This window comes from Zea mays, chromosome 6, assembly GCF_902167145.1.
Source record: "Zea mays cultivar B73 chromosome 6, Zm-B73-REFERENCE-NAM-5.0, whole genome shotgun sequence".
NCBI lineage: Eukaryota > Viridiplantae > Streptophyta > Magnoliopsida > Poales > Poaceae > Zea > Zea mays.
This window is the reverse complement of record NC_050101.1, coordinates 175,933,620-175,988,587: the sequence shown is the minus strand read 5'-3', so window position 1 is coordinate 175,988,587 and position 54,968 is coordinate 175,933,620. Positions and strand designations below refer to the sequence as shown.

Here is a 54,968-nt window from a genome sequence, read left to right as displayed (position 1 = left end):
CTGTGTTCAACGGACGCCGCTAACACCCCCTCGCTACAGTACACCCCCTTCACCTTCAGCGCATCCCTCTTCCTCCTCCTCTCCCCTCCCGATTTCTTCTCTCTCCCGCTAAATGGATGGGCACGCTACGGCGCTCGCGTCCCCTCCGGCTGCTAGCTTCCTAGACAAGCCCGCGCGCTCGGAATACTCCGAGGAGGGAGCTCCAGGCGAGTCCACGGAGACCGCACCACCGCCGGAGAACTTTGCCGTGGATCCTCCCTCCGCCGTGATTCATTTGCCTTGCTCCGGGCGGCGACCAGCAGACGCCGTCGTCCACGCGGATCCACTGGGCAGCTTCGCGGAGCGGCGACCCGGTCGATCCGTGCGAAGACGCCGCCGTCGGTCGTCTATTTCCGCCAGTTTCTCGTCTGCGGGGTTCACGTCAACGCGATATAATCGAATCGGCGACAGATCGACGCTCAGCAGATCTGCGTCTTTCGAGCTACGACGTCGAAGGTACGCCCTTTTCTCTGCTCCAAGTTTTTCATGTGGGATTCAATCCGTGTCCCAAAAACATCTCCGTTGGTTTAACCGTAGCGTTTACATGTACTTCACTTGATTAAGTAGATGGATTCATTTGTTCATGGCGATTTGCCCAGTTAGGGTTTACGGGTTGTCCACATCGCCTATTGTTAGGCCTTTACGCTTAACTGATCCGTCGTTATCTTGTACACCATGTCCAAGGCTTATAGTTTTCGAGCATACGATAGAACACGAAGACTCGGGTGTGATTTTGATAGTCGTCATCGTGGCGTGCTCATTTTTTGTGTATCCACCTAAGTCGAACAGCTCAAATAATTTGCGCTCATTTCAGTTGTATGTTGATTGGTCAGTCATGCTGGTACACAATTGAATGTTCATATTGGAATGCGAACAACTAAGTACGAATTACCGTTCAATTCCTCATCACAACCCCTTTGTTTGTTGCATATCTCTTTCTTTGCATTGTAATAAGTTACTCTGTTTATGAATTCCACTTAGTTAACATACAATGTCGACTACACTTTACTTACATCACTAAGCATTGCATGCAACTAACGAAACCTTCACTTATTATGCAGTTTGAAATATTTATTTCATTATTTGACGTCCACTTCAACTAACTGAGGTTCTAAATCCTTTTTCGCTTTAGTTATTTGTTTATAATCAACTTCTTAAGTGTATTGTCCATGTCTGATGTCTGTGCTCCCATGTTTGTTCTGCAAGTTCATTTTATTAGAAGCCACGAACAAATTCACCCAGGCATGGATACTGTGATCAAATAATTTACAGTGCATAGACATTGCAACCAACAATTGTTGGTAAATTGCAACAATATTTTGGTTTATAACTTTGCCACATTTGTTTATTGCATTGGTACCAACATTTGTTTCCTAACTGACATTAACACTTCAATTTACCCAAATAGTAACGGAACTGCCCCTAATTTTTTCATCTATGCACCTTGTCTAGCCAAGGAGGAACTGCTTGACGATTGAAATCAAGATGAGCAGCCATGATGCCAAAGTGGTGCAAAACTTGGTCCTCAATCTTGCATCCTCAGTGGAAAGTCGTGCAGTCAATATTAGGACCTTTTTAGAAGAGGCTTTCCGTCATTTGGGTGACGAGCATTACCTTCTGAATGCTCTACTTGCTATTCGAAAGGAGGTAGACCTGATGGAGCAGGATGCAATTGAGAGCAAAGCAAGGTCTGACCCAGAGAAGGATAGGATGGAGGAACAAATTAACCTTGCTCAGGATGCCAAGCCAGTGCCTAGACAAATAACTTTCACCCCCATCCTCACCAGAATTGTATGACGCCAGTGACAATGACTCCTACGACTCCGACAGGTCCACTAGGTATAGCATTTGGAACCTGTAATACTGGTACGTAGAACCTAGTCGTAGTGGTACTAATGCATCCAAATAAAGTAGGAACTTCTATGTTATCAGTTTGATGCATGCGTAACCGATGTACGAATGGTTGAAGCTTATCTTACTTATGTACGAACCTGATGTGGGATGCTTTATCCTTTTGTAGTCAACTTATTTCCAATGCTTCATCCTTTTGTTCATATTGTATGAAGCTGATTTGCAATGCTTTCAAGTGTGACGTTTACAGTTCAAGTTTGTTATGTGTTGTCCAACTTAATGTATTTATGTATTTCATTCCAGAATGGCTGACAACAACTCAAACAATCCTTTTCGACCACCTGCTGCCAGCCCCAATACAGGTAACCAAATTTCCCCCCCACCCATGTGGGATCCTCAGATGTGGCAGCCCCAAGGGTTGGACCCAACACAGGCTTCAACATTTACAACTCCTTCAAATTCCCATATGACCAATCCTACCTGGTCCTAGGGACCTAATGACCCATCTGGATATACCTTTCGTACTCCATGGAACCCATATTTTGGTATGACAACTCCTGGGGGTCCTCCTACACAAACATGTTTCGGTCAACCACAATTGGTACCACCCATTCCATGTCCACCGGTGTCCACCCATGTTCCCAACCAGACTGACCCTATAACCTTTGAATCCGAAGCAGAACACAGCGTCCAGGAAGTTAACAGCCCTAGCAAGCCGTCAGATACACCAGGGACATTTAGGAGGACGAAGGAACAGAACTTCAAACCTGATGAAGACCTGTTGCTTTGCAAAACATGGTTAGAGATTAGTAGTGACCCAGTGATTAGCACAGAGCAGAGGAAGGAGGGTTTGTGGGCTAGAATAGAGAAAAGGTACAATGAACTTAGAGGTGAGTTTCCATTGAGACTTAATAGGGCTCTCAGCAGCAGGTGGGACAAAATAAGAGCTGAAACAGGGAAATTTGCCGGATTCTACGCAAGAGTCCTCAGGGAAAACCAAAGTGGCCTTACAGATAACGACAAGGTACACTTATATTCATTTGTAATACTTAATGTATGGTCATGGTTGATGTGAATGTAATGTTATTTGTGCACTGACAAGTGGTAATACATCTTGTGTAGACTTCGAAAGCTGCAACTTTGTATGCAACATCACAGAAAAAGCCATTCCATTTCATGCACTGCTGGACGCGCCTGAAAAACGAACCCAAATGGGATGCCATGGTTCATGGCAGCCCCTGGAGAGGCAATGCGGGGACCGAGCCAGTACGTAGTCTTACACCTACAGGTTCTGTTAATGAAGTACACTCTAATGAAGGTGGTTCAAAAGGCAAGAGACCATTAGGACGTGAATCAACGAAAGCATCAAGGAAGAAGTCAATGTCCAGTTCATCCCAATCTACTGACTACCTGTCAAGAATCCATGACATTCAGATAGCAAGATTGAAGCAAAGTGAAGAAAAATCAGACCTCAAACAACAGAACATTGAGTTCATGAAGGAAGTTGAACTGAAGAAGTTGGAGGTTCAGTCCAAGGAAATAGAAGTGCAGGAAAAAAAATTGATGATGGAAGATAGGAAGCAAAAGGATGAAGAGCTGAACAAACTTTATGCCATGGATATGGATGCTTTACCAGAAGAGTTGAGAGCTGTATACATGGCGAGGAGAAAAGGTTTAATTGATTTTTTCATCAACAATCCAATCTGAAGACTACTTATTTATTTCATAAGGTGTTGCTCACCTTTGTATCGGCGTACCCTGGTCATGTGTGTTTGCACTTTATACAATTTCGAGTAGTCTGAACATTTCCTTACTATTTTGAGAACATGAGCATGGTTTTTGAACATTGTTTATTGTAATAATATTGATATTCATAATAACGTTGTTGTCATACATGACTAAACGTTTGGCAACATATGCAAATTATTTGTTGCAGATGCATTACAGAGGACAGTTACCATGACTTCTTCACTGACGCCCAACATACATGACTTCCATTGCTACAACTACTTGTACTTAGTTCATAAATGAAACATAACAACATTGTTGAACCACATAATATGGATGAAGACCTTCAACCCATCGACCCTCGACGTGCCCAAAGGTGTTCTATCAGGTTGTGCTGCAAAGACAAGTATGTCGTCTGAGATGTGATGTCCTGGTCGGGGTCGTTGGGTAATTCAGAACGGATATGATTGTTTAGCCACTCGTTGCGGACCTCAGGAATATTGTTACAAACTTCGGGGGGACCTGTGGGGCCAACAAAATCCAGATTTGCTGCACCATCACCTTCGTCCTCGACAATCATGTTGTGCATAATAATACAAGCAGTCATCATCTCTGCGAGGTGATTACGATCCCAACCATAAGCAGGCCCACGTAGAACTGCCCACCTCGCCTGCAAAACCCCAAATGCTCGCTCTATGTCCTTTCGACAACTCTCCTGCTTGGTTGTGAAGTGAACCTTTTTTTCCTCAAAAGCGTGACGAATTGCTTTTACAAAGGTAGGCCAATTGGGATATATACCATCGGCTAAGTAGTATCCAAAATTGTACGTGGTACCATTAATAGTGAAGTGCACTGGTGGCATCGTCCCATTACGTAACGGATCAAACACTGGTGATCGATGAAGGACGTTGAGATCATTGTTAGTACCAGGCATTCCAAAGAAGGCATGCCAAATCCATAGGTCATACCCTGCGACAGCCTCTAGTATCATTGTTGGCCTCGAATTGCGCCCACAAAACTGTCCGCGCCATGCAGTAGGACAGTTGCGCCATTCCCAATGCATACGGTCGATGGAGCCTAGCATACCCGGAAACCCCCTGTCCGCGTTAACACTAAGTATGCGAGCAATGTCGTCGTGGTTTGGGATACGGAGGTATTGTTCGCTAAAGGAAGATATGATTGCGCGACAGAAACGGATAAGGCAGTCCCTAGCCGTAGTCTGTCCAATCTGTATGTACTCATCGACCGCATCGCTTGGTAACCCGTACGCAAGGATACGCAAAGCAGCACAAACTTTTTGCAATGGACCAAGACCTGCTAAACCAGTTGCATCACATCTTAATGTGAAGTAATCGTCTTCTCGTTGAACGGCACGAAGGATACGTAGAAACAAAGGACGTTGCATCCGAAACCTAAAATCGAAAACAACGCAAAAAAATAAGAATATGAAGCTCCAAATCAAAGTAAAAACATTACTTAGGAAACGTACCTTCGACGAAATACATGGGATGGATACACTGGATTTGGTCCGAAGTAGTGGTGCTTGATGAGATTTTCTCCAGCAGCGTGGTCCCTATGGATAACACGGCGAGGCAATGAGGAGCGCCTACGACGCGTCCTCGTGTCTCCGAGTACAAGGTGCTCAACATGTTGCCAAAGCAACAAGTTATCGATCTCATCGTCCGAATCATCGGATGACGAAGATAACACTAGGCTTCGCAATGAGTCCATGACGAGCTCAACTAAGACTACGTACTACGTACTTTGGATGGAATGGCGGATGATACAGAAGAGACGACTGTGCAGTTGAGTGGAGCATGCTCGCAGGGGTAGCTTATTTATACATGGCTTGGGTGTGTGAAGGAAGCAAGAGGGTCGTGGCTTGCTGTAGAAGCCAGTCGTGTGGTGGAAGCCACTCGTGTCGTGTACGAGAAGAATGCGAATTTCTATTTTGTTTTAAACAAAATTCGACCGTATTTATACTAACGTATTAATACTAATTATGAAGTTTGTTAATTAATTGTGGTCCATGTTACGCCCGTAAACTGTGCAAATAAGAAATACAAATAAAATTAATATTGGATGGTAGTTGAGTTAGTTGATGATGAAAGTATATAATATTGTTGTTGTGGGGTATAGAGGATTGATATAGGGGGAACCGCTGTAGAGCGTGGAGATATAGGGGGAGAGAGAACGCTGACGTGGCACGTGAGTATGATATAGGGGGAAAAATTTAGGGGGAACCGCTGAAGACAGTCTAAGGCTATCCGCAATCGTTACCCCTAAATTTTCCCCCCTATATCACTTTTTCCCCCTATTTTCCCCCCTATTTTTTTATCTCCCGCAGCGGTTCCCCCTAAATACTCCCCCTATACCCCACTACCACTATAAAATATCATTTTCTTAATACCAACTATCAATTTTTTATCTACTAACAATTACTCATGGACCTATAGCACAGTGTTTAGGGTGATGAACAGTGACACGCTATATCTGGGGAGAGAGAAGGGGACCGACACGTAGGGGGCGCTGTAGGGGGCACCGCTGCGGCAATAGGGTGCCCCCTACGCGCCGCATGCAAGGGGAGGGGGAAGGGCAGCGTACACCGCTGCAGTTAGTCTAAAGTGGTGTTGGAGTCTTGGAGAGGGGAACTACAGGTGCGAGCGTACGACCAAAGTCCACCTGTTGTCACGGACGCAGACAACTTCTATGCGGCTACGCAAACAGTGCAGAGTCAGCACACTCTGGCCGGGCTACTCGTCCAGATCGACGACTCCACCTGCGAAGAAATTTACAGCTTGCAAGTGCAGCGCAAGCACGCGCTCGCTGCGGACACATCGACGACCTGAATGCCTGCCTCACGGGGGCTGAGAGGTGCACCACTGTCCAACCCGTCATTTGCTTTTTTTTGCATTCATTCTTTTTGCCTCTGCTTTTCTACGTTCTTGCTCCCTTCGTTTCAAAATATAATTCGTTTTAGACTAACTACACGTTCATTAAGTCCCAATATATAATTTGTTTTAGACTAATTACACATTCATTAATTAACTTATGAAGTTAGTTTGCATGTATGTCTATTTTTTCATTTAAATAAATGTGGACATAAAAAATTAGGTTAGAAAGAACTATGTTTTAGGATAAATGTAGTATTAACAAGGCAAAGCCGTGGGTTTGCGAAGAACTCTATTTTAGGACGAATGTAGTATTAACAAGGCAAAGCCGTGGACGAGTGTAGTATTAACAAGGCAAAGCCGTTATAAGGGTGTGTTTGTTTGAAGAGTAGGAGAGAATAGAGTGACTCCATTCTTATTTTTCGGATGTTTGTTTTTCAACAAGTGGCTCCTGGATATTCATATGAAGATTTAATATAAATAGTTGGAACGCTCTAGTGCGCTCCCGAACGTGAGCGTTATCCCCTCTCCTCCCCTCTACACTCATACGGCTCTCTAACTAAATAAAGAATAGAGCTGCTCTGGTTTATTCTATTCTTCAACCAAAAAAATAGAGTCGTTCTATTCTTCTTGACAAACGCAGAATAGAACGGTTCCATTTTTAAATACTGGAATGAAACCACTTCATTCATTTTATTTAACTCTCCAACCAAACACACCCTAAGAGGATAGCTCCAATCCAAAGTGCAAGGCTACTAACTACACTTAACAAATCAAGTGCTGACATGTATATGATAAATGAGCTGGCAGAATGCTCCTAAGCATAATATATGTAACACCATTAATACGTCGCACAACTAACCTCTCAGATCATCTCCTCCACCGTTAATCCGTTGCCAACTTGAAAGTAAGAAAGATACGGTGCAGAGCAAATTTGTTCTCATAATAATGCTTTAAGTCTAGAACTATGCCAAGCAAACAAACCCTCTATAAATGGGTCTGACATGGCATACAGATTATGAACATAGAGGCAAGTTGTGAGCAGCAACTAGTGCTGATAACACGGAGCACTCACGGTTGTCATACAAAGTGCTCTAACAGCTACAACTAGGATACAAATCTGGCCAGATCCTCAATCAAATCCCGTCTTCACGATACCGAACCATCAAACCGACACTGTCCACACTACGCAACACAGCCTGCAAAAACACAAGGCAACAACAATAAGCGATGTGCTTAAGAACAGTCAGCTTAAAATGCTTTGATGCTGTTCATGGTCACTAGCATGAAGACAGAGGTGGTACTAGCATGACTTCACCTCCAGGACAGTTTTCCAATACATCAGATCATCATATCCACTGTTGAAACGTCAATCACCCTAGCAACAACAGGCCTCTGCTCATGAACCTGCAGGATTTTATTATAGTTAAGAGTTACTTCACTCTAGAATGACATCAAGGCTGCTACATGGTGTAGGACACTCACGGTGGCACAGCTGTTGCCCAGCGATTTCGGCACTTGTTGCTTCAAAGACAGGAAGGGGGATGGATAGTTGGTGTTGATGTCACCACAGCCCTTTTCTTTCATTGCTGGAACCTTCTCGGTCAAAGATATGCCAAATATTTTGCAACTGTTTTTGCTAACTTCCCTGTTGTCTGAAGCAGCGGCAACAGCGGGATGAGATTTCTCAACGGTCACATCTCTGTTTCCCGTTCCTCCAGAAACATGATGAGCCTGGAGCATCGTCGTTTGCTCAGTTCCTCCGATGCCTCCAGCATGGACAAACATTGCGCGTCTATCCTCTTTCTTATTCACGTGGAAATGCCCAAATTCAAATGGGGACATCTTTGGATCACCTCGTTGAAACATCAGGACAGATGGTGGGGATGAGGATTGAGATGGAACAGCTGGTGCTTGTTGGCCACGAAAAGCACATCCATGTAGCTGTGCGTGCCACTTGCTGGCCTGAGTAGGCACATGAGAACCATCTTGCTGATGGAAGCCACTATTACTCAAGCTTGCATCGACCAGAGTTCCTCTGTAGGGATGAAATACTTCTTGACCTTGCAAGACCTTTTGGAATCTTGGAGACTCCCCAAAGCCTGAGCAACGGTAGGAAAACCTAGGGCTTCCGAGTGGTGTTCTGACACCAATTCTTGGAACCCCCGGGATAATGTTACTCGCATCGTTGGAGCAACTTCGTTCATCAATGTACTGCATGTTCGTTGCTTCGCATGGCTGAGAAGTTGCAACAGCAGCATTGTCATGAGTTCTATAACCCAGTAATTCTTGACCTTGCAAGACCTTGTGGAATTGGGCAGATTCCGCAAAATCAGGACGACCGCTTCCATCTATCAAAATGAAAATATTATTCATGACGGAAGCTAACAAAATAATCATTAAGCGAACATCTGGGCAGAACAGGGCATACTTGGAACTAGGTAGTCTGGATTAACATGGGGAAGACATGGTTTCAGTCTCTTTGCATTTGGTGCAGACATGTGAGATCCTGAAACTGAACTAGTCAGCTCAATCTCCCAAGGAGAAATCCTGTTTGGTTGACGAAAATCTACATCGTCATCCCATCGAACCTGCAAAAATGAACCATTGGTTTATATACAAAATATGTAAGGTCATCAAGAGGATTAAGATTGCGGCAATTTAGAACTGGCTTACTAAGTCAAGAGGGTATTATGTACCCCTACAATGTGCACTCAGGGGCAGGGCAATAAGAAACCAAAATGAAATGAACTTATTTACTTAGAGCCCTGATCAAGGAAACCAGGCTGGCACAAGGCAGTCTCTTTTAGATAAAGATACAACATGCCTCTAAGATGAGGCTCATCAAAGAATGTGCTCTGGAGAAGGAGAACTACTTACATGCAAAAAAAATGTGTCATTACAATTAAACTTGTACATCAAACAGAGACAGCTCAGGGAGCACGGGATGCATAGTAGGCTCTCAATTGCAATTTTCAACATTTGTTGTGCATTGTATTATTGGATAGATATGCAAGATTGCTTATTGGTTTATTAGCAAGCAAATAGTGCAAATAGATGGCAACGGCAGCTACATGATGCACACGCCTAGTGTTCTGTATAAAGAAACATGTTATATTCAACATGTATCTAACATGGATTATTTTCATATGTAACACAAATTTACCACCTGAAAAGTTATACAGAAAGTGAATCATTAAAGCTTAAAAGGCAACATACCATCAAACATTTCCATTTCGAACCACGCCACATGGGGTCAGCATCACCAATTCCTGCTATGATCCCTGTGCATCTGCATAATACTCTCATGTGTCAACCATCATAAATCTATGTAAAAGATGAGAACTGTAGCACACCAACCTTCTTTCAGAAGCATCATCACTCTCATATTTCACTTTGAACCTCGAACCAGCAGAAAATGGTTGACTGAAGCTCTTGATAAACTTCGAAAATGGTATAATGAATTCAGATTGGCTTAATCTGTAAGATTTTTGGAAAGCAATAATTGCCATCAGGGCCATCATTGTTGGTGGATAAAAAGGTAAGGCTTGCAGCAACACATCAGGGTCCAAGAAGGTAAAAATGCACATGAGATACATAAGGAACCAAAGATCTACTTGCGTACTTGTCATGATATCTAAAAAAAGAGCTGTGGAACTATATTATATTGAAGGGTCCAAATGTAAGTGACAATATCAATTCAAAAAGTAATTATATATCACTTAATGTTGAATTGCAGTAAGAATCATGAATTACATAGTTCGAAACAACTCAGGAAATGATATCACACAAAATGACACAATTTCAAATCGCCGTCAATTGAAAGAGTATAGTTAATAGCACATTTCAGTTCACATCATCTAAAAGAGTGCCAACAACATGAACAATTGAACATGCAAAAGCATTAAAGTGAAACCGCTATATTCATCATCACCTGGGGTTGTAGTAGATGTGGAACACACTTTTGGTGGCCACAGCATGTGCAACATTAGGTAGTGAACCAAGATTTAAGCACTGGTTATAAAGAGCTGGAAAAGCAGATCCATTTTTAAGCTGAGCTGCACGGCGCACTCCAAGTCTTAGCTCCCCATTATCACCCCTGAAAATTATGAGGAATCTTCAGAAAGGGCCAACACCAACATGTGATAATTATCTCCAATGTTAGCTGTGGCCTACCTCAAAAATAGTACGGCGTCCCCTGAGACAAGCTTCTTCTTGTTGACAAAGGCACTCCATCCAGTGGTTAAAAGGTGTCTGCGGGGCTGCCCTGCATCACATTCAGATGCAGATTCATCAGAAACCAAGGACCACACATGACATAGCTTCTCATGTTTGTTCTTTTACATTCCTTAAAACGGGACCAGAACTCCTGAACATATAATCAGATGATTTTTCATGGACAAAATGGTAAATTTTAAGTACGACTACAATAACTAACCAATGACATGAGAAATGCTGAGCATAGCGCACAAGGTTGCAAATGCAGACAGCAGGAAACATTGACATAGTTTGTATATCTCTCTCAACATATAACCATTAGTAGTTCTGATCACATAATGGTGACATATATAGCAAAAGAGTGACTGAACAATGACTTCAAATCCTGGACTTAAGTGAGCAAAGATGAAGCATTCCCAAGTGCTCAATCCAAACAAGTAATGCAAATCCTGTAAAAAAACGCTAACAATCACCAACTGAAGTGCAGCCATTGACATCATTCGCTGACACTGAATGATTCAGGGCGAGCAAGCACATAAGTTTGCTAAAGAAATAGGTAGATGTGCTCGTCTTGTATCTCATTATTTGTTCATGTACCTCGATAAATGTGGCGGAACCTCCACTCGGTTCCGTGCAAATCCTTGGCCACAAGCTCCTGCGACGGTCGCTGCTGGCTGTAGTCCTGCACGCCCCAAGAGCAGATGATTCAGAATCGCACTTGAGAGCAGCACCCGGGCACCCAAAAGATGGAAGCTTTCCAAGCCAACGCAAGCGTACCAGAGGCGGGAAGCAGTCCTCGGCGGCGCGGCGTGGCACGGAGAAGCCGCCGTGCGTGCTGGTGTCGGAGGCCGTGAGCGTCTTGCAGAACATGTGCGGCATCCGCGAGAACCGCTGCTTCACGGTTTCCCCTTCGTCGCCGTCCTCGGCGCTGCCGTCCTCCGACCGTCCGCGCAGCCGCCTCGCGACATCCTGCACGAAGCAAGCGCCACAAGAAACACCAAATCAGCCCAAATCTCGTCTCTGTGGACGCAAGGAGAAAACCAAGCCGAATCCAATGCCGGTGGAGCACTGTGGCTTGCGCGCACCTCGTTCTCGGCGACGAGGGCGAGCTGGGCGTACACCTCGTCCGTGGACGCGTCCGCCTGCAACGAGCGCAAGAGGGACAGAGTCAGTGGAAGCCGCACACCGGCACGGGCAATCCACACACGCACGCATTGAGTAGGAACCGGCGCGCGCACATGGAGAGTGACGTCGACGACGCGGCAGAAGACGTGGGGCGGCAGGGCGACGGGCGGCGGCGCGCCTCCGCCGGCGGCCGCGGCGTCGCCGAGGTGCTCGATGTGTCCCTGCGGGAGGTACACCACGACGCTCCCTTTCCTCGGCAGCGGCGCGACGGGGCCGGCGCAGGCGTGCCACAGCTCGAGGCACACCGCGGCGCTCGGCCTCGGCTGGTTCGGCGGCGGCGGCGGGAACGTGGCCGCGGAGCTGGTCCGGCTCTGCTGGGAGCAGGCGTTGCCGGGCTCCGCCTCCTCCTCGTCCTCCTCCACGGTGTCGTTGAGGTCGATCCCCGCCATGGCTGCTGCGGGGGCGCGAAGCACGAGAAGGGGGAGCGGGAGCCGGGAGGGAGGCAGGGAGCTAGCAAGTGATTAATGAGGAGGGTGGGGGTGGAGGCTGCACGGCAACAAGGCAAAGAACAACCACCAGGGAGAGGGTTATCATGAGGGAGGCAGCATCGGAGAGGGCGGTGTGGTGGGGTGACACATCGTGGTAATGGCCATGAATGGGGGCCGAGGCCTATAGGCAGCTACTACCTAGCTACCCTCCTCCTCCTCCCCAGAGCCCACCTATCCAGCTAGAGCTAGGAGGGGAGAGGGAGACGAGGACAGAGACAGTGTGGGTTGCGTGGCGGTCACTGTAGCCTGTAGCTGTGAGCCAGAGCCAGCCAGCCAGCAGCGGCAGCCGGAAAAGACGCAGGGTGCGTGAGGGTGGACGCCCGTGCCCGTGCCCGTGCCCGTGCCGGTAGAAATCAACGCTTGTTGGAGTCCTGCCCCCCGTTCTCCACTGCGTTCTGGCGCTTGGCGACCGTGCAGTACAGTAGTAGTAGTGAAAAAGAAGAGGGAGAGGATTGGGGCGCCGGAGCGGTGTGGGGGTGGTCGGTCACTGGTCAGCTGCCGCTGCCGGCCTGCCGTTGCAGATGTTAAAAGAGAAGATGGGCCGGGAAAGGGTGAAAAAGAAAGAGAGCGGACGATGCGGGAGACGCGCCCAGTGATGGGTGGCGCAGGCGGGCGGCAGAGGAGAGAGACGTGGATGGATGCGGACAGAGGAGTGTAGCAGCAGCAGAATTCAGTACTGCGGCAGGAGCAGGAACAGGGGTACGGGTACAATAGGTGCCCAACAGTCTATTTTTACTGGCGATGCGACTCGATTCTCTTCTACTACTACTACTACGGTATTGCCGTATTGGACTCGAGAGCGTAGAGTGTAGACGCACCTGTGCTTCAATGTACACGCGGGCAGAAAACGGTAGCTTGCTGCAGTAAGCCAGTAACTTGGGATCTCTGTTGCTGTTGTTGTTCCTTCTTACCAGTCGTGACTGGTAGTCAAGTTTTCGTCGGTCTAACTTTTAAAGGTTAATAAACGAAAATTAACTAATTTTCATAGACATAATACACAAATTAGACAGACTAATTTTTATCGACTGGACCTAGTCACCAGAAATGATTCTTACCAGTTAGAAAATAATTATTTATATTCATCCACAACACATAGATACACACACATTCATATACATCCATTTATAACATCCATATGACCTATCATAAACGTATAATCATCCAAGTCACAGAACCGAGGGATATTCCGTCGACGGTGTCCTCTAGCCATCGCACGAAGGCGTGTCGAGGAGGTTGTAAGAGTGTGAGGGGTCGTGATTCGTCGCCTACATGCATGATGGGTCTAGGGTTTAGGGTTTAGATGGTACGACATCGAAGATTAGCCCTCATTTTGTGTGGTGGCACGTGCGGCTGTATTCGCTTCGTCGCCCGCTGCCGACCCTATCATAGTTTGGGCTCTTTTTAGTTTTTTAACTAGGTTGCCCTTATGCTCTTATCGTTCTAGAGGACCTTGTACGAAGCATCGGGTCATGTGACATTGAACCGCGAAGCACATCAACTATCGTGATTTTTTCACGAAAACATATAAGAGTTGTGTATATACGAGAAGAAAGAAGGGCTAGAGCCCGAACAAAAAACAAGAAAAACACAGAAAACACACACCCTATAACACACCCTTTAACAGGCACCAGACACACTAGCCCCACAAGAGCCCCTCCTTCAACCAAGATAAAAAGAGGGTTCTCAAGTTTTTTGCACCTGCCATGGACCAAAGGTGCATTTCCTCTCTGAACACGTCTACTAGAGTGTTCAGGGAAGGGCGAGCCCCATCAAAGACACATATGTTTCTATGTTTCCATAAACTATCGTGATTTCAACCCATGACAAGTAGATTTGTAGTTTAGGAAAGGGATTGTGGTGCTACTGTCCCGATAGCCTTTCTCAAAGTGAGTTCGAAGAGAGATTTTAGACCAGTTTGGAGAGAATATACGCTTAGTATGGTGTTGAAATCTTTGTTACTGTTTTTCGTGGGTTGCAAAGTGGAGAACTAGGCTATTGTGCTATGGTAGAAAATATGTAAAACTAAGTTCGTCTGCCTTTTTAGTGCGACCATTTCCCTTTGTATAGTTGAGGGAACGCATGACCGTTGTTACATGAAGGTTTGATGGGGTATGCCATTCCCTGTCTTTGCCATAAGCTTCTTCTGATGCTCCTTGGAGGTCCAAGAGCATGCTCATCATATCATTCTTGATCTTGACCGGATCTGGGTTCGGATAAAAACGGTAGAAAACATATCATCTAAACAATTGCCAGTCAGAAATTTAGATGGTTTCATAATTAATCTACTTATCATCGACTACAATGCGATGTTGGTAGATATTTCAAATTCAAATTATAAATACGATAATTTTTTTTAAAAAAATGATATTATTTCTATGTGAAATATATGGTTACGAGGCCTTAATTAAGGGATTTTTAGTTATTGTTTTCTCCCAACAGCTAGGTACACATCTAAGAGATATATATGTGGTTCGCTCGAAGTTCTCTTCTGCTCTTATATTTGTCTACTTTGTTGACTTCCTTACCTCTTAAGTGAGGCCTGCCTAGGAATATGGGACATTGTTCGTAGTTCTTGAGGGTGAAGCAACAAGTGATGGAGTCTCCGGAGTTCCGTATATTGTACCTTTTAGGGAATAGATCCTCGGGTCCCTCGGGCCCGCTGATAAGGGAGAGCACGCGAGGGAAGGACCTTCGGCTGCGAGGGGCCACCCATCAGTGAGGAGGCAAGGGAGTCATCTACCTATAAAGCAGCTACCTCCAGATAAACCCTAAGGCGCACAGAGCCCGAGGTCAGCGTGGCAGAGCATGAGAGGGGGGTTGTGCGAACTGGAAGGGAACCACTCGAGTGGGTTCCTCGTCTGGCTCGAGACTAACCCACAATAAGTGCCCCACGACATTAATTACACCTAACACCAAGTCACAGTAAATAGCCGGTCTGCCCCCACTCTTGGGTTGCGCAGCTCTCTAGTCAGCGGCGCACTCATGACTTACGAGCCCCCCGGCCTACGGAGCACTTATGACGTATCGAGCCTAGCCCTGAGAGCGTGAACCGTCCACTGGCCGCAACATGACGAGCCACGCCGAGACCTAGGCTACGGAGGCCACGTCGTGGCATAGAGATAGTAATGATGGCGCTAAGGCCCACGCCGCCCATGCTAGCCGTCATAATGAGCGCAGACAGAAATGACAAAGCACATGCGAACAAACGACTATGCCACGGTAAAGGCAATCGGTTTTACCACGGAATAGTGCCTCTGTGGAAACAAAAGACGCCAATGACCCGTGACGCGACGATCCTCCTCCAGACGTGCGAGAAGACTGCCTACCTCACCGTCGCCAACCTCGACAATAGTATGAGTAGCGGCCAGACTCTCGAAGATCCGAGTTGGTATGCGTCGAGAGGATGGGAATGCCACCTCGATAGAAAGGCATCCGAAATCCTTCCTCTGGCCCGTCGAGATCACCTAGCTGCGCAAGACGAAGAGGGTGAAAAACGACACGATCCTAAGGACTCCGTAACAAGAAGGGAAAGATATGCACCCCGAATCAATCATCCGCTGCCTAAGAGACCTTAGCACAAGGAGGACGACCCTCCGCTAGACGCTTACCAAGATCCATTGGAAGCCGAGAATAAACCACCCTTCAACAAAGAGGATGGTACAAGATGTGGCAAGTCCGATTGGAGGGACCGTTTTATAAAGGAACACATGGAGGACGGTGCGACTGTTGAACGCCACACAAAGGGCAAGAAGACGGTTTGATACCTAATGCGCACATTGCAGAACTTTGCGCTAAAAACAAAGAAAAAATGGGTTGGATGCGCCAGGAACATGATAGTCAAAAAAGGTGACAAAGTAAACGTCGCCCGACCCGGAACTAAACCCCCAAGGGGAGAAACTCTCCCCTCAGGGGCTACTGTTAGGGAAAAGATCTTCGGGACTTTATGGCCCGCCGGTAAGAGAGAGCGCGCCCTATGGCTCGTCTGTGAGGAGGTAAGGGAGTCGTCTACCAGAAAGCACCCACCCTCGGATAAACTCCGAGACACCGAGCCCGAGGTCGGGGCGTGACGGAGTAGCAGATGGGGACTGGGCGAACCAGAAGGAAACCACTCGAGTGGGTTACTTGCGTGGCCCGAAACTGGCCTGCCATAAGTGGTCGACCGCATTAACTACACCTGACACCAAGTCGCAGTAAAGAGTTGGTCCGCCCTCACTCATGGCGTGCGTGTCCCTTTGGTCAGCGTCGCACTCATGACCTACGAGCCCCTCGGCCTGCGGAGCACTCCTGACCTATCGAGTCTGGGCTTGAGACCATGAATCGTCCACAGGACTCGCAACGCGATGAGCCACGCCGAGACCTAGGCTACAGAGGGCAGGGGGTCGGTGTGGCACATAGATAGTAATGATGGCGCCAAGGCCCGCGCCGCCCATGCTAGCCGTCATAATGAGCGTAGACAGAAACGACAAGGCGCCTGCGGACAAACGGCTATGCCACGGTAAAGGAAGTCAGTTTTACAACGTAATAGTGGCTCCTTCTCAAAGGGGTCTCCGACTGACTCCGATCCCCACCTTGGGCCTTGGCCTATAATAGGAGGTCGGCCACAAGGATAAGGGATTGGGCTGGTTGAACCCAGACGGACCAAGATGAACCGAAGAAGAACCAAGACAGAAGACACTCGACTCGAGGCAGCCTCATACGTCCAGAGAGACCTGAATACCTAGAGGCCGGAGCCAAGGCCTAATGTAGGACTCTCTTTAGTGTCACTCCCTCGTAAGAGACTTAGAAGCCTTTCCTCTTGACCCCGTTGTAACCTCTATTATTAGCATCGAGAAATAGAGGTATCGGTAGTGTGAGCCCATGAAGACTGGATATAGAGATGTTCTACTCAAACCAATATAAATCTTACGACCAACTAACATTGTCCATAACATAGAACTCATAGAAATTTATACTTGTTCTGGGCTCCATACGTATGCTCTAGTTTACACGATCCATCAAAGAATCCAAGCTTGTCATGTACTACTTGGTCGCTTGAGAGTGGCCACGGGCGTTGTACTAGAAAAACCGCGCGTGCGCCAGACGATGGAAACGGGTGGCAGGGCGCGAGGCCGTGGAGGAGGACGGGGGGCGTAGGCTGGCTGAAGAGTAAGCGTAGGCCTGGCGAGACCTACGGCAGCGAGACGGAAACTTTCTCCTCGCTTTTATCGGGCGTGTGGGTCAGACAGAGTCAGAGCACTGTTCCTGCGCTGGTGCGTGCGAGGCCGGGGCACAGGTCAGGTCAGGTCTGGGCGGCTGGCTCTCTCGTCCCCAATCCCCATGGCCCGCTGCCACCGCGCGTCCGCGCCTGGGGACCTGGGCAGGGGCCGGGCCGGCCGGGCGTTTTGTGAACGAACCATGCGTCGCCGTCGTCACCCCGATTCGACCCACCTGCTTGCCTCACGAGCTCCTGCTCTGCGCTGCTGTAAACTGTAAGCAGTGACCGGATGGCATTGGCATCCAGGCGGGCCACAGGCAGGCGCAGCGCGCCAAGCGAGCGAGAGCGCTGTGCCTGTTCCCCCGTGCCGCGGCCGCGCCTGCGCCCTCGCTTCGGCGGCCAGGCCAGGCCGCCCCTGGCCACTGTTACGCGGGCCCCGGGCTGACGGGCAGCCGATCAATGGCGTGAACAGGGAGGAGTCTTTGTTGGCTTGCGATGAGAGTCTAGCTGCGAGTTTAATGGCAAGACAGACAGACACCTCCAAACCAGCCCGAAGGGTGACAAGACGTGGACGGGGGGTGGCGAGCGGCCGAGCCCGGAGCCACCACAACCCACAAGCGGGCTCCGGGCTGCGACCGCTGTTGCGCCGCAGCAACTGCACTGGCCTGCGTGACTGCCTTTCGCCCGTGCACGGCTCTCGGCCCCGAGCAAGCACGCTACTACTCAGCACAGCATAGATTACTGGGGAGCTTTGTACGCACTCTGGGTCGCGGGGCCCTGCTGTCGGCTGGCTCAGCTTTTCTGGCTCGAACCGGTCTGGCCTGCAAAGCCGACCTGGTTTGACTGGAGCTTCGTGGCGGGTACCAGTGCGTGAAACAAAACTACGGACCTGCCAGTGCCAGCGTGAACTGGTCACGAAGACCAAAGACATGGACACTCGTCTCTCACGTCGGCATCTCTTGTACTGTACCTGTAGTCCTGTATTGCTCTCCTTTTTTTTCTGACCAACGTTTTAGAGTTTGCCGCGATTCTGTTACTTTATACCCATGAACCAAAACAAACTTTTAAAAAGTTATATTATATAATAATAATAATAAAACATCTACTGCATGTAGATAGTCTAAAAAAATAAATACCTAAACTTTTTTGACGTGTCAAGCAGGTCCCTAAATTCTCAGAATAGTCCGTTGGAGTCTGCGGTGCAACCGCAGCGAAGTCGTAGTCGAGGTTGTGACCCTCGACATTTTGTCAGCGCTCACGCGCCCTCTCCAGAGAGACACATGCATCCTCGCCCGCACGCCTGCGGTTGAGTTCTGCCCATAGGTCGTTAGACTTCTCCAGGGAGGCTGGAGCGTCCTCTCCCGCACGCCGGTGGTTGAGCTCCGCCCGCAGGTCCTCGGTCGGTGCGGCCCTCACCGAGGGGGAGCGCACTGACGCCGACGCCTCATTTTGGCGCCGGGATGACCGAGGCCTAGACCTGGCTGAGCCAGAGTGCGCCATGCTCGAGTAGGCGGTCGACGTCGTCACACCACTGCTTCATGGCCCCCGGCGAGGCCGTGGAGCTAGGAGGGTGGCGCAACAACTCTCTGGCCGCAGACAGTGCCCCAGGCGGAGCCCTAGACGCCCTGGATGCCTGCGCGGGAGTGTGCTGCCGCGAAGAGTGCACAGCAGCTGCTGCGCCAGGCGCAGGGAGATTGGTGGCCCGCGGTTATAGATGGACAATAAGCACGATGCCCGCGAGCCCGGCACGGAGCCCGCTGTTTGAGCTTGAGAGCTTGTATGAACTTGTGAGTGTGAGAGTCTAAGGGAGCTTGAGCCTAAGTTGGGTCTGAGTGTCTCTGCCTTGTAACGCCGTGTGCCCTCCCTTTTATAGCTCAAGGGGGGCACGTACAAGGATGTCGAGCCCCAACATGTGGGCCCAGGGGCAAAACGGAGGGCATACATATGGAAGTATCCAATGCCAGTGTCACCCAGAAGATCTCCCAGCGCCATAATGTTCGTAGTGTATACAGTATTGATATCTTGCGGCAGCACCCTTGGTAACGCGCGAGTCATGATGAGTGCAGTGCATGCGACAGCATAGGTGTACTGCCTGCCAACGGAATGCACATGCACGCCGCCCGCAGAGTGGCCTGGTCGCTGCCCGTCAGCGGAGTGGACATGACACATTAAATGTTGAGGCGGCACATCGCCTACCAGTGGAGTGGACAGGGCTCATTAAATGCTGAGGCGGCACATCGCCTGCTAGTGGAGTGGACAGGGCTCATTAAATGCTGAGGCGGCACATCACCTGCCAGTTTGACAGGCGGCGCGCCTTATCCGCGATAAATGCAGAGGACACGCGGTCTAGAGGCCTTACGTCAGGCTCCGCCCGCTGGCTTACGTCGCGGACAGCTGGCCACGTGGCAGCATCGGGTCACCGCCTGAGCGGGGAGCAAAGGCGTATGCGGTATGGTCCGGACACGTGTCGGCTCCGGACCCCCGCCTGGCCTTCACTAAGGTCCGGGTACTCTCTGTCCCAGAACCCCGAGACCCTATTGTGAGTGGCCCGAACCCTGCACAGGGGAGATCCGGGACCCGTCCCAGGGGTCCAGGCACGCTCGTGGAGGTTCTGGACCTTACCCGGAGGTCCGGTCCGTACGTACAGGGGTCCGGTACTTCCCATGGGGTCCGGACCCACTTCTGATGCCTTGGAGCATATCGTCTTCCCTGGCCACGTGGCGGTCCTGGAACCGGCCACGTGGTGGGGTCGGGGTGCTGCTCACCATGCGACTAGAGATAGCCGCGTGGGCACCGCGTCTTCATGTTGTAGTAAGGGGTAACCCTGTTTCAGGGTACTGGCAGGATTCATTGCCCGTTTTATTAACGCGAATCTCCGAGGTTTACGCATTAGGCTCAAACAAATAGGGCTATATGTTTGTTTCAACTCCAGCTTTTTACACTAATAAATTGACGAGAAGCTCAAACAAATAGGACCTAAATCCTAGAACCCATTGTGTCTCGAGGTAATAAGGTAGTGGTGCTCACAAGAGTGTATCCCTCGAACACAAACAACCCTTAGTATCTCAGGGCCTTCCACTCTCTAAGGTGTCTTCAACCTCATACTTAGAGGGCGGCCAAGTGCTTGTTCCCAAAATGATTCGCTTCTGAGTCCGGCCAAGTGCTTGTTCCCAAAATGATTCGCTTCTGAGTCCGTTTTTGTGAGCAGCACTTATGTGAAAAATCATCCAAATCAATGATGCAAAATCCGCCAAATCATCGAGCCGAGAGAAATTTGGCTCTTTCTAAACCCTAAAATTATGCAGACTCGTTCATCTTTCTCACCACCACGCAACCTCCACGATATATAAACTACTGTCTAGATTATCCAAGAAAAAAGCTGACTCGAACGGGCCCTGTATACGTGGGTGTCCCCGTGATGATACTATAATGCTTAAATCTACCCCCCCCTATATATTGCAATACGAAAGTCTTGTAGATTTTTTTATTAAGACCGGATTAGTGAGTGAGTCGTAGACGTGTAACCTTGGATCACGACGTCTGGTTCGTACGACACGGCGCACTATTCGTCTCCAGCAGTTTTACCGTACCGCGGCGCGCGTCAGCCGTCGCCGTCGCAAGTGGTGGGCGGGCAACACAGAGTCGCGGCGGCGGCGGGGCGCCATGTGGCTGTACTGGATATTCGGCTGCTGGCCGGTACGCGCCGTGGGGCAGGCAACGCAGAGGCAGGAAAAGAACCGTGACGACTGACGAGCGAGGGCAGGGCCGCAGGGGCAGTCCCCGCGCCACCGTGTGGGAAGGGGGGTGGGGGACCTGAACCTGATGCGACTAGGCGAACGCGACGCGCCCCGAAGCGCGCGGGGAGGCGGGCAGGGGCAGGGGAGGGCGCCATGATTCGCAGTATGATTGCGCGACGGGTGCGTGTCCCGTCTCCCGTGTGCGTCTCCCTCGCCCTCTCCTGCTGCTCGTGGTCGGCCGGGGCCCGTGCCCGTCGTGAGGTGGGGTCTTGGGGAGCCGGCATCAGCATGGGGCATGGGCAGAGAGAGAGAGAGCGCGCGCGCGCCGCTGGGGGTCGACACGAGCAGTGGAGCACACACACGCGCGCTTGTGATGCGCCGCGGACATTTGGAGAATATTTCCGACGGGGAAAAAGCATGGTGCGCACAGGCTGAGAGACGCTGAGCGCATGATACTAGTACTGCTGCCGCTGCCCGTGAGCTGGAGACAAACGCTGCTCAAGGCTGTGGAGCAAAAGCACGGGGGGCGGCAGAATCTTGGGCAGGAACGCGAAACAGTCAGGCAGACGCCTACTACCGACCAAGGTGAAAAAGAATTTGCTCGCGAGTCCGTGGCGTGTGCAAATTTGTGTGGTCCCAGAGATCCGACATGGAGCCGGCGCGAGTAAATGGTCATTGCTACTAGAAGCAGGAACAAGAAAGAACACGACTCCGAGGAGGGAGGGACGGAGGGAGGGAGTACGTACTTTGAGTTCAGCTAACGGGCATACACGACACGACACGACACGACACGACACGCCGTTCCGTTTTTCTTTCCTTTTTTTTAACAGATCCCCATGTAAATTAATGCAACGCGGTGGTCGCCATGAATGCCCCGCCATAAATCACACACGCTGCGGCGGCCGGCGGTCTGCCGGGAGAGGCCTGCTGCTGGCTGTGGCTGGCCGCGGGTGGATGACATCATTAAGGCGGTTAATGGCTCGCCAAGGACCGCTGCCCGAAAGATCTGCGGGTCACGTAATTGCGGTGCCTGCAGACGTGCAGTGCGTGTACGAGTACAGTCCGTGCATGCATGCGCCGGAGCTGATGAGTATATATATACGAGATTGTAGCGAGGAAAGAGGTCGACAGCTGCTGCACCGCCGCACATGCGTGTGTGTTGCACGCACGCACGCAGCAGATGTGCTGCATGGTTCGATCAAACCGTGGAACAGAGCTTTTAGGCCCGGTGGGTTGGTGCATGGGCGGCCGAAAGACCCGGCAAACCTATAGGACAAGACAGGCAACGGACGAGGACGGAACGGGCACGCAGGCAGCTGTACGTCTAGACTCTAGAGCTAGCGCCCCTGCACCTGCACACCATCGGTAGTGTTGGACCCCCTAGCTAGTGGAAGAGGAGTACTGTACGTACGATTGGATCATCATCACGTAGTACTAGGAGTTAGTGCGCAAGACTGTACTATATATAGGGCTATAGTATTGTTAGCTAGCTAGGAGACCACTTGTAGTATCTACTCCTGCTACAGTACGTGCATGCCTAGATAGATGGAGAAAGAGGTTGCGGCAGTTCTAAAGGGTAATGACCGACCCCAATTTTAGAAAAAAAAATAGAAAAATGTGAACTGGTCGATCGATTGATGCATGTAAACTGGTATAATTACACAGATCGAGCGTCTTGTCGTACCGATGGAAGCGGCAATCTTGCTTCACGGACAAGGAGCCTGGATTTTATAAAACAAACCCTACAGTACTAGATTATTGGCATGATCGAGGCGGCTGGAACTGGAACCCCAGAGCACGGATTTCGCGGCCGAGACATGCACGTAGAAACACGCAACCACTTCACTGACTGGCATGCAGAGACGAGAGAGAGAGAGAGAGAGAGAGAGAGACGAGGCGGCGCCCTGTGAGCTAGTATGACTCTGAACACATGTCGTACTACGTACTCTACTGTCTACCACAGCCTGTATCACCAAAGATCTACTCCGACTGTCGTCGTCGTCCCACACTCCCACGTCCGTGCGGCAGAGCAGAGTTTGGTTCCCCGGGAGATGGGGGTGTTTGGTTACCCCAAACTAAACTTTAGCCCCTATCATATCGAATGTTTGAACCTCCGTTCCCCGGCAATGTAATGGCAATAGCATGTGATGCATCTCTGGTGCTGTGGTGCATGGTCCAAGACCCAGACGCGCGCAGCATGCAGGTGGAGGACCACGCTAGCTAGCTAGCTAGCTACGGACGGGTCGAACGACCTGAGTCGTAGCCCGTCCCGTGCACTGTCCCACCGATACGCAACTGGACTGGACCCGTCCGGCCGTGCTCGAAAGCGGTCGCAGGAGCCTGCCCGTTTAAGCCGGCCGGATTGTGTTGTGCGGTGCTCCCGATCTTCCCCTATTTAAGACGCGCGTCGATCGAGTTTAATAGTCAGTGTACGTACATACGTACGTTGTACGTACGTACTCAGGTGATTTGAGTTTAGAAACACTAGTTTAGTGTACGTACGTGGAAGTTTAATAAAGCTAAGATTCACGCATGCGATGACGACCGACCGACCGACCTGGCCTGCTTTAGTTTCCCGGCCACACACGACACGACCACAACAACATCACGAAAGCTTGCCGCTAGCTTGCTCCAACGATCGAAACGTAGCAGTCTAATACTAGGCTAGGCTAGGTTAATTAGCCCTTTTCTTTCTCTAGTCTACTCGAGTTAGTCGATGAGCAGGGTATATCATATGGTGGGGGAGTACGAGTAAGTGCTCTAGCCAATCAGATAGGGAACCTAGCCTAGCTACCCCGCTACGTTTATCTTGTGTTAACAACAACACCGTGCCGTGCGTGTGGGGGATTAGTAGTGTGTCAGCTGCATGCATGGCATGGTGGAGCGTGCGTGCATTTCCCTTTTGCTTTTGAGGCAGCTGAAACCTTTTGTTCGGTACGTATACTAGCATCTTGCATCCCCGCGCGGCTTCCTTTCCAGTGCTGGCCTAGCTACTAGTGCTAGCTTGCTACAAGCTTCGCTTTCAATTCCCGGCTTATGAGGGTCGGTCGACTCACTCCAATGCCTTCTTTTTTTTCTTCTTCTTTCAACTTTCGTTCTCGATCATCGAGAGAGGTCGATCAGTCCGTACGTGTCCTCTTGTAATTAAATCCAACTCGGCACTGTCGCCATTATTTGTCTCCCATCAGTACTGCAAACGACCCACTCACTACACTACAGTGTTTGCTCTTACTGTTTCACTTGGTCTTACTTCAGCGCTCGGCTGCTGACTGAAAACACGCACGGCAATGTTTGCAGAGTGAAGTTTGATTAGGGAGAAGTAACGGGGCGCGCGGTCGACATCCGTCCGACCAAGCGGCGCCTGTAAGATTCTGTCGCGAACGGGCGTCGCACAAAAGAGAGTGCGATTCGCGTGGGCCGTCGGACACCGGCTTGCTTTTGCTAATCTGGTATGGATGGGACGTGCCCGCGATTCAGACAGGCTTGCTTTCCAGATACGGCGGGCCAACCAATAATGGAAGGAATGAGGAGTCGTGCTCACTCAACAGCTGCGTCATGGAATACTTCCTGAATGGGTGTGTGGGTGCCTTGTGGAGTTCTGAGGCGAAATAGTTCCTCAATGAGTGTGAATCGTGCCTCTCCGGTCCCTCGAGGACTTCGTGATGGAAGCCCACTAATCAAAATGAGCAGTCCAGATAGGCCCACGGAGGAAATGCGACTAGCAGTTCTCGCACCACTTTGGACTGGAGGCCCACCGTGACCTGGTAACGTTCCAAACATAATTCTGTAAATAGTCTAGTACAGGGCCTGTATTTATTGAGAAAACTTAACATTCTTTCACAACCGGTTAAATAATAGGGCTCACTAATTCAAGGATATTAGCGAAGGATATACACAGGATTATAGGGCTCACGAATCTTGGTACCCAATATTTTACAAACAAATTCCATATCATTGTAGCAACATAGCCTGGTAACTCTGATACAAAAAAAACATAGTCTGGTAACTGTCAACGCACATGTTTATCCGATGGCAAACACGTATAAAGTGAGCGTTTCTTTATACACGATATTTCTAGTAAGTGTACCATCTAGATTGGCCACCAATCCTTATAAAAAAATACACGACACGAACAAACATTTTTGTTGTTGTTGTTGCAGGGAGGAAGCAAATCTTGGTATCTGACCCGTGTTTAATACAAAATAATGGAATAGAAAAAAACAAGCCCACCCCACACAGCTCAGCACGGACTTGCTGAATCACAAGGACAAAGAAAAAGGCTTTCTGCACCGACCAAGGCCCAACAGTCCAGCTCAGCGGCGGGAACCGACCGACTCCATCCGCCGCCAACTCAAGCAACCGCGTCGCTTCGTCGATTTTGCTTAACCCCCTCCTCGAGGGAGGAGTACACTCGCTGCCCTTGCCGATTCTCTTTTTCCTCTCCCCGTCAGAAAACACACACAGGCTCACTCACTCACGGTCACGGGACCCTTGCCGTCGGCGGCGGGCGACCTCGCGATGCTGCAGATGCTGGGCTTCCGCGGGGGAAGCCCCAGCACCGGCGACGCGTCCCCCGCCATCAGCGGGGACGGCGGCGCGGCCGCGCGGCCGCTCCGCCTGGTGTACTGCGACGACAAGGGCAAGTTCGTGATGGACCCCGAGGCGGTGGCCGCGCTGCAGCTCGTCAAGGGCCCCGTCGGGGTCGTCTCCGTCTGCGGCCGCGCGCGCCAGGGCAAGAGCTTCATCCTCAACCAGGTACGACGCGCGACGGGGCAAGCTTAGGTTTTTTTTTTGGGGTCTGCGCATCTGTGGCGCGGTGCGCGGCTAGGGTTTCGGCGTTGTTTTTCTGAGATGGATGGCCCGCTGGTTTGTTCGTCGCTTCGAGCGGACCTTTGGAAATTGAAGCGATAATTTTCGCAACATGATTTGTAGGGTTTATTATTTAACCTTTTGGGCTCTAGGGTTTATTTACTGGTGGAGTTGTAGCTTTTACCCGCAATTTGGAAATATGTTGCGAGTTGACACTATGTTCGTCAGAAGCATTATTATGACACTAGAACTCAACATGGGTCTGAGTCCGACTTTCAGAATTAAAATCCATGGATTATTATGCAGTGTGGGACTGCGGGTGGTTTAATTCTTCATCAAATGGTTAAGGGTGAAAAGTTGTGTTCATATATTAGGTGTGTAGTTTTTGTTAGCAAAACCAGTGTTTCAAATGAAGTTTATGACTTGAACTACAATTTGGCCACCTTATAGGATTGTGATATATTATTAGAATGTTGTATTACATTTTATTAGGAAGTGAATGCTTTGCCTTTATCATAGGGAGTATTGAGTTTTTGGTTGTAGGTGTCTTCTCACCTTTTAAGGATTAGTGTGGTTATCATCGTGCAACTAGTCCGGGGAACCTTGTTTATGTTCTGGAATCATATGAATGTTACGCTTGCATGCGTGGTTGGTGCTTTAAGCATAGGATTCTGCAAAATCATACGAAGAATTGATTGAGATTGTGAGACAGTAATAGTTGGCAAAAGCTTCACAAGTCATTGGTTAGCAGTTCTTGGGTGCCTATCTTCAACAACCACACTATGTAGGAATTAGGATGTAAAAAAATGTAGGAAATAGGAACACATACGTTTTGTTAAACATCACTATGGGGCCTCAACTCGCTGTTGAATTACTTATTTGATTTAGGCTTGTAAAAGTGTGGAGGGCATAGTGTGATACAAATTGACAAGTAGTGAAGGTTACTTTTAAATGGCGTTTAGCAGAAGTGCAGAACATTATTAATTACTGTTGCATATTTTGTATGCTTCATTAGCATCTTTATTTTGTTAGAGGTCATACTGACATGGAGACTTTAAATGGCTTTGGCAATTTTGTATTTTAATTAAAGTATGGAAAAATTGTTGTTGCTTCTAGATATATATAAAAACTCGGCCGGGGAGGGAAAACCGCCCTCCCTGTATTATATTAAGAAGAGACCGAAACATGGTCCTGGCCGAGAAAATCTGCGAACCCTGGCCCCCCATCACTAGCGGGCTGTTACCGTCCACTCTGCAATGGCCTAGCCGGAAGGTGGCGCGCTAAACGTAACCTGGGAGCTGGCGGGGCACAACGAGGGGATTTTTTATTGTTGTTTCTAATGGTTTTAAGTGTACACTCTAATGCTTCTCAGCTTCTGTAAACACATCTGGATCCATGAAATGGAATTGGGAAAGTATGGTAGTGTTTGGATGGAGGGACGAGGAAGGATGAAGAGGGATGGGATATTATCATTTTAACTTGACCCGCGTTTGGTTTGAAGGTCCAGAGTCAGGGTCAAGGAATATTCTTCAAAAATGGTGGATGAGGCCATCCCTCAAAAAATAAGGGATAGGGTCAACCCAGGGTTGATCCCGTCCCATCCCTTGTTGACACTGAACCAAACACTATATTAGTAAATTGAGATGATGTGGCACTCTTATGGTCATACTCATACTCAGCTTTAATATAAGTTGATTTTTTATAGTGCATTATTTTTTGTTAATCCTCTGCATCAGTTGATAAAATCCATCCTCTATATGCAGCTTCTTGGGCGAAGCGGCGGGTTTCAAGTGGCTTCAACACATCGGCCTTGCACCAAAGGACTTTGGATGTGGAGTGCGCCTTTGAAGAGAACTGGTCTGGATGGAACTGAATACAGTCTTGTGTTGTTGGATACTGAAGGAATTGATGCTTATGATCAAACCGTATGTATTAGTGGCTTACCTTTGAATTAATGGCCTACTTTTGCAATTGGTTCCACACCTTTCCTGGCGATTTTATTTGTTTTTTTGTCGTACTACGTATATTTGTAATTTTTGAAATGTTGTGTCATATGTACTTTTTCCCTCTTGGCAGGGGACCTATAGCATCCAAATATTTTCCTTGGCTGTTTTGCTGTCGAGCATGTTCATCTACAACCAGGTACATTTCTAAATGAACGAATTAGTCACATTTGGAAGTTTGAATAAGGAGGGTATTGTAGACTACTTAGGGTGCTTCAGTTTTTTTGTCTGAAGGACGCTAACCTACGAGCGTGCTGCTATTTCTTCTAGATGGGAGGTATAGATGAATCTGCGTTGGATCGTCTCTCGCTGGTCACAGAGATGACAAAGCACATACGTGTCCGGGCCTCAGGTGGAAGGTCCACTGCATCCGAACTTGGGCAGTTCTCGCCTGTCTTTGTTTGGTTGTTGCGAGTAATATATTTCATCCCTTTTCTCCTATACTAATTATGTATACTGAACGTTGAACGCTTTGACTGTTCCCTAGCTGCACATCATCTTATAAACCGTCAAACATAAACCTCAGGCCCTGTTATGCATCAGACACCTTTGGTGTGCGACGAGCCGATGACACCGTGCTTCCTTTACTACAGGACTTTTATCTGGATTTGGCAGAAGACAACAGAAAAATTACTCCACGGGATTACCTAGAGCTAGCATTGAGGCCTGTTCAAGGTGGAGGAAGGGACATATCTGCAAAGAATGCGGTATGGTAGATTTTCATGGGTGAACGTAGCTTTGTACTTGTGCTTGGTAACTAGACGTATGGACTATACTTATACTTCTTTTGTTGTTCTGGAAGATACGGGACTCCATCCGTGCACTTTTTCCGGACAGGGAATGTTTTACACTTGTGCGACCTGTGAACAATGAGAAAGATCTCCAACGTCTTGATCAACTTCCTGTAAGTATTTCTTCCTTTGAACTACAGCTGCTATTTGTGGCCTTGTACTTAAAATTCTCAGCAAATATCATATGTTGCAGGTTAGATTCAAACTTTTCCTAAGCTCATTTGCGCAAATAGCAAAGTACCCACATACATATTGTTGTATATATTTTTTGACCATGTATTCTGAACTTCTGATTGGATTGGACTATTTTAAAAAGTTTGGAAATTTTCTTGAAGGTAGTGGGTTAAGGTACCAGTAAGACAAATGAAGCTTTTGTATGCTGCAGTGCAAACTATATTATTTTGTGCATTTTCCCGGTAACTGTACATTTTTTTATGGTAATAACATATACTTACATGGTACCAGACTACCAGTCCAATAAGGCAGTCTTTGACACAACTTCGGTCACTGATTTGAATTGTGATATTTTTGTAAAACCTGTAGATTGCTCTTGAAACATATTTACACTTTAAACAGTTTGATGGCATTTACAAATTATGTCTGTCCCTTCATGACGTGAGCCAGAATCATAATGCACGTTCTGGCATAATTATATTGTTCTAGCAGATTGATGTTGGTGCAATAATTCCTAATTTCAGATTGATGTTGGTGCAATAATTCCTAATTTCTGTGATGCAGCTGAGTAATTTCCGTCCAGAGTTCAGATCCGGTCTGGATGCTTTCACGAAATTTGTTCTTGACCGAACAAGACCAAAACAACTTGGAGCTACTACAATGACAGGTCCCATCCTTGCTGGATTGACACAATCGTTTCTTGATGCTATTAATAATGGTGCTGTCCCTACAATCTCTTCATCATGGCAGGTATATTATGATTGCTTATAGCAATGTGGCTTCTGTTGTTTTTTTTGGCTTACAGTTTCACAGATCGCGTTTCTCTCTGGGTGGAAGCTATCTGATTCTTTTAAAAATTTATTATGCAGAGTGTGGAGGAGGCAGAATGCCAGAGGGCATTTGATTCTGCTGTGGGCACTTACAATTCTTCTTTTGACCATAAAAAACATATAGAAGAGGTGGGTTGCTAATAAGTGAGCTCCTGAATGTTCTCATCCAAACTTTTTGGACTTTCTTGACTTATCAGCATTTGCAGGATTCTTTGAGAGAAGCACATGAAGATGCCATGAGGAAGGCTATCAGTGCTTTTAATGTTTCTGCTGTTGGTGCTGGGTCAGCTCGTTCAAAATTTGAAAAGCTTCTTCACAGTTCTCTCAAAAAGGCCTTTGAGGTGATCTTATCCTTACTCATCAGCTGCTTTTGAGTCAGCATGCCTTCTTATTATTTTATTTTCACATGGACCATTGATTAATGCCTGCCAATTGCTGAAGTAAATTACAATATATGAGTGGGTAGGCTAACGGTGAAGCACATGAATGCAGGACTACAAAAGGAATGCTTTTCTGGAGGCTGACTTGCAATGTTCTAATAAAGTTCAGAACATGGAATCAAAGGTGCGAGCAGCATGTAACCGTTCGAATGCAAAATTAGATGACATAGTCAGGGTAAGACAACAAAAAACTTCTCTGCTGCTGTAATTAATCGACAAGAACCTTATCCTTTATTATTGTTTATGGTAATGTCCTTGTTGCTGGATTAACTGCAGCTCCTTGATGATCTACTCACAGAGTATGAGTCAATGGCCTATGGTCCTGGAAAATGGAAAAGGCTAGCCACATTCTTACAGCAGTGGTATTCACCTCTTCAATTGTCTTGTTGGTTGATGTGGAATGATCTCATTATCTCACACAATCATTTTTTTCCCTTTGTTGGAATGATCACTGCAGTTTGGCTGGCCCTGTTCTGGACCTTTTCAGAAGACAGTTAGAGCATATAGATGCTGAAAGGAACGCCCTGAGATTGAAATGCAATTCAAGCGATGATAAGTTGGCATTGCTGAGGAAGCAGCTTGAAGCAAGCGAGAGTCACAGAGCTGAGTATGTGAGGCGCTATGAGGAAGTTCTGAATGATAAACAGAAAATTTCCAAGGATTACTCTATTCGTATAACTGAACTTCAGGCCAAGAGTAGCAAGTTGGAACAACGGTGCTTGAGCTTGTCTTCTTCTCTTGAAACTGCAAAACGAGAATCCAATGATTGGAAGAGCAAATATGATCATGGTATTTTGCAGCAAAAGGCAGATGAGAGTAAGTTAAAATCTCAAATTGCTTCCCTAGAGTCTAGGGTGAGTATCAGTGAGGGTAGATTATCGGCAACACGTGAACAGGCTGATTCTGCTCAAGAGGAAGCATCCGAATGGAAACGCAAATATGAAGTTGCTGTTAGTGAGGCCAAAACAGCTCTGCAGAGAGCGGCGGTAGCACAGGAACGCACAAATAAGAAAGTGCAAGAGAGGGAAGATGCTTTGAGGGTAGAGCTTGCTAACCAACTATCTGAGAAGGTAATTATTTCTCTCAATGTTATGTTGCACACTCTTTCTCAATGTTCAGGAAAATAAAATTATGGCATATTTATTGTTAATTTTCTTCCAAGTTTTGCTATGTGCTTCTTGGTCACTTCCATTTGCTTATTATGTGTAAACAGGAAGAGGAAATTGCAAGATTACATGCAAAACGTAGTCAAATGGAAATTCATGCTACAAGTTTGATCTCGAGGCTTGAGGTATGTCTCCCTCTCCTATCTCCTCCCTCCCTATCTCTCAGCATAATCTCATATTGCAACGATCAAATTTAGGCCACTGAAGCGAAGTCGAAGAGCCATGAGTCTGATTCGTTGGCTTTGAGGGAGGAGATCAGATTACTGACTGATAACCTGGAGTCTATTAGAAGTGAAGCTCTGTCACGTGAGAAGGAAGTTGGGATCCTGGAACAGGAAAAGAACCATCTTGAGGAGAAGTATTTGTCACAGTGCAAAAAGTTTGATGAGACAGATATTAGATGCAAGGAAGCTGAAAGGGAAGCAAAACGAGCAACAGAATTAGCTGATGTAGCTCGTGTAGAAGCTTCTGCTGCTCAAAAGGATAAGGGGGAAGCTCAACGGCTCGCAATGGAGAGGTTTGCACTGATAGAAAGAATGGAGCGACAGGTTGAAGCTCTAGAAAGGGACAAGGCTAAGTTGGTAGAAGAGATTGAGAGACTTCATCAGTCAGAGAAGGATGCTGTGTCCAAGGTCGCATTGCTTGAAAGAAATGTAGGTGAGCGGGAAAAAGAAATTGATGAGATGTTGAAGCAGAACAACCAGCAAAGGTCCAGCACAGTTCAAGTGCTTGAGAGTCTGCTGGCAACAGAACGTGAAGCACGTGCTGAAGCCAATAAGAGGGCAGAGGAACTGTCGTTGATGTTGCAAGCAACTCAAGGCAAACTGGACATGCTCCAACAAGAAACCACACTTGATAGCAAGCTCAAGACCTCTGCAAGGCGCTTAAGGGGTGATGCTACAGAGTCTGTACATGATATGGATATCGATGGGGACAATGGGAGGCGTCGGAAACGGTCAAAAAGCACAACAAGCCCGTTCAAGAACAATCACACAGAGGATGGCGGTTCCGTATTTATTGGCGAAGATACTTACAACGGGAGTCAGCAAGGGACAGAAAGCGAAGACTATACTAAATTCACTGTGCTGAAGCTGAAGCAGGAGCTCACCAAGCACGGGTTTGGTGCTCAACTACTCCAGTTGAAAAATCCCAACAAGAAGGATATCGTTGCCTTATATGAAAAGCATGTCATCGGCAAGTAGTTCCTCGGCAATACTTGTATTTATGCTTTATAGACTTCCCTCTGTAGCGTTGAAACTTTAATTGACACGATCGGATTGAAGCAAACAATGCATGTAACTTAGTTTAAATCTCTGGTCTGTGTATTGCAACAATGGTGCAGTTCATTTTAGCATGCATCGTCGGCAAGTTTGTAGTTAGGAGTCGTGATTGAAATGTTTGTCTTTCCAATCCCGGCACAGGTTTTCTTGTAATGCTATGACGACAATCTATTCGGATTCCATGGTTTTGTGGTGTAATTTTATGCCATCGATCTTTTCAGATTCTAGGCAGTGTTGTACTGTTATGGCTGACAGTCCCTATCCAATTTGTTAATAACTCAGTACAGTACAGCCTCGCGAGGTGAACACAGTCCACTGCAATGTTGTTTAAATATCTTTTCAGAGCGGACAAATTAAGTGCTTTATGTTCTGTCAGTAAATTTGGCAGCTTTAACTATGATGCATCTTTTAATCTTATATCACATTGTTGCATGACTAAAAGGGAGGAGCTTGTAAATGAACGTGAAGTTAGAGGGTGAGAACATGACATTTTTTATACAATCCAGCACAACTGCACAAGTAGTGAATTGTGTTCAGGTCCTGGGAGTTTGCACATGCTCCTAATTCCTAAATGCCTATTTATATCTGGCAAATTTGATAGGTTTGTATCTTGTCCTGAATTCTCGGTTCAAGGGCCAAAGCTAGCTCTTGCTGCATGGACAACAAAGTTAGGCATGAAGTGGGGAGCCACAGCAGGGGCAGGAGGTGCCCTGTTTCCAGGCCCCTCCTGGTCATACCCCATCATTGCTCCTGGGCTGTAGAGCTGATCAGCTCCGCCGTTTGCTTCTCTGAGGACGCTACCACCACCACCACTCTGGTGATGGCCGGCAATAAACGCGTTGCTGCTGCCGGTGACTGCGGCGGCGGCAGGGACGACGACGGCGGACTCCCTGGCCATGGTGTAGCCGCACTGCCTAGGATGCGTCTGGAAGAAGACCTTGGAGACGACGAGCTCGCCGTCGCGCTCCTCCTCGTCGGAGCCGAGGTGGTACTGGTGCATCACCCAGTTGGTCTTCTCGGGCTTGCGCTGCTTGCCGTAGTTTGTGTAGAGCACCAGGATCTTCTTGTACCCGCGGGGCCTGCCGTTGGACAGCACCGGCCTGGTCTTGCCCGTCTTGTGCCACCGCGTCTCGCCGCCGTCGTCGCCGCTGTGCACCTTCCGCCGCTTCCTCGTCCCCGTCGTGTACGCCCTGGACGGCCGGTGGAAGAAGTGCCGAACAAGCCCGTCCTTGCTCACACCTGAAAACCAGCACATCGTCGGTAGATCATCATGCATGCATGGATGCACGCACGCAGATCCGAAACCAGCGAAAATTAAGCTACGTACGGTGCGTACGTACCGGGGAGCCTCTCCGGGTGCGTGTAGCAGATGCCGTTCTCGCCGTCGATGGTGGGGATGAACTCGTCGACGAGGGGGTGGAGCTTCCGCGTGTCCGGCCTCGCCTTCCCCTCCAAGTGCTCCAGCAGCTCCTGGTCCGTCGGGTCGAACTTCACGCCGGCCGGCAGCCCCGGCAAGTCCTGGATCGTCGTGCTCTTCTGACCACATTATATAATATCAGTTTGTTCATCGATCGATCATGTCGATCATCAGCAAGCTATATAACTGCATGCATGAGTCATGACATGGACGAGAAGAGCTAGCTAGCCCAGCACCACCAAGCTAACATGCATGCACGCCCACACGATCGACGCGCGCGTGCGTACGCAACGTAGTATGTACCTGCTCATATTGCGCGCGGTGGCCGCACGACGGGCACATCTTGACCAGGACGGCGAGCGACGCCGCCGCCGTCTTGCCCACGGCGGCTGCGGCCGGAGACAGGCTGCTCTCCACGGCGGCGCGCACGTCGTTGAAGCCATTGCACCACGTCATAACAACGAATTGATCGAACCCCCTAATTTTAGCTGCTTCCTTGTCGATCGATAGATAACGAAGAACGAGCGAAGCGCGCGCGCGGGCGGGCGACGACGACGACTAGCTAGCTAAGGCTGGGCAGTAACTGATCTAGCTAGAACGACGACGTCTCCATGAGCGAGGAGAGGACAGCAGGCGCGCGATTAAAGAAGGGCTGACAAGAGGTAGCGCCCGGCTCGATCGACAGGGATCGGCCGGAGAGGGGGAACCACAACCAAAGGGGGTTGGTCAAGGAAAGAGAGCTGCATGCTGAGGGCGAGAAAAGAAGGAAGCCACACCGGCTGCTGGATAGATAGCTTGTCCCTGTTAAAAGCTACCCGCGATCACACACCACCGTACCGTACACCACCAGTGTGTGTGTCTACCGAGTGAATAGACGAATAGTGATGATCTCTCCACTATTGATCCCGCTCCAGCCAGAGACGACGTACGTACGGTAGTACACAAACAGCGTATCAAGCATGCAAACGCAGCTACTTTTCGATCGACGACCACCAAGACGTACGGCGATCAATGCAAGTGCTAGATTGCGTTACGTTGTTTGGGCCGGGACAAGAACAGGCACCGTGTGTGTATAGAACAAAACGACTACAAAAAGCAAGAAAGGTAGCTAGCTTGCGCTTGGATCCATACACTGCACACAGTAGGTAGGTAGATGATGGCATGTTGCTTAGTCCGCACGTATAGGCACCGCAAATTCTTCCGTATACGTGAGAAGGAAACCAGGGCCGGCCAGCGGCGCCCGGACGAAACATGCACGCACGCACGCACCCAACTGCCCCGCCTCGTCGTACTTACCGGCTTTGTGGTCGTCACTATCGATCCACCGAGGCCGTGCATCCGGGTTACTGTACACTACTGGGCTGATCCTCCAAGACCGGACGATCGACGTGGCGTTGTCCAGAGGGGAGAGTTTCCGCCTTTCCTGCCCTATATGCTTATGGACGAACTTCCATTTAGGTTCCTGACACCCATTGCCATCCTGCTGGCATTTTTTTTTGGTGAGACAGATTTTTTTTAGAAATTATTTAGTTATTTTGATCTTCTAGGTTTTTAGGGATTCGTTTGTTTTCTTAGGACTGCTTGCGTAGCGGTTGTTGCTATTTTTAGATACTATTTATTTAGGGTTTTAAATATTGGTAGCGATTTAGGGCCTGTTTGTTTACCCCCCAGATTATATAATCTGGATTAAATAATCCTAAGAGGCAAACAAACAGTCTAGCTTATTTGCCTAGATTATATAATCTAACCTCTTGGATTATGATAATCCATAAGCAAGTGAGGAGGTGCTTATTTCATATTATTTTTTCCCCACTTCCCCACTACCCTTTCAAGTTTCCTAGAAATTACCCACCATTGCCATTATAATCTACCGAATCGTTTTTGCGCCTATCGGATCGGAGAAGCCCGTCGTCCAACAGAAACACGCCAGATAATCTGAGTAAACAAACATGACTACTCAAATTATATAATCCAAATTATATAATCCAGATTATATAATCCTCCAAAAATAATCCAGATTATATAATCTATTGGGGTAAACAAACAGGCCCTTAGTATCAGCTTTGTCAAACTATATATATAAAAAAAACTGTCAGGGTAAGGAGTGCATGCGATCGTTGGGACGGCGTGCGTGCATCGTCAATCGTCATGTCAGCGTGTCAGGTGCTTAATATTGTATGAATTGAAGCTTGGAAATAAATACGACATGCTTGTTGGGATTGGGACTGGATCAGTTTGGTGTGGTGTCCGGTGTCGATATGGGTACGGTGGCATGGCTGGAGCTGGTTGGTTATGACGACCCGGGATCTAATTTGATTTGCCCCCTTAGCTTGACGCCATGTTTATTTCAGCTTAATATTCCTATGAGTTTTGAGACCTGATTAATTAAAACTTTAGAACCTTTTAAAAAGCAAAAAGTAAAAAAAAAAACAGAAGCCAGAAGCTAGCTCCAATGGTACGGTGTGCGTGCGTTTAGAACTAACGAGCCTGCAGTTCAGTCATTCGTGGCTCGATATATCCAGAGCGAGTGATCAGGTCAGATCAGAATGATGCACGTGTCTGTGTGACTGTGTGTGTGTTTCTGCTCATGATTTGAGAAGATCGGCAACGGGGAAACTATAGGGTTTGTACGTAGTTGGTGTGGCCCCGATCGATCATACTCCATAGTTATTGATGATCGATCGACCGGGAGTGGATGCTACGCCTCAATCAGAAAATGACAGCGTAACCCTTTCACATTTCACATGTATATAGCTCCATTTCATGCATCTACCCAAAGAGCCACAGCTGAACATCATATCGATCTGTATATCTCTGCACTACGGTCAGAATTGAACAGATGAGGCCGGCCGCATGCAAACCAAGCTGTTCGGATCGAAATTAAACTAGTCAAGTATATGTATAGCTAGCTCGTTTTTTTTTAGCGTGAGACGAACGTATGTGTTGGTGTGTGCTTAAAAGTGCTAGACAGCAGATTAAATGTGCGTAGTGCTATATATATATGCAGATCAATGCGCACGTTTTCATGCTTTCTCAGCGGGCATTTCGTTGCACTTTTTTTTTACTAAAGCTCTCATATATCTCTTTATTAAATTACATGTCATGTTATCCTAATTGCTTATATATGGCATGTCATTTAATGAGAATAAAGTTCTAATGAAATGCCCACTGAGACTGACGTAAAACAATTATATGCCTATAGCTAGGCGTCTACCAAGCTCGTTTTAGCGTGAAATGAACGAGCTGGTTATTAAATATTAATAAGTATGAACGTGCATGTGATTAAGCTTAATCAACTAAGTACTACTCAGCTGCCTTAGCTTGCAGGGGAAGTTTAAGCATCCTCTTTCTTCGTCGTACCTGTTTAAAACGGTGACATCGTAGTACTTCTTAATAATTGGAATTCATTTCAGTGTGGTGGCCTTGCATTGCATCAACTTTCAGGACGCGTGACTTGCTACTGCTAAGTGGGGTAGGAAGATATGCAGTCATTTTCTTGTGTGTCTTGAGTTTAGGGAAAGAAAAAAAAACTATTATTATTCCATGTGGTTTTCCTTTTCACAATGTTTCGTTCGCACCGTAGTTTTAAAAGACACTTTGAATTTCCTCTATCAAGGAACTTTAAAAGAGCAATGCATTTTTCTACAGAAGACACTTGAGCGTTAAAACACTTGAGCAAACGTTTGTATTAAAATATAGGCATGGATATATGCTATAAGTTACAAAATAATATTCAAAATCCTAAAGTATAATAGCTTACGTAGTACATATATATGGATTGTGATTGTTTGTTCTAGAAAATTCGTATATTACCATGGATAGTGTGCATATGACTAGTTTAAGAAAATATTTTCAATGATCGTCAGACCATTCTTAATCACAATATCATACTAGCTCCCAAGCTATCCGGCAAGGAAACATGGTCTATATGACACATATATACTTAGTGGGATAACTGGAAAACATGTATATGGGCACTGTTGAGTTATTTATTTGATATGTGGTTAATTTTTTTTTTCTCATAACAACAAAAATTAGTAATTTCATGTAAAATTTGGGTGGTGCCACATTTTTTTCATAACAGTAAAGTGGGTAATTTAGATATGGACTAAAGGGTTAATTCAGGTTAATTAGTTTTCGTAATGCTAGACATATTTGATTTATATGCATGTTGTCTAACGGCTATAAATGATTGTGCCTACAATAATATCGTTGGCCAAATTTTTATGATTTTTCTATCTTTTCTAACACCTTCCTTGAAGATAAATATAAATATTCCAAAGTAAACATCTAATAGTAAGAGATACCAATTACTGTGGTCCAAGGCTTATCATGACAAAAGGAAATAAATCTTGTAATCGAAGTATATTTGTTGTTTCAACAAGAATTAAATATGTGTGCGTGCATGCGTGCGTTGGTCTTGTACCAGTTTGATATACCTGCAGCTATATTCATCAGTGTATTGGTGCATCTATAAATTGTCTTATTCAGGTACTTAATTAACTTACATGACTTACAGGAAAAGCTTAGCTTCGTCGTCCTTCATATATTGTGGAAATGTTGACATCGTACTTTCTAATTGGAATTGATTGCAAGTTTTATGGTGACATATCAATCGGGCATGGCACCATCATAAGTAGGAAATCAGTTCTTCTATGCATACTCTTGTAGTTCCAAAATAAATAAATTTGTCAGTTTAAAAAAGTGGCATGAGATAATTGGCTATATTAAGCCACCAGAGCGGAAATTTCACTAGATCGTCTGTCTAAATAAGCTCTTCAGACGAACTGAAATACCAGTCGACACCAATTTACGTGAGTGTTGGCCAAGGAACCTTGTCACGTCACAAATGCAGACTAGCGTGTAGAGCCTCTAGTCTAGGGCTAGCTGGCCTGAGGGATAAAGATTGGCATGCATAAAGATTATTCCTCAGTCTCACTGATCACGCTACGATGGATTCATCCATGCATGCTGCTCAGGAAAAGGAACCACATGGTCGGAGGATCTTGCTGGTCGCCTCTTGCCACTTTTACATTGTTCTCCATGCCGGACCTGATGTGGCGGTTAACGCTAATGCAGAAATGGAGCCATTGGGCTGGCACTGTGAGCTGGTAAAGAGCAGCCTGCAGCGCAGGAGGCTTGTCTTGGCGAAAGCACCTCGCTTACCGTAGCCTAAAGCGTTTTATTCCATCACCATCCTTTCTGATCGCACATCAGCGTATAGAGGCATGCAGCAATGTCTGTCCGTCTTTCTTGTTTCGGAATGTCGGAGAACGCGCGCAAAATAGAACTCACGATAATAGCCAAATGTGCATTGCGCTAGGTTTGATGTATTCATCCAAGTTTTACTTTTATAATCTAGTCTGGTACTAATAATACAAGTAAGCTTGGCAATTTTCTCTTTTTTTTTTCCTAAAAGAATGAAGAACTTGATCAGGCCCACTGACCGTTGGGCCTGTTGCTTCGTGGACTTTAGTGAGTATGGAGGACTCGGTGGTGGTGGGCTTTGATTGTGTCGTGAAGTGTCGTGTGAAACCCTGGGTTCCTGGGGCTATAAGTTGAATGTCCAACATATTATTATGGACTAACTTATTTATTAAACGTATAGGTGTAGATTCACTAGTATGCAATTTGAAGATTCTAAGTCCAAACGAGCACTAAACAGGCCAGAAAGTGCAACTATAAGTAAAAGAATAAAATTGTGAGGTTTGAAGTTTTAGATAAGTTGCATATGCATGTTACAATGTTTTCAACACTTTAGTTTGATGACTAACTCATTTTTTTGAGAAAAGTGTGTATTGGACTTAGTGTGGTCTATAATTCAAATCCTAGTGAAACTATAAGAAAAAGGTGTGTTCTCTCGACTTAGTTCAATTGATTATATTCTAACTATGTTTGTAAGTCGTAGGGAAACTCACAAGAAAGTCCAAGTTAAATAGAACAAGATTTAGAAGAAAAGGACTTAACTACCAGGTCTAGGTGAGAGCACCTAGAGGGGGGTGAATAGGTGATCCTGTGAAACTTAAACTTATAGCCACAAAAACTTGTTAAGTGTTAGCACAATAATTGCCAAGTGGCTAGAGAGGAGTCTCAACAAAACACAATACCACAAAAGATCAAACACAGAGATGACACAGTGGTTATCCCGTGGTTCGGCCAAGACCAACGCTTGCCTACTCCACGTTGTGGCGTCCCAACGGACGAGGGTTGCAATCAACCCCTCTCAAGCGGTCCAAAGACCAACTTGAATACCACGGTGTTTTGCTTTGCCTTTCAATATCCCGTTTGCGAGGAATCTCCACAACTTGGAGCCTCTCGCCCTTACACTTGAGATTCACAAAGAAATACGGAGTAGGGGAGGGAAGCAACACACACAAATCCACAGCAAAATGCGCACACACACGACCAAGAGTCGAGCTCAAAAGACTATCAGCTTGTTCGCTGCGGCTTGCTGCGGCTGCAATCCGGCTGCGGCTGCGGCTTCTACAGTATTTTTCCCTCTATGGATTGCAGCTGCAGCAATCCAAACAGCTGCAACAGTGTCGGCTTGTAGCCAGCCGAACACGCCCTATCTCAAAGTTCTCACTAGAACGGAGCTCGAATCACTGAGAATGACAAATGAATGCGCAAAGACTGAGTGTGGATGATCAAGAATGCTCTAAGGTTGCTTGGTGTACTCCTCCATGCGCCTAGGGATCCCTTTTATAGCCCCAAGGCAGCTAGGAGCCGTTGAGAACAAATCTGGAAGGCCATCCTTGCCTTCTGTCGTCGGGCGCACCGGACAGTCCGGTGCACACCGGACAGTGTCCGGTGCCCGATTTCCTTCCTTAAATGGCGAAGCCGACCGTTGGCGGCCAGAGAGCCGTTGGCGCACCGGACATGTCCGGTGCACACCGGACAGTCCGGTGCCATCTTCTAGCCGTTGGCTCAGCCACGTGTCCCGCGCAGATTGCGCGGCCGACCGTTGGCCCGGCCGACCGATGCCTCACCGGACAGTCCGGTGCACACCGGACAGTCCGGTGAATTTTAGCCGTACGTCGTCGGCGAATTCCCGAGAGCGGCCACTTCGCTTGAGCCAGCCTGGCGCACCGGACACTGTCCGGTGCACCACCGGACAGTCCGGTGTGCCAGACAGAGCTGAGTCTTGGCTGTACACAGCCAAGCCTTTTTCACCTCCTTTCTTTTCTTCTTCTTTCTGTTTCTAACACTTAGACAAAAATATTAGTACACAAAACCAATGTACTAAGGCTTAGAAACATACCTTTACTCTTGATTTGCACTTTGTTCATCCATGGGCATAGATTCACATTTAAGCACTTGTGTTGGCACTCAATCACCAAAATACTTAGAAATGGCCCAAGGGCACATTTCCCTTTCAATCTCCCCCTTTTTGGTGATTTATGCCAACACAACATAAAGCAACTAGAACAAGTGCAATATCACTTCAAATAAAAACTCAAATGTATTTTGATTCAATTTGGCATATATGGATCATCCTTTGCCACCACTTGGTTTGTTTTTGCAAATCAAACTCAAAAACCTATCTCTAAGTCAAATCCACTTGTAGAGACATAAAGAGAGGTTTTCCAAGAGAAATTGATTCAAAAACTCCCCCTTTTTCCCAAAATCAACACTTCTCCCACAAGAAGCCAACAAAAGAGTTTTTAACAAACCAAAAACTCTAATCTACTATTTTCAAAATTTCTCAAGTGGTAGCTGATCCATTTATTGCTTTGGCCTTTATTTTCTCCCCCTTTGGCATCAAGCACCAAAACGGGATCAATCTTGGCCCTATAACCCCATTGCCTCACCAAAATCTTCAATTAAGAGCAAATAGGCAATAAGAGTTTAAAGATGAACTTGGAAGAGTTACTCTTTTCATCGGAGTGCAGTGGAAGTCTTGCATGGTCCAAGTCCACCATTTTCCCTTTCAATTCTCCTTGGAGACTAAAACAACCAAACTCAAGTACATGGTTAGTCTCAAAGGGTCAAGTTGTAGCACAGCTCCCCCTAAATATGTGCATCACTTGCAAACAGGACTTGTGAGGTCCAGGGAGTGTTTGTACAACTTGAGCACCACAATAAGCATCAAAATGCAGAAAGAACATGATCAAAAGCATAAACACATGTATGCTACATTTCAATCCAAGTTCCGCGAATCTAAGATATTGAGCTCACTACGCAGCCTGCAAAAGGTCTTCTCATCTAGAGGCTTGGTAAAGATATCGGGTAGCTGGTTCTCGGTGCTAACATGAAACACTTCAATATCCCCCTTTTGCTGGTGGTCTCTCAAAAAGTGATGCCGGATGTCAATGTGCTTTGTGCGGCTGTGTTCAACAGGATTTTCCGCCATGCGGATAGCACTCTCATTGTCACATAGGAGTGGGACTTTGCTCAGATTGTAGCCAAAGTCCCGAAGGGTTTGCCTCATCCAAAGTAGCTGCGCGCAACACTGTCCTGCGGCAACATACTCGGCCTCAGCGGTGGATAGGGCAACGGAGGTTTGTTTCTTAGAGTTCCATGACACCAGGGACCTTCCTAAGAATTGGCACGTCCCAGATGTACTCTTCCTATCGACCTTACATCCAGCATAGTCGGAATCTGAGTATCCAACCAAGTCAAAGGTAGACCCCTTTGGATACCAGAGCCCGAAGCAAGGCGTAGCAACCAAATATCTAAGAATTCGCTTCACCGCCACTAAGTGACACTCCTTAGGATCGGATTGAAACCTAGCACACATGCATACGCTAAGCATAATATCCGGTCTACTAGCACATAAATAAAGTAAAGACCCTATCATTGACCGGTATGCTTTTTGATCAACGGACTTACCTCCTTTGTTGAGGTCGGTGTGTCCGTCGGTCCCCATCGGAGTCTTTGCGGGCTTGGCGTCCTTCATCCCAAACCGCTTTAGCAGATCTTGTGTGTACTTCGTTTGGGAGATGAAGGTGCCGTCTTTGAGTTGCTTCACTTGGAACCCAAGGAAGTAGTTCAACTCGCCCATCATCGACATCTCGAATTTCTGCGTCATCACCCTGCTAAACTCTTCACAAGACTTTTGGTTAGTAGAACCAAATATTATGTCGTCGACATAAATTTGGCACACAAAAAGATCACCATTGCAAGTCTTAGTAAAAAGAGTTGGATCGGCTTTCCCAAACTTGAAAGCATTAGTAATTAAAAAGTCTCTAAGGCATTCATACCATGCTCTTGGGGCTTGCTTAAGTCCATAGAGCGCCTTAGAGAGCTTACACACGTGGTCGGGGTACCGTTCATCCTCGAAGCCAGGGGGTTGCTCCACGTACACCTCCTCTTTGATTGGCCCGTTGAGGAAAGCGCTCTTCACATCCATTTGGTACAACCTGAAAGAATGGTGAGCGGCATATGCTAGCAAGATGCGAATTGACTCTAGCCTAGCCACAGGAGCAAAAGTCTCCTCAAAGTCCAAACCTGCGACTTGGGCATAACCTTTTGCCACAAGTCGAGCCTTGTTCCTCGTCACCACCCCGTGCTCGTCCTGTTCTTCCTCTCTACCACACCATTTTGCTGTGGAGTGTAGGGAGCGGAGAACTCGTGCTTGATCCCTTCCTCCTCAAGGAACTCCTCCACTTGAAGGTTCTTGAACTCGGACCCGTTGTCGCTCCTTATCTTCTTCACCCTGAGCTCAAACTCATTTTGAGCTCTCCTGAGGAAGCGCTTGAGGGTTCCTTGGGTTTCAGACTTATCCTGCAAAAAGAACACCCAAGTGAAGCGGGAAAAGTCATCAACAATAACTAAACCATACTTACTTCCTCCTATGCTTAGATAGGCGACGGGTCCGAAGAGGTCCATATGTAGCAGTTCCAGGGGTCTTGATGTTGTCATCACATTTTTGGTGTGATGAGAGCCTCCCACCTGTTTCCCTGCTTGACAAGCTGCACAAGGTCTATCTTTTTCGAAATGAACATTGGTTAGACCTATCACGTGTTCTCCCTTTAGAAGCTTGTGGAGGTTCTTCATCCCCACATGTGCTAAGCGGCGATGCCACAGCCAGCCCATGCAAGTCTTAGCCATTAAGCATGCATCTAGACCGGCCTCTTCTTTTGCAAAATCAACTAAGTAAAGCTTGCCATCTAGAATACCCTTAAAAGCTAGTGAACCATCACATCTTCTAAAGACAGACACATCTACATTTGTAAATAGACAGTTATATCCCATATTGCATAGTTGACTAACAGATAGCAAATTATATCCAAGAGACTCTACTAAAAACACATTAGAGATAGAGTGCTCATTTGAGATTGCAATTTTACCTAACTCTTTTACCTTGCCTTGATTCCCATCACCGAATATTATTGAATCTTGGGAATCTTTATTCTTGACGTAGGAGGTGAACATCTTCTTCTCCCCCGTCATATGGTTTGTGCATCCGCTGTCAATAATCCAGCTTGAACCCCCGGATGCATAAACCTGCAAGGCAAATTTAGGCTTGGGTCTTAGGTACCCAACTCATGTTGGGTCCTGCAAGGTTAGCACAAATATCCTTAGGGACCCAAATGCAAGTTTTGTCTCCCTTGCATTTTGCCCCTAATTTTCTCGCAACTATCTTCCTATCCTTTCTACAAATAGCAAAAGAAGCATTTAAAGCATGATATATTGTAGAAGGTTCATTAACTTTTCTAGGAACATTAACAACATTTTTCCTAGGCATATTATGAATAACATTTCTCCTACCAACATTTCTATCATGCACATAAGAAGAACTAGAAGCAAACATTGCATGAGAATCAAAGGCATTACAACTTCTATAAGCATTTCTAGGTTGTCTTCTATCATAGTACATAAAGGCATGGTTCTTTTGCACACTACTAGCCATAGGGGCCTTCCCTTTCTCCTTGGCGGAGATAGGAGCCTTATGGCTTGTCAAGTCCTTGACTTCCCTCTTGTAGCCAAGTCCATCCTTAATTGAGGGGTGTCTACCAATTGTGTAGGCATCCCTTGCAAATTTTAGCTTATCAAAATTACTCTTGCTAGTCTTAAGTTGAGCATTAAGACTAGCCAATTCATCATTAAGTTTGGAAATTGAAACTAGGTGTTCACTACAAGCATCAATGTCAAAATCTTTACACCTATTACAAGTTTCAACAATTTCTGCACAAGATGTTGATTTACTAGCTATTTCTAACTTAGCAATAGTTTCATGACAAGAAGATAATTCACTAGAGAGCATTTCATTTCTCTTAATTTCTAGAGCAAGAGATTTCTGAGCTTCTACAAATTTATCATGTTCTTCATACAACAAATCCTCTTGCTTTTCTAAAAGTATATTCCTATCATTCAAGGCATCAATCAATTCATTAATTTTGTCTACCTTAGCTCTATCTAATCCCTTGAATAAGCATGAGTAATCTATCTCATCATCATCACTAGACTCATCCTCACTTGAAGAAGCATAAGTACTAGTATTTGGAATGCTTACTTTCTTCTCCCTTGCCATGAGGCAAGTGTGACGCTCGTTGGGGAAGAGGGATGACTTGTTGAAGGCAGTGGCGGCGAGTCCCTCATTGTCGGAGTCGGACGAGGAGCAGTCCGAGTCCCACTCCTTGCCAAGATGAGCCTCGCCCTTTGCCTTCTTATAGTTCTTCTTTTTCTCCCTCTTGTTCCCTTGATCCTGATCACTATCATTTTCGGGACAGTTAGCAATAAAATGACCAAGCTTACCGCATTTGAAGCATGAGCGCTTCCCCTTGGCTTTGGTCTTGCTTGGCTGTCCCTTGCGACCTTTAAGCACTGTCTTGAATCTTTTGATGATGAGAGCCATCTCTTCATCATTAAGTCCAGCCGCCTCAATTTGTGCCACCTTGCTGGGTAGCGTCTCCTTGCTTCGTGTTGCCTTGAGAGCAAGGGGTTGCGGCTCGTTGATCAGACCATTCAAGGCGTCGTCCACGTACCTTGCCTCCTTGATCATCATTCGCCCGCTAACGAATTTCCCAAGAACTTCTTCGGGCGACATCTTGGTGTACCTGGGATTTTCACGTATATTGTTCACCAAATGAGGATCAAGAACGGTAAATGACCTTAGCATTAGGCGGACGACGTCGTGGTCCGTCCATCGCGTGCTCCCGTAGCTCCTTATTTTGTTGATAAGGGTCTTGAGCCGGTTGTATGTTTGTGTCGGTTCCTCCCCCCTTATCATCGCGAACCGTCCAAGCTCGCCCTCCACCAACTCCATTTTGGTGAGCAAGGTGACGTCGTTTCCCTCATGAGAGATCTTGAGGGTGTCCCAGATCTGCTTGGCATTGTCCAAGCCGCTCACCTTGTGATACTCGTCCCTGCACAAAGAGGCTAGCAACACAGTAGTAGCTTGTGCATTTTTATGAATCTGTTCATTAATAAACACAGGGCTATCTGAGCTATCAAATTTCATTCCACTTTCCACAATCTCCCAAATGCTTGGATGGAGAGAAAACAGGTGAGTACGCATTTTGTGGCTCCAAAATCCGTAATCCTCTCCATCAAAGTGAGGGGGCTTGCCAAGTGGAATGGGGAGTAATTGAGTATTTGAACTATGCGGGATGCGCGAATAATCGAAAGAAAAATTTGAGTTAACCGTATTTCGTCTATCGTCGTCGTCGTCGTCCTTTTGGGAGGAGGAAGATTCGTCGCTGTCGTAGTAGACAATTTCCTTGATGCGCCTTGTCTTCTTCTTCCTCCCGTCTTTTCTTTTATGGCCCGAGCCTGAGTCGGTGGACCTGTCATCATTGGGCTCGTTGACGAAGGTCTCCTTCTCCTTGTCGTTGATCACCATCCCCTTGCCCTTAGGATCCATCTCTCCGGGCGGTTAGTCCCTTTCTTGAAGAGAATGGCTCTGATACCAATTGAGAGCACCTAGAGGGGGGTGAATAGGTGATCCTGTGAAACTTAAACTTATAGCCACAAAAACTTGTTAAGTGTTAGCACAATAATTGCCAAGTGGCTAGAGAGGAGTCTCAACAAAACACAATACCACAAAAGATCAAACACAGAGATGACACAGTGGTTATCCCGTGGTTCGGCCAAGACCAACGTTTGCCTACTCCACGTTGTGGCGTCCCAACGGACGAGGGTTGCAATCAACCCCTCTCAAGCGGTCCAAAGACCAACTTGAATACCACGGTGTTTTGCTTTGCCTTTCAATATCCCGTTTGCGAGGAATCTCCACAACTTGGAGCCTCTCGCCCTTACACTTGAGATTCACAAAGAAATATGGAGTAGGGGAGGGAAGCAACACACACAAATCCACAGCAAAATGCGCACACACACGACCAAGAGTCGAGCTCAAAAGACTATCTCAAAGTTCTCACTAGAACGGAGCTCGAATCACTGAGAATGACAAATGAATGCGCAAAGACTGAGTGTGGATGATCAAGAATGCTCTAAGGTTGCTTGGTGTACTCCTCCATGCGCCTAGGGGTCCCTTTTATAGCCCCAAGGCAGCTAGGAGCCGTTGAGAACAAATCTGGAAGGCCATCCTTGCCTTCTGTCGTCGGGCGCACCGGACAGTCCGTTGCACACCGGACAGTGTCCGGTGCCCGATTTCCTTCCTTAAATGGCGAAGCCGACCGTTGGCGTCCAGAGAGCCGTTGGCGCACCGGACATGTCCGGTGCACACCGGACAGTCCGGTGCCATCTTCTAGCCGTTGGCTCAGCCACGTGTCCCGCGCAGATTGCGCGGCCGACCGTTGGCTCGGCCGACCGATGCCTCACCGGACAGTCCGGTGCACACCGGACAGTCCGGTGAATTTTAGCCGTACGTCGTCGGCGAATTCCCGAGAGCGGCCACTTCGCTTGAGCCAGCCTGGCGCACCGAACACTGTCCGATGCACCACCGGACAGTCCGGTGTGCCAGACAGAGTTGAGTCTTGGCTGTACACAGCCTAGCCTTTTTCACCTCCTTTCTTTTCTTCTTCTTTCTGTTTCTAACACTTAGACAAAAATATTAGTACACAAAACCAATGTACTAAGGCTTAGAAACATACCTTTACTCTTGATTTGCACTTTGTTCATCCATGGGCATAGATTCACATTTAAGCACTTGTGTTGGCACTCAATCACCAAAATACTTAGAAATGGCCCAAGGGCACATTTCCCTTTCACTAGGACTCACCGAACCGGTCTGATGGTGCACCGAACTGAATGCATAGAAAGTCCAGACTTAGGTGTTTGGATGACCTAGTGCATCGGACCCCATCCATACAAACTCGGTGGTTTCGAGAATTTTATTTATATTTTTTATCATGATCAGTGAATGATCTCGTGTGCATCGAACCTCTTCACCAACAATTACTTTGGCGGCCAACGACTACTTCAACGATCGAATGACATGTGGACGGCCCGGAGGTGCACTGAATCGATCCGGTGCAGAGCGAAGTGGAAGGTTCCAGTAATCCCGAAGATGGCTCTACATGAAGCAGTCCGGTGGTTCACCGGACCGGTCCAGTGCGTTAGCCGAGAGCACAATTTCAACAGTTTTTTATGGAAGGTTCAACAACTATGGGACACTTTTTGACTATAAAAGACCCCCACGACCTCCATTAATACCCAAGTATACCAAGAGGACTTATTTCACTCCTACACATTTTAAATATAAGGCTCAAAACAACAAAACATCCTTCCAACGGCGGACCTATTTATAAAAAAATCGTCAAACAATTATAGGGCTCGGTCTCACGGGTCCTCAATATAGTACCCCATATACAAGATCCATATCCTTGTTTTCTCTTATATAGGGTTTGCTTCCAGAGTATAGTGGGACAGAGTCGTTTCACTCCTAATTTATTATTGTTTGGATTGATGGTATATAAGAAAAAGTGATTCTAAAAACAAAAAATATGCTTTAATGTTGAACTATTTGACTCCCTAAAATCTCTTGGACAGAGCCGCTCCTATGAATGGAGCCGTTCCGTCTCAACGGGTTCCGAAACCAAACACTATCTTAATCTCCAACCATTTATTTCACAATAATATGATTTATTTTCTAAATATAAGTATTTAACGCTAACTTTGGAATACAATTTTTATCAAGACCTTAAACACTTCCAATACGATACTATTTCAATTTTTAGGACTTTACGAAAGTCTCTTGTTGAGATGCTCTAACTTATGAAACACGTGTCGTTTGGTTTATAAAAGGTAACGTAAATGGTAATGTAACGATTTACATTCAAATACCGACGATAACAAATTTCAAGGTGATATCTATTTATAGTGTAGTATCGACTGCGGTTAGATTTAAACAAATATGATTTAACGAACGGCACCCTGGCCGTACCGCACCACTCCTACGGTCCTATCTACAATCACGATTCACGAGTACGACCGTGAAAGTTCCATTTCGTCCGGGCACCGTGTCCCACGGACCATCGAGTGCAGCCGTGCAGGCACGCCGGCACGGGCACCCTTTGGTACGCGAAGTGCGGCCACCCACCGGGCCCCTCCCACGCAGGCCACAAACACTCTACGCCCCACCCCCCGCCACAGAAGATCCACCAATAGTTCTACGATCTCATCGCACAAGCGATGAACGCGGCCGCTACCGCTCCCAAACATTGAAACATACGAACGCGCGCGCGTGCACAGGCCACAGCCAGCCGCGAGATACAACATACAACGCGCGCGCACGAAATCCACACCACACCAATCCAAGAACAGATCCACATCACCGCTCCCCCTTCCTTTCTTTCCTTGGTTGCTGACCTCCGCATCGAGGGAAAAAAGGACTACTGCCAGGGCAGGCAGCGCAGCGGGACGGAAGAGCATCAAACGCCATCACCAGCAGAAGCAGCAGCAGCAAGTCAATAATAAAAGTCGGAGGCATCAAATCCAAAAGGTTTTTATTAGCATGGAAGCGATCCAAACCCCTGACCAATTCGGGACGAGCAGCAGGCGGAGGGGGAGTTGCATCTGTGCCCTCTCCTGTTGCTCCTCCTCGCGGTCGCGCGCGCCCGGGTCCTGTTGTTCCGCGCTGGGGTGCGCCCGCCGATCCTGTTCTACTTCGCGTCTGGGCTGCGACGTTACCTACTGCCGCCGTCACCCATTGGTGGAATTCGTGGCGCGGATCGAGCCGCGGGCTTGCTTCCGGCTCGGTGCCTGTGTATTTATTCGCGGAAATCGCCCTAGCGTGTGATTAGGTTTGTTGTTCTTCTGTGTGGCCTAGTCTTCGCGTGTTGTGGTTTGTTGTCCGCTGGAGGCGAATCTAGGGTTACGGTCGTCCGGGATGGAGTCCTCCGACGACGGGGGCTCCGGGCCGCTGCTGCTGGCGGCGGGGATGGGGAGTCCCGGCCATTCGTTGGTCCCCGCGGCCGTCGGCGGTGCGAGTAGCGCACCTGGCGCCTCCGGATCCGGGGGGAAGCCGCCGGTGAAGCGCGTCATGAAGACGCCCTACCAGCTGGAGGTTCTGGAGAGGACGTATGCAGGTTCGTCGACTACTGATGACTCTGAATGTTTTGGGGGTTTGTTTTTGCGGGCCTCTGATCGAATTGTGCTTGTGTTTTTCATGGGGATTTCGTTTGCGCAGAGGATTCGTACCCAAACGAGACGAAGCGGGCGGAGCTATCGGTGCAGTTAAACCTCACGGACAGGCAGCTGCAGATGTGGTTCTGCCACCGCCGGCTCAAGGACCGGAAACCGCTGGCCAAGAGGCAACTGAGGGACGACGAGGTTAGCGCCCCAGTCATAGCGCCATCACCTGTGCTTCCGCCTCCATCGCCGCCCAGCGAGATGATAGCGGGGACTGTTGGAACCTATCGTGAGCAGCTGCCACCCTATTCCAGGAGAGGGCCTGACCGGCCATCCGTGCCTAGGCTATCTGTGCCCGAGATTGGGAGGAGATACTACGAACCTCCACAAGTTATGCTGCCTCACATGGCACCAGTGCACCTTACACAAGCGGAGCATCGGGTGATCAATTCTGTAGAAGCACTTATAGGGGAGCCTTTGAGGGATGATGGGCCAGTGCTTGGTATTGAATTTGATCCACTTCCTCCTGGTGCATTTGGCACACCTATAGGTAAGAACCTTGTACTCATGATGCGTTATATTTGATGCCTTAATATATTTTTCAAATAAATTTACAATACACAAGACTGATTTAGAAGCCTATTGTGTAGACCTTTCAATCTCATCCAACTGTCCTTCAAATACATTTTTTATAGATGTAGTGGATATAGACTCAGATTTCTACTTACTGTCTTTTTATAGCGTTGGGAAGTTTTGACATGGATTATTTTGTAGAGTTTGAAACCTGAATTGTTGCCAATGTATTCTTGCCATATTTACATTATGCTGTGAAAGGGGCCTCTAGCTGAGTTGGTTAGGTGGTCTGAGTAGCACTTCTCAGGTCCTGGGTTCGACTCCCCGTGGGGCTGTGGTTAAAAAATTCCCCTCATTTGTCCCACGCCAAAGCACATGTTTAAGGCCCAGCCCCTGTCACGGTTGTGTTCTCACATGGGCTATGGTGCCACACTGCCACTGTATAGGCATGGGATCAGGGGTTTTCTCGACCCCGAGGCTGTCTTACCCCTGCAGTTCTAGTTTTTTTTTCATATTTACATTATGCTGATTTATTTTCTGCTATTTGTTTTCAATGTTCTGGAGCAGTTCCTGAGCCACCAAGGCAGCCCTTCCGATCATATGATACCAAGATGTTTTTTGGGCATGATTCCAAACCCATGAAGGTATACATTACATCGTTAGTTTACTTGCATACAAATGCTTGTTTTTTTTCACAACTTCATCCACCTTTTGTCTTTGAATAGATGACATAAATAGAGACTCTATCCATTTTTCTATGTGTTGTTTCCATCAATCTGCCTTCCCATAGGGATTCTTTTCAATGGAGTAGTGGTTGCAGTTTGCAGTTAATGATACTTTTGCCATTTTCCGTAAGCCAAGGTTGTGCAATCGAGTTTTTATGTAATAAATATGAAATTTAATGGTATTGGAGTCATGCGCTGCTGTGTTGCATGTTTTATTCATTTCATGCAGACTGTTGCATTGAAGGAAATGGACATTATATTTGCATGATCTGTTTATAGAGCATATTCTTTTTCGTTAGATGTGTTACTGTACATTTGTTTCATGATTATATTATAATTTACCACACCTCATGGATTTGCATTGTTTGGAGTTTTTGAGTTCTATTCTATCTATTGTCTGCTGTTTTTTGTTGGATGAGGTTATTGTTTTTTAATAATACGATCACGGATAAGTTCAAACTTTAAAATCTGTTTCTCCTTTGTAGGCTTTGGCATTTTTGCCTGCCACAGACCCTTTACTTCCAAATAGAGGGAAACAGAAGTCCTTGGTTGGGTCTTCTCATCTTGGCTCACAGGCAGTACATGAATATCAATTTCTTCCTGAGCAGCCAAGTGACACATATGAGAGGGCAAGCCAGTCACACTTCTATAATGCTCCAGCAGAGGCATCAAACTTGAGGGTAGCTCCTCTGTCTACAGGTTCACGCTTTCTACATGGACTTGAGCAGGCACCTAGCTATACGTTTCACAGTCAATCATCTGGTTCTAGCCATTCGGCTCATCGTGGCAGATCGCCGATTGCATTGGCATTGACAGATCATGAGGGGGCTTTGTCAAATATTAATGTTAGCCCAACTCCAATCCATGGCAAATTTAGCATCCCTCAAGTTGCTGGATTTGAAAGCTCCCTCGCATCCTCTGAAAGAATGGGATATCATGATGATGATACATATCGTGTGGACAGAAAGCGCAAGGTATGTTCTTGCTGCATTTGTGGGTATATTCCTTTTCTTATTTTGTATTAATACTTTTTGATATAATATTATCTTTGTCTAATGTTACTTCACTTCAGCATAATGAGGAAGCTAAGACTGTTAGGGAGGTTGAGGCTCATGAAAAGAGAATCAGAAAGGAGCTTGAGAAGCAAGATCTGCTGAATAGAAAGGTCTTCCTTAGTTGCACTAAGAAAGTTCATGCATACCTTTCATGATGCATTATTATTTTTTCCTCTTTCTGCAGAGAGAAGAACAAATGCAGAGGGAAACAGAGAGACTTGGTCGTGAGAGACGAAAGGAAGAGGAGAGGTTGATGCGTGAAAGGCAGAGGGAAGAAGAGAAATTCCAAAGGGAACAAAGACGTGCACACAAGCGTATGGAAAAGTTTATGCAGAAACAATCTATAAGAGTAAGTTCCCTAGTTTTGCAGCCTTTATTTGCAATACAAATTGTGTAAACTGCATACTTTTAAGTCTAGAAAGCTGGTACTGTTTAGTTCTTAATTTATTGTATGCACAGGCTGAAAAACTAAGACAAAAAGAGGAGCTTCGACGAGAGAAAGAAGCAGCGAAGCAGAAGGCTGCTAATGAGAGGGCTACAGCACGTAGAATCGCGCGGGAGAGTATGGAACTGATGGAAGATGAGCGCTTAGAATTATTAGAACTGGCCTCTCGTAGTAAAGGGCTCCTCTCAATGGTTTCTCTTGATAGTGACACATTACAGCAGCTTGATTCATTTAGAGGTACACCACATTTACAGATCTGTGCTTCTGGACCACGTACACTGCTTGATGTGATGTAAGAAATTTTGTTTTCTCCTTTTGCAGGAATGCTGGGAAAGTTTCCTCCTGAAACTGTGAGACTGAAGGTGCCTTTTTCAATAAAACCATGGGCAGATTCCGAGGATATTATTGGAAACCTTTTGATGGTACATCCTGATATCTAGAATGTACATTTTCTCCTTCCGAAATAATTTAGTGGTTATAAAAGCTTTATAATTTTTTTTGACATAGCTCTTTCTGTAAGAAAGTACTTCCCTTAAGATAAGATTCTTCAGTGAACAGACTAGAATATAGAGGTTCAATAGGCCTATTGATGTCTCTGTTGTCTTTTTGGAGCTCCATTCTTGTGTTGCTGTGATTTATGATCCTATTGGATCATGTATTCTCCTCATGTTACTATTTTTTGGCTATCCTGCTACTGCATCATGGAATTGCATATCTTAAGAGTGCATCACGTCTTATAATTTATAAATTAATGTTTCTAATAGAACATGTTGTTGATGAAATCCAGGTTTGGAAGTTCTTTGTTACCTTTGGTGATGTTCTTGGGCTTCCATCATTCACATTGGATGAGTTCGTGCAGGCTCTTCATGATTATGTAAGTTCTAGATATAGCATATCATGTCGAAAGGTAGTCTTGATATGATGACATGATGCTGGTTCATTTTATATCTTGACAACTAGGACAGAGACATGGTCCTAGCCTTTTTTCTTCTGTACCATCTGCTTGTTTCATTGAGTAAAGATATCAGCATATTATGATCTCATGCACTGTCTCATTTAACTTAACTCCTGTGAGTGATATTTACATTTCCTTTTCCACACTTTGTTGGATCGTGACTGTTTCATGTATCTTTGAATCTTTTCTCATACCATTTCATGGATTTAGATGTGTGCCAATTCTTATTCATGTGATAGGATTCAAGGCTCTTAGGTGAATTGCATATTGCTCTGTTGAAATCTATCATTAAAGATATTGAGGATGTTGCCCGGACTCCTTCAGTTGCTTTAGGTGTAAATCAGAGCAGTTCTGCCAATCCTGGAGGTGGTCACCCACAAATTGTTGAAGGGGTATGTATTCAGCATTGCTGATTCTCTGAAACAAAGTTTTTTGTTCTTTTTTGAAGGATAGTAATGAGTTTTTAATGAAAAACATTTCTTGTTTAGGCGTATGCTT

At 46.8% G+C, this 54,968-nt stretch overlaps 5 protein-coding genes across 6 annotated transcripts in view; 2 read left to right on the top strand and 3 right to left on the bottom strand.

Annotated features, from left to right (window-relative positions):
• Positions 1-3,785: 3,785 nt before the first annotated feature.
• LOC103630729 (uncharacterized) lies at positions 3,786-5,411 on the bottom strand. Its single transcript, XM_008651774.1, has 2 exons — positions 5,108-5,411; positions 3,786-5,030 (listed from the first exon to the last, which is right to left on the bottom strand). The coding sequence occupies exons 1-2, from the start codon at positions 5,347-5,349 to the stop codon at positions 3,965-3,967; spliced, it is 1,308 nt and encodes a 435-aa protein (XP_008649996.1). The 5' UTR covers positions 5,350-5,411; the 3' UTR covers positions 3,786-3,964.
• Positions 5,412-7,417: 2,006 nt separating this feature from the next.
• LOC103630727 (auxin response factor 15) lies at positions 7,418-12,920 on the bottom strand. Its single transcript, XM_008651773.3, has 12 exons — positions 11,966-12,920; positions 11,813-11,869; positions 11,505-11,696; positions 11,325-11,409; positions 10,686-10,776; positions 10,444-10,608; positions 9,870-9,989; positions 9,729-9,801; positions 8,941-9,100; positions 7,995-8,860; positions 7,828-7,916; positions 7,418-7,708 (listed from the first exon to the last, which is right to left on the bottom strand). Exons 1-11 carry the CDS (start codon positions 12,299-12,301, stop codon positions 7,851-7,853), a joined length of 2,211 nt encoding a protein of 736 aa, XP_008649995.1. The 5' UTR covers positions 12,302-12,920; the 3' UTR covers positions 7,418-7,708; positions 7,828-7,850.
• Positions 12,921-25,581: 12,661 nt separating this feature from the next.
• On the top strand, positions 25,582-33,051 carry LOC103631635 (guanylate-binding protein 1). The gene is made up of 14 exons (XM_020539652.3): positions 25,582-26,086; positions 27,904-28,065; positions 28,217-28,282; positions 28,414-28,557; positions 28,737-28,850; positions 28,946-29,047; positions 29,673-29,858; positions 29,978-30,067; positions 30,145-30,279; positions 30,431-30,553; positions 30,655-30,740; positions 30,836-31,448; positions 31,592-31,669; positions 31,742-33,051. Exons 1-14 carry the CDS (start codon positions 25,850-25,852, stop codon positions 32,744-32,746), a joined length of 3,141 nt encoding a protein of 1,046 aa, XP_020395241.1. The 5' UTR covers positions 25,582-25,849; the 3' UTR covers positions 32,747-33,051.
• A 241-nt stretch (positions 33,052-33,292) lies between these two features.
• Positions 33,293-34,948, bottom strand: LOC100275733 (NAC87 NAC type transcription factor). 2 transcript variants are annotated; one of them, NM_001328268.1, is made up of 3 exons: positions 34,545-34,948; positions 34,165-34,360; positions 33,293-34,063 (listed from the first exon to the last, which is right to left on the bottom strand). In NM_001328268.1, the coding sequence occupies exons 1-3, from the start codon at positions 34,695-34,697 to the stop codon at positions 33,453-33,455; spliced, it is 960 nt and encodes a 319-aa protein (NP_001315197.1). In that variant the 5' UTR covers positions 34,698-34,948; the 3' UTR covers positions 33,293-33,452. The 2 variants fall into 2 exon arrangements, with proteins under 2 accessions (NP_001315197.1, NP_001308424.1); NM_001321495.1 differs by having other exon boundaries at positions 34,165-34,357; positions 34,545-34,830.
• A 14,794-nt stretch (positions 34,949-49,742) lies between these two features.
• Positions 49,743-54,968, top strand: part of LOC103630726 (Putative homeodomain-like transcription factor superfamily protein) — an 11,523-nt gene continuing 6,297 nt past the window's right edge. Inside the window, exons 1-11 of the mRNA XM_008651772.2 lie at positions 49,743-50,674; positions 50,776-51,267; positions 51,858-51,934; positions 52,501-52,989; positions 53,088-53,180; positions 53,255-53,419; positions 53,530-53,752; positions 53,837-53,937; positions 54,303-54,389; positions 54,710-54,862; positions 54,959-54,968. The exon at positions 54,959-54,968 is cut by the window's right edge and continues 146 nt beyond it. Coding sequence (XP_008649994.1) covers positions 50,476-50,674; positions 50,776-51,267; positions 51,858-51,934; positions 52,501-52,989; positions 53,088-53,180; positions 53,255-53,419; positions 53,530-53,752; positions 53,837-53,937; positions 54,303-54,389; positions 54,710-54,862; positions 54,959-54,968 — 2,089 coding nt within the window. The 5' untranslated portion in view covers positions 49,743-50,475. The remainder of the gene's footprint in view (positions 50,675-50,775; positions 51,268-51,857; positions 51,935-52,500; positions 52,990-53,087; positions 53,181-53,254; positions 53,420-53,529; positions 53,753-53,836; positions 53,938-54,302; positions 54,390-54,709; positions 54,863-54,958) is intronic.

Coding starts and splice junctions, on each gene's coding strand:
- LOC103630729 (XM_008651774.1), bottom strand. CDS start 5,349: ATGGACTCATTGCGAAGCCTAGTGTTATCTTCGTCATCCGATGATTCG. Junction 5,031..5,107: donor TCCCATGTATTTCGTCGAAG/GTACGTTTCCTA, acceptor TTTCGATTTTAG/GTTTCGGATGCAACGTCCTT.
- LOC103630727 (XM_008651773.3), bottom strand. CDS start 12,301: ATGGCGGGGATCGACCTCAACGACACCGTGGAGGAGGACGAGGAGGAG. Junction 11,410..11,504: donor AGGACTGCTTCCCGCCTCTG/GTACGCTTGCGT, acceptor TGGGGCGTGCAG/GACTACAGCCAGCAGCGACC. Junction 9,802..9,869: donor GATGATGCTTCTGAAAGAAG/GTTGGTGTGCTA, acceptor AGTATTATGCAG/ATGCACAGGGATCATAGCAG.
- LOC103631635 (XM_020539652.3), top strand. CDS start 25,850: ATGCTGCAGATGCTGGGCTTCCGCGGGGGAAGCCCCAGCACCGGCGAC. Junction 26,087..27,903: donor AGAGCTTCATCCTCAACCAG/GTACGACGCGCG, acceptor CTCTATATGCAG/CTTCTTGGGCGAAGCGGCGG. Junction 28,851..28,945: donor ACATATCTGCAAAGAATGCG/GTATGGTAGATT, acceptor TTGTTCTGGAAG/ATACGGGACTCCATCCGTGC.
- LOC100275733 (NM_001328268.1), bottom strand. CDS start 34,697: ATGACGTGGTGCAATGGCTTCAACGACGTGCGCGCCGCCGTGGAGAGC. Junction 34,361..34,544: donor ACCGCGCGCAATATGAGCAG/GTACATACTACG, acceptor TAATGTGGTCAG/AAGAGCACGACGATCCAGGA. Junction 34,064..34,164: donor GCACCCGGAGAGGCTCCCCG/GTACGTACGCAC, acceptor GCTGGTTTTCAG/GTGTGAGCAAGGACGGGCTT.